This window comes from Rhamphochromis sp. 'chilingali', assembly GCF_963969265.1.
Source record: "Rhamphochromis sp. 'chilingali' genome assembly, chromosome: 20".
Classification (NCBI taxonomy): Eukaryota; Metazoa; Chordata; class Actinopteri; order Cichliformes; family Cichlidae; genus Rhamphochromis; species Rhamphochromis sp. 'chilingali'.
Window position 1 is genome coordinate 15,237,011 of NC_137947.1, and position 60,948 is coordinate 15,297,958.

At 42.4% G+C, this 60,948-nt stretch overlaps 5 protein-coding genes across 8 annotated transcripts; 2 read left to right on the plus strand and 3 right to left on the minus strand.

Annotated features, from left to right (window-relative positions):
• Nucleotides 1-5,169: 5,169 nt before the first annotated feature.
• Nucleotides 5,170-8,758, plus strand: gdf10a (growth differentiation factor 10a). Its single transcript, XM_080868863.1, has 3 exons — nucleotides 5,170-5,736; nucleotides 7,269-8,422; nucleotides 8,564-8,758. Exons 1-3 carry the CDS (start codon nucleotides 5,493-5,495, stop codon nucleotides 8,753-8,755), a joined length of 1,590 nt encoding a protein of 529 aa, XP_080724989.1. The 5' UTR covers nucleotides 5,170-5,492; the 3' UTR covers nucleotides 8,756-8,758.
• A 3,431-nt stretch (nucleotides 8,759-12,189) lies between these two features.
• On the minus strand, nucleotides 12,190-18,210 carry znf488 (zinc finger protein 488). Of its 2 annotated transcripts, none has more exons than XM_080868864.1 (4): nucleotides 17,259-18,210; nucleotides 16,290-16,509; nucleotides 15,689-15,917; nucleotides 12,190-15,576 (listed from the first exon to the last, which is right to left on the minus strand). In XM_080868864.1, the coding sequence occupies exons 1-4, from the start codon at nucleotides 17,267-17,269 to the stop codon at nucleotides 14,480-14,482; spliced, it is 1,557 nt and encodes a 518-aa protein (XP_080724990.1). In that variant the 5' UTR covers nucleotides 17,270-18,210; the 3' UTR covers nucleotides 12,190-14,479. The 2 variants fall into 2 exon arrangements, with proteins under 2 accessions (XP_080724990.1, XP_080724991.1); XM_080868865.1 differs by lacking the exon at nucleotides 17,259-18,210 and adding an exon at nucleotides 16,600-17,212.
• A 592-nt stretch (nucleotides 18,211-18,802) lies between these two features.
• On the plus strand, nucleotides 18,803-40,357 carry antxr1d (ANTXR cell adhesion molecule 1d). Its single transcript, XM_080868862.1, has 18 exons — nucleotides 18,803-19,198; nucleotides 23,059-23,130; nucleotides 23,220-23,291; nucleotides 23,632-23,713; nucleotides 24,155-24,185; nucleotides 24,260-24,333; nucleotides 24,819-24,887; nucleotides 24,977-25,057; nucleotides 25,201-25,261; nucleotides 28,734-28,832; nucleotides 30,637-30,706; nucleotides 33,839-33,917; nucleotides 34,204-34,299; nucleotides 34,397-34,435; nucleotides 34,618-34,716; nucleotides 34,802-34,966; nucleotides 35,670-35,750; nucleotides 39,810-40,357. Exons 1-18 carry the CDS (start codon nucleotides 19,044-19,046, stop codon nucleotides 40,119-40,121), a joined length of 1,737 nt encoding a protein of 578 aa, XP_080724988.1. The 5' UTR covers nucleotides 18,803-19,043; the 3' UTR covers nucleotides 40,122-40,357.
• A 2,273-nt stretch (nucleotides 40,358-42,630) lies between these two features.
• Nucleotides 42,631-52,480, minus strand: rrp12 (ribosomal RNA processing 12 homolog). The gene is made up of 34 exons (XM_080868861.1): nucleotides 52,267-52,480; nucleotides 50,966-51,189; nucleotides 50,764-50,847; nucleotides 50,573-50,649; nucleotides 50,138-50,243; nucleotides 49,936-50,052; nucleotides 49,647-49,785; nucleotides 49,408-49,535; nucleotides 49,216-49,314; nucleotides 49,027-49,118; nucleotides 48,830-48,941; nucleotides 48,631-48,731; nucleotides 48,407-48,521; nucleotides 48,181-48,323; nucleotides 47,982-48,103; nucleotides 47,817-47,881; nucleotides 47,556-47,718; nucleotides 46,839-46,993; nucleotides 46,283-46,350; nucleotides 45,830-45,923; nucleotides 45,560-45,718; nucleotides 45,364-45,444; nucleotides 45,173-45,278; nucleotides 44,955-45,062; nucleotides 44,706-44,863; nucleotides 44,541-44,632; nucleotides 44,281-44,436; nucleotides 44,016-44,188; nucleotides 43,813-43,923; nucleotides 43,687-43,733; nucleotides 43,517-43,595; nucleotides 43,340-43,407; nucleotides 43,167-43,249; nucleotides 42,631-43,067 (listed from the first exon to the last, which is right to left on the minus strand). Exons 1-34 carry the CDS (start codon nucleotides 52,403-52,405, stop codon nucleotides 42,965-42,967), a joined length of 3,867 nt encoding a protein of 1,288 aa, XP_080724987.1. The 5' UTR covers nucleotides 52,406-52,480; the 3' UTR covers nucleotides 42,631-42,964.
• A 1,129-nt stretch (nucleotides 52,481-53,609) lies between these two features.
• ubtd1a (ubiquitin domain containing 1a) lies at nucleotides 53,610-60,564 on the minus strand. Of its 3 annotated transcripts, XM_080868786.1 has the most exons (5): nucleotides 60,268-60,564; nucleotides 59,835-59,921; nucleotides 55,215-55,442; nucleotides 54,546-54,731; nucleotides 53,610-54,427 (listed from the first exon to the last, which is right to left on the minus strand). In XM_080868786.1, exons 1-5 carry the CDS (start codon nucleotides 60,317-60,319, stop codon nucleotides 54,213-54,215), a joined length of 768 nt encoding a protein of 255 aa, XP_080724912.1. In that variant the 5' UTR covers nucleotides 60,320-60,564; the 3' UTR covers nucleotides 53,610-54,212. The 3 variants fall into 3 exon arrangements, with proteins under 3 accessions (XP_080724912.1, XP_080724914.1, XP_080724913.1); XM_080868788.1 differs by lacking the exon at nucleotides 59,835-59,921; XM_080868787.1 differs by lacking the exons at nucleotides 59,835-59,921; nucleotides 60,268-60,564 and adding an exon at nucleotides 58,385-58,792.
• Between the last annotated feature and the right edge of the window lie 384 nt (nucleotides 60,565-60,948).

Genomic DNA, 60,948 nt, shown 5'->3' on the forward strand with positions numbered 1-60,948 from the left:
TGTCAAGCCTAAAAACATGCAACACACAAATATTAGCCATAAACTAACCATTCTTTATTAATTTTAGTGTAAGACATGACATTTAACCCGTCCATCAAAAATATATAAACATCACTTTGTGGGTTTTTTTGAGAAACCAAAACATCAGTACTAGAGGATGACTAGCATATAGTTGATCCCTAACAAATTCCCCATGCTGATGCACAAACATCCATTAGACCCCCAGTGTTATTCTCTGGAACCAGAAACTCTCACCCAACATGCAAAGGTGCTAAACTAGGAGCACTTCCAGATACACCATCAGTCCATGCACCACACACAGACTCAGACACACACAAGCATGTTAATTCCTCACACTCTTCCATTCCCCCACAGAGAGTAGAGCACAAGTTCTGTTTGGTTTGGACGGCCCTACGAGTGGACCTCCATGTTGAACAAACTATAACACACCGTGGCCCTGTAACACAGCCTGAGTGGGGCTTCACAGTTCAGTGCTGCTGCAGAGATCAGTAGACAGTAACAACTTTCGCTCCAGACCTGGATTATAAAACTAGTCTAGTCTAGTAGCTTTGAATCAGTGCATCTACGAATTTTTTTACAAAAGTTTTGACAAAAATCCAGATTATACATAAAGTATTTGGCAATTACTAATAATGTTTGCATGTTTTGGAGTTTGGAATCCATCCATCCATCCATTTTCATCCGCTTTGTCCGGGGCCGGGTCGCGGGGGCAGCAGCCTAAGCAAAGAGGCCCAGACCTCCCTCTCCCCAGCCACCTCCTCCAGCTTATCCGGGGGAATACCAAGGCGTTCCCAGGCCAGCCGAGAGATATAATCTCTCCAGCGTGTCCTGGGTCTGCCCCGGGGCCTCCTCCCGGTGGGACATGCCTGGAACACCTCACCCAGGAGGCGCCCAGGGGGCATCCTTGTCAGATGCCCGAACCACCTCAGCTGGCTCCTTTCGATGTGGAGCAGCAGCTGCTCTACTCTGAGCCCCTCCCGGATGGCCGAACTTCTCACCCTATCTCTAAGGGAGAGGCCAGCCACCCTTCGGAGGAAGCTCATTTCTGCCGCTTGTATCCGCGATCTCGTTCTTTCGGTCACTACCCACAGCTCGTGGCCATAGGTGAGGGTAGGGACATAGATCGACCGGTAAATTGAGAGCTTCGCTTTTACACTCAGCTCCCTCTTCACCACGACGGACCGGTGCAGCGTCCGCATTACTGCAGCTGCAGCCCCAATCCGTCTGTCAATCTCCGGCTCCCTTCTCCCATCACTCGCGAACAAGACCCCGAGATACTTGAACTCCTCCACTTGGGGCAGGAACTCATCCCCGACCCGGAGTGGGCACTCCACCCTTTTTCGGCTGAGAACCAGATTTGGAGGTGCTGATCCTCATTCCCGCTGCTTCACACTCGGCTGCGAACCGCTCCAGTGCGAGCTGGAGGGCCTCACCCGATGAAGCCAACAGAACCACATCATCTGCAAAAATCAGAGATGAGATTCTGAGGCCACCAAAGCGAAAGCCCTCCGGTACTTGGCTGCGCCTAGAAATCCTGTCCATAAAAATTATGAACAGAACCGGAGACAAAGGGCAGCCCTGGCGGAGCCCATCACCCACCGGGAACGAGTCCGACTTATTGCCGGCAATGCGAACCAAGCTCTTGCAACGGTTGTATAGGGATCGAATGGCCCGTAGCAATGGGCCAGACACCCCATATTCCCGCAACACCTCCCACAGGACACCCCGAGGGACACGGTCGAATGCCTTCTCCAAGTCCACAAAACACATGTAGACTGGTTGGGCAAACTCCCATGCACCCTCAAGTATCCTGGAGAGGATAAAGAGCTGGTCCAGTGTTCCGCGACCAGGACGAAAACCGCATTGTTCCTCCTGTATCCGAGGTTCGACTAACGGACGAACTCTCCTTTCCAGCACCCTGGCATAGACTTTCCCAGGGAGGCTGAGGAGTGTGATCCCCCTGTAGTTGGAACACACCCTCCGGTCCCCTTTCTTGAAGATGGGGACCACCACCCCGGTCTGCCAGTCCACAGGTACTGCCCCTGATCTCCACGCAACATTGCAGACTTCAATGCTCACGTGGGTAACGACAGCGAGACCTGGAGGGGCGTGATTGGGAGGAACGGCCTCCCTGATCTGAACCCGAGCGGTGCTCTGTTATTGGACTTCTGTGCTAATCACAGTTTGGCCATAACGAACACCCTGTTCGAACATAAGAGTGTCCATAAGTGCACGTGGCACCAGGATGCTCTAGGCCGTAGGTCGATGATTGATTTTGTAATCGTATCAGCAGACCTGCGACCATATGTTCTGGACACTCGGGTAAAGAGAGGGGCTGAGCTGTCAACTGATCACCACCTGGTGGTGAGTTGGATCAGGTGGCGGGGGAAGACGCTGGACAGACCTGGTGCACCTAAACGCGTAGTGAGGGTGTGCTGGGAACGTCTAGCAGAGGCCCCAGTCCGCGAGATCTTCAACGCACACCTCCGGCAGAGCTTCAACAGCATTCCGAGGGAGACTGGGGACATTGAGTCCGAATGGACCATGTTCAGCGTCTCCATTGCCAAAGCTGCTGCATTGAGCTACGGCCACAAGGTGGTTGGTGCCTGCCGTGGTGGTAATCCCCGAACCAAATGGTGGACACCAGAGGTGAAGGGAGCCACCAGGCTGAAGAAGGAGTCCTATCGGGCTTGGTTAGCCTGTGGGACTCCGGAGGCAGCCGACAGGTATCGACAGGCCAAGCGGAATGCGGCTCGGGCAGTGGCTGAAGCAAAAACTCGGGTGTGGGAGGAGTTCGGAGAGGCCATGGAAAAAGACTTTCGGGCTGCCTCGAAGAGATTCTGGCAAACCGTCAGACGTCTCAGGAGGGGAAAGCGGTGCTCTACCTGCACTGTGTATAGTGCTGGCGGAGCGCTGCTGACGTCGACTGAGAAAATTGTCAGGCGGTGGAAGGAATACTTCGAGGACCTCCTTAATCCCACTGACACGTCTTCCGAGGAGGAAGCAGAGTCTGGGGATGAGGGGAATGACCCGCCAATTTCCGGGGGCGAGGTCACTGAGGCAGTTAAACAACTCCTTGGTGGCAGAGCCCCTGGTGTTGATGAGGTCCGCCCCAAGTTCCTGAAGGCTCTGGAGTTTGGAATCCCTCTGATAAAATACAATTAAATGATCAATAATAGGAGATGCAGGGATGTCTTCACTCTGCCATGACAGTGCAGTGATGCATGCTGTGTGTTGGTTTCTGCAGTTTTACTTGTGTTTTTAACGCTACTTCTGGTTTTAAGGTCACTTCACTGCATATCACTGCAGCACACTTATCCTGATAAAGGCTGTTATGCATGTAAGTTGGTTATATTTATTAAAATCAAAATGTGTGAATTCTGATCTCAGTGTGAGTCTGACTACTCGCATATGTGGGGTTGAACAGTTAGTTTTAGATTATGGCGGTTTCTCTGTGGGGGTTTTCTCACATAGCAAGGCTGTTGTCCTCATAGTCATGATGGAGAGAGCAGCATTAATGTAATGCCCAACATTAATCTCACACTGCCCTACATATTCAGCGTTAGAGTTCACAGCCATTTCATGTTGTCTTCCTCACACGTAAACTTAGATTGGGCTGGGTTTTTTTCTCCACGGGATCATTTATTTTGAACCTAACGCCCTTTTTCCACATATCACTTTCCGTCTCTCTCTGTGTTATTTTCAAGATGTTAACGTGTTTCAGTAGGAATAACTGTATTTTGTCTCAAGCCACTCATTTTGTCTTAAATGCAAAAGATCTCTTTGTTTATAACCATGTGGTGGTTTAAATTATAGCAACAAGACACTCCCATTTTGTCATAATGAAAGAAGTGTTTAATGGCTTGTTAATAACAGGGAAAGACAGTTTGCAGTTAGGCAACTTTTTTCTAATGATATAACTTCCAAAGAAGCAATAGCATATTGTTCAGTTTGTTTGCGTAGCCATGAGTTTTGATTTATAGAGTGGTCATTCATAAAACGTCTCTTTTAAATCCTCACTGGATTTCTCACAGTTCTTATTTTTTAAAGATGACATTTTAAAATGAGTTTTCTTGCAATCAGATAAATGACCACAGCCATTTATCATGTTTTGTTTTTTAACTCAACATGGTATGAAGAGAGACAAAGCATTCATGTATCTGTGTGCTATGACAAAAGTCTAAAGCACGCCACATCCAACAGAATGCTCCTCTGCTATCACACTAATATGTATGAACACACACACACACATTTCAAGAAAATCATGAGAAGGGTCCAACTTTAGGACCTATTGCTTCTATGTAACATATTGAAAAAGAGTATCCTGTGGGGCCCTTGGGGGCCAGAAAGGTACTAAGTAGCTCTCTCTACGTGTTATCGTGCACGCTTTTGTGTGTGTGTGTGTTTGTGTGTGTTTTTGTGTGTGTGGAGAATAACCCGAGAGGCCCAGCTAGTTACAGCCTCTCTGCTGGAGACCACCACTTCCACAAAACAAGCATTGTTGGTACAGAACTCCAGACAGTGGAGACACACACTGGAAATAGCTTGTATGCACACATGCACACACACAAAATAAAAAAAATACATACACAGCAGAGAGAGGACTTTGCTGAGTTTAGATCCACCAACCCCAGCAGAGGCCATGTTCTGTTTGCCATGAATAAAATCACAGTAAGTCCTTCAAAAGAGTTTCATCTCACAGTCTTTCACTACCAACTCTCTCTCTCTCTCTCTCTCGCACACGGAGAAAAACAGCACACAGCATAAAATGTGGATCACTGTCCTAACAATAGCCCTTGGGTGGTTGGTCAGACTATTATTGTAGGTATTTCTATGCTAATTATGTGTGACTGAGAGCGTGTCAAAAGCAGTTACTGGAAATAATGTGGTGAGCTGGAAATTGTGAGGTGGAATTACTTTGCCCACAAATAGAAAAAACACAGTTTGTTGAGTTTGCTAAACAACTGAGTTCAAGTTTACTCCTGAAACTTGATCTGTGTTTGTGTTTCACTAATGCAAAAGAGCATAAGGACATCATCAACAACAACACCATCAGAGTCTGTGTGTGCGTGCGCGCGTGTGGGGGAGGAGGAGGGGGGGGTGAACATCATGACCTCCACTTCTGGCTCCGCGCTCTGCCGAGTACTCGTTGGCTCACATGAGTATACGTCAGCGCCTCTCACCGCTCCGGTATAACCCCCTCAAGCCTCTGGCGCTCACAGAGACTCAAGTGTAAAAGTAGCAGCTCTAACTGTTGCCACGGACTAAAACATTCAGCATCCAGGTCCTGCACAGCTGACAGAGAAGAGAGAGACGCGCTGGTGAAAGTGAGAGGAGAGGTGCAGCATTTGCGCACTGCTTTTCTAGTCTGGATTGCTTTGGCGCGACTTTGGATAGTTTTGGACTGCGCCGTTTGCCTCTTGGACTTTTTGGGGTTTTTTTTTTAATTTTGCCTTCATTTCAACACTGAAATGGCAGCTCTCGGCACGAGTTCCTCGCACCTGTTCCTGGTGATGTTTAACTGTTTCCTGGGCGCAGCATCGTTTAGGACAGTAACCGAAGATGGCAATTTCCTCCAGCCCTCGTCGAATCAGTTCTCGGATGACCTGGGGGAGGAAGTGGTCTCTCAGCACATGTACAGGTTGTACGAGAAATACAACAAGGAAAACCGCCTGAAAGAGGGAAACACCGTTAGGAGTTTCAGAGCTAGCCAAGGTGTGTGAAAATAACAGCGTTCAATCTATAGCCTTAATCAGAAGAGCTCCAAAAGCTTTCATTTATATTTAATAATGGAATCAAAAATTAAAAAAAAATAAAATAAAGGTGTGGGTTATTCTTGGAACTCTAATCCAACACAAACATATAAATGTGTTGGGAGAAGTGTCTGATCCTCACCATTAGAAGTGCAAACACTCTGGGGTTGCGTGTCTCGTCCAGATGCTTTAAATAGGTGCGATTGTTTTGGAACAGTCTGAGAATGTATTTAAATGATTTTGGGACACTGCGGGCACGCTGTGTTTGTGGTAGCAGCTGTGCCCCTTGTGCGCACAGTCTGATCAATTACCCCAGACAGACGCGCAAGAATGCACGTGATTCCCTGCGTGCAGTGTCCGGTAAAATATATCACAGTGAAACCTAAGGGACAGTCGGCCTCTGCGGTTAATACAGGACAAGAGTAACGTCCTGGAGTCGAGAGAATTAAAGCACAGTCGTCCCTCTCTGTCTGCTGTTTTTATAAACACAATTCACAGGCACGTACATCCTACATAGCTCTCAGATAACATATCATAACACTAGTGTATTTTTACTGCAAAAGCTTGGTGTAACCCAAGCAGAGATGTAGGAGGTTGTTTTTTTTTTTTTTTTGCAACAATGTAATATCTGTTAAAACAGTTGATTATGTCTTGGTGTCTGGGTAGACACTGCAGGCTGTATTAAACTTAAGGGGAAGCTTTAAGAGAAACTGAGGTAAGCATTTCCATATGCAGGCGATTCCAGGGTAATGTATATCTTTTGAGTCAGTCTATACTTCCGCTGAACTCTTACACAATGAACAATAACTCTGCTGTTGAAGTAAATGTTCATCATGAATATGTAGCTCTCTGTTCCCCGCCACCCCCTCCACCCCTCCACCTCTGCCAGCCAGATCCGCGGAGTCTGGTTCCTCTTAAGGGCACCTTCTGAAATCCTACCAAGCAATGAAGTTGTGCACCAGACACTGAGCTCAGTCATGTAACACAACAGTTTAAAGAGAGGTGTTTAATTGTCCCACATTTCTTTTAGATTTTACCACAGATACGGGCTTTCGCTGTAATATGTTAACCATTTTCCAAATGCCTTTCCTTTTCATGTGGGAATTCATTAATGTTCGTTTCCATCGGAGTCAATCAAACTTTATCTAGATTATCACTTAAAGCTCAAATGCCTGAGTTCAAATAAGGTTCAGTTCCTGTTGCCATTGCCTGTGCTGGCAGATGTTTCTATTTTCTAATCACAGTATATGTACTGTCCCAAAAGTCAAACATCCAGAAAGTCAGACTAATTTAGGCTAAATTATCCACTCCAAAAAACAGCACTCAAAAGCTTAAGAGTGATTTAAAAAAAAACAAACTGCAAAACTGTTTCTGAGTAAATCTGCAAAAAGCATTTCTGGATTTTAAGACGGTGAAATGGAATAAAACAAAAGTTTGCAGAGTGCTTTTCACCTGCCTGCCTCACACTGACTGGCTGATTGATTATTTTTGCAGGTTCTGCTGACCACAGGATGATGTACCGACTAAACCTTACAACCCTCCAGGACTCAGAGGTCATCCTCTCTGCCACATTCCACTTCCTGCTGAACAGACACTCGTATCAAAAACCCTGGTTCTGTAAACGCTTCAAGAGCTCAACCTGCCGCTCCTCAGCCGTGCACCCTTCTCTGTCTATCAGCTTGCTCCTTTATTCCTTCTCCTCTGGGTCAGAGGTCAGATCTGGGTCAATGGGGTCATTTCTAGGCAATGTAACCTTCCACCCCCACAGGAGAGGGGTGTGGCAGATGAAAGATGTGACCCAGGTCATTAAGGAGGCGCGGGACAGGGGTCATCTGTTGGTGTCAATTGAACTGGAGTTAAGGCAACAGTTCAGGACGAAACCAGAGGAGATCCTCTGTGCTGGCAGTATGCCCTACCTGTTACTGTATGCAAATGACCAAGCCTTAGACGAGCCCAATAGTGTGGCTGCAAGCCTACAGAGATATGACCCGTTTAACGAGGGAGGAGAGCCCTCATATTCCTCTCAGCTCCTGCACAGACCTAACTCCTCACCAGAGGTGAAAGGACGCGTGAGAAGGGAAGCAAATCTGCTCTCTGACCCCATCCAGAACAATGAGCTGCCCGAGGTTGACTACAGACCTGATTCATACAGGAAAGATGACCTTTGGAAGAGCACATGGTACCTGACACTCAAACACAAGACTAAACCAGGAAGGAAGGAAAAGAAGAGGAAGAGCGAGGAGGAAAAAGATGTGGAGCAAGTTAGAAAAGCGCATGAATCTCAGGTTTTGAAAGATGGAGAAAGAACATCACAGGGCATCAAAACCAATGATTCAACTGTGGAAAATCTCAAAGATAGCCACAAACTGACTGTCAGTGATGGGCAAATGCATGAGAGGAGAAATGAGGGAAAAGATGGAAAGAAGCACAAGGGAAGCACAAATACACTGTCACCTGTTCTGAGGTTTGATGAACAAACAATGCGCAAAGCCAGGAGGCGGCAGTGGAGTAACACCCAGCACAAAGGCTGTTCGAGGAGGAACCTCAGAGTGGATTTCACAGATATTGGCTGGAATGAGTGGGTCATAGCACCCAAAGCCTTTGATGCTTACTATTGTGCTGGCACATGTGGCTTTCCCATGCCCAAGGTAGGAGCACAATCATCCAAGCCGTGTTATGTAGGTTCTTTTGGTTCACGTGAGCTACACTGATAACCTTAATGTGCACTTTCTAATCTCTCGTATTTATTTTCTCATTTGCATGTTTCTCCTTCACTCAAACTTTTCCAGGTGGTGAAGCCAACTAACCATGCCACCATTCAGAGCATAGTCCGGGCAGTTGGAATTATCCCTGGGATTCCTGAGCCCTGCTGCGTACCAGAAAATATGAGTCCCCTGGCTGTGCTCTACCAGGATGAATCCAGAAACCCAGTGCTCAAGGTTTATCCTAACATGACTGTCCAGTCCTGCTCCTGCAGATAAAAAAGAGCTGGAAACAGATTGAAGAGAAACAGAAAAACTGGACTAACATGGACACAACCATACAGTGGGGCAAAAAAGTATTTAGTCAGCCACCAATTGTGCAAGTTCCCCCACCTAAAATGATGACAGAGGTCAGTAATTTGCACCAGAGGTACACTTCAACTGTGAGAGACAGAATGTGAAAAGAAAATCCATGAATTCACATGGTAGGATTTGTAAAGAATTTATTCGTAAATCAGGGTGGAAAATAAGTATTTGGTCACCTCAAACATGGAAAATCTCTGGCTCTCACAGACCTGTAACGTCTTCTGTAAGAAGCTTTTGTGTCCCCCACTCGTTACCTGTATGAATGGCACCTGTTTGAGCTCATCATCTGTATAAAAGACACCTGTCCACAGCCTCAAACAGTCAGACTCCAAACTCCGCCATGGCCAAGACCAAAGAGCTTTCGAAGGACACCAGGAAAAGTATTGTAGACCTGCACCAGACTGGGAAGAGTGAATCTACAATAGGCAAGCAGCTTGGTGTGAAAAAATCAACTGTGGGAGCAATCATCAGAAAATGGAAGACATACAAGACCACTGATAATCTCCCACGATCTGGGGCTCCACGCAAGATCTCATCCCGTGGGGTCAAAATGATCATGAGAACGGTGAGCAAAGATCCCAGAACCACACGGGGGGACCTGGTGAATGACCTGCAGAGAGCTGGGACCAAAGTAACAAAGGTCACCATCAGTAACACACTACAACGGCAGGGAATCAAATCCCGCAGTGCCAGACGTGTTCCGCTGCTGAAGCCAGTGCATGTCCAGGCCCGTCTGAAGTTTGCCAGAGAGCACATGGATGATACAGCAGAGGATTGGGAGAATGTCATGTGGTCAGATGAAACCAAAGTAGAACTTTTTGGTATAAACTCAACTCGTCGTGTTTGGAGGACGAAGAATACTGAGTTGCATCCCAAGAACACCATACCTACTGTGAAGCATGGGGGTGGAAACATCATGCTATGGGGCTGTTTTTCTGCCAAGGGGACAGGACGACTGATCCGTGTTAAGGACAGAATGAATGGGGCCATGTATCGTGAGATTTTGAGCCAAAACCTCCTTCCATCAGTGAGAACTTTGAAAATGAAACGAGGCTGGGTCTTCCAACATGACAATGATCCAAAACACACCGCCCGGGCAACAAAGGAGTGGCTCCGTAAGAAGCATTTGAAAGTCCTGGAGTGGCCTAGCCAGTCTCCAGACCTCAACCCCATAGAAAATCTGTGGCGGGAGTTGAAAGTCCGTGTTGCTCGGCGACAGCCCCAAAACATGACTGCTCTCCAGAAGATCTGCATGGAGGAATGGGCCAAAATACCAGCTACTGTGTGTGCAAACCTGGTAAAGACCTATAGTAAACGTTTGACCTCTGTTATTGCCAACAAAGGTTATGTTACAAAGTATTGAGTTGTATTTTTGTTATTGACCAAATACTTATTTTCCACCCTGATTTACGAATAAATTCTTTACAAATCCTACCATGTGGATTCATGGATTTTTTTTTCACATTCTGTCTCTCACAGTTGAAGTGTACCTCTGGTGCAAATTACTGACCTCTGTCATCATTTTAGGTGGGGGAACTTGCACAATCGGTGGCTGACTAAATACTTTTTTGCCCCACTGTACCTCTGTTAAGCGGTTTCCTGATATTGAAAAACAGAGTCACTTTGGCTGTCATTATTCCTAGAGGAACATAGGCTATAGTGAAATTACTTCCATCTCTTCTGTCCCGGGGCAGCAGAGTTGAAGAGACACATTGTCTGGCATCTGCGCTCGCAAGAGGAACAGAGTCACACATGTAAAGTTGATGCTCCACATGTGTAACAGAAAAGAAATACATAAAAAGCCCAGTAGTTTTCATTCTGTTTGAAATAATATTGATGTTTCATGGACAGAAATATTTAAGGGATTTTTTTTGTTGTTTTTAATGGCAGAATGTACTTATTTTTCAAACAGCTCACAGTGAGTTTGTGTTCACGTTTTCTTTGGATGCAAAGACTTTAAGTAAGAGACTGTTACTGTGTCATCAGGCAGCTTATGCGAAAACATACAAACAGTGGAGATGATGAAAAATGTATGCATTTTTACATACTCTGTATAGCTGTTCCTACTTTTAAACTAATCACGCCACATTGTACATATATGTGACGTTGCAAGATATTGTACTTTATTGCTCTTTATATCTTAAAAAGGAAGTATCCAATGAACTGTGGAGAGCATCTGGAATTCATTTGCACCCACCCGCCCCCTCATAACACTTCAAGAATGTTATAATGAAACCAGAAATATTTTTCTATTTTAAATGTGAAACTTGGTTTAAAAAAAAAGATAATTTCTCATGGTTAGATTATATGTATGATTAGATGAGATTGTACATGTGTATTGTTTAAATTATGAAAAGGTAGCATTCTATAAATTAGAATAAAGACATAATTTAATCCAAATGCTCTTGCTGGAACATTATTGTTTCACACAGTTTGTTATTCTTGGACATTATCGTGCGTAATGCTTGATTCGTCAGGGTGAACTTTTCTGTCAAAACAATCCTAAAAGGGCACCGCTGTTTCAAAATAGCCGAGCACAAAAGCAGGAAGGTTCCACTCAAAGATAGCCGACATTCCCCGAGAGCCCCCTTGAACCCATTATTACACCTCACCAAAGGCTCATGCGTCTGTTGTTCTTCAAATAATGTGACTGATGCCGCCGCCGCGGGTTAATGGTTGATGGAGGAAGCAGGCAAGCGCATATTAGGACGTCAGACACTTGAAATTCAAAACCCGCTGCACTTCCTCTCTTCTATCCATGTTCAGAAGCAGAGTGCTTCCAAGTAAATGGTTTTCTTTTCTTCAGATTTATTTTTGTTCTTTTTAAACAGATGGCCACAGATAGATGATCTCAACCACTTCAGTTCAACTGCTTGTCGCTTTTATTCGCCGGAGGAGGAAGCTGACCCATGTGGTGCCAAAACAGTGTGTCAAACTGACACTGAAATGACAGAGGGAACCATTTAATTATTAACTCATTACTCTGTGGCTACATTGCCTTGAGTCTCAAAAGTTGGCAGTTTCCACATCTGCTCTCAACCACAAGTGGCTTTGAAGTTTTCTGCGACTGGACAGCAATTTTGTCTCAGAGGCAGAGAAATTTTGGGGAAAGGGGACGCGAGTCCGAACCCTTGTGCTGCATGTAACTGGAGCTATAATAAGTGTGCCATCCCTCCTTCCAGCATGGCTTTTTCCATTGTAAGCTTTTCCCTTTTCCATCCAAGAGTATTCACCCATTTTGGGAAGGTTCTATTGTCTTAAAGCAATGAATCAGAACAAGTTCATGTGGCTTTTTTGACAGTGATCAGCAGGAGAAGATCCTTTAATGTTAAAGTAAAACAAGATATTCCCAAATAAGACAGGCTCATTAAAATCTGTACCAACAGATACAATAGACAGCGATGCGTCTTTTATAAAAGATTGTGAATATTTTTACTCACATGCATTTTATGTTTGTGTCTGCTCTTTTTAGAGCACCCTGTAGAAGCAGCTGAACATTTCCTTTTAGCCAATAAAAAAGGTGGAGGTCTGTGGTACGATGAAACTTGAAAATACAAAGTGTAGCTCTGTTTTACTGAAATTTGAAAAGACGAGATGACAAGAAACACAAAAAGATGATCTTTAAATCCACGTTTGAAGACGTCGGCGTGTGACACAGGAGGGGAGGGAGAGATGCCTGACGTACAAAAGCTTGATTCAGTTTTCTCCACACAAGTGGAAATGTTCAGTAACTGCAAAACCATGTTACGATTTACAGCGCCTAACCACCTTTTAAATTAGGATGATGACTGTAATTAGGGCTTATATAAATCATGCTTACATTAATAGAAGTTGTAGCTTTAAAATAGGCTGGCTTTAATGTAATGAACAAATTCAATTTTTTTTTTTTTTGTTCCTCCCCACCAAATTTCATAACTGATCCCATTTACAGTCTGGACCTACAGTCTGCTATTAGAAAGTGAACCCCATGTCAACCGCAATCATGGTCACAGGAGAGTACTTACAATGGTCAATTCCAACCAAGAAAACCACAGTAGTCTAGGCTCACGTTCAGAGCGCAAAATGCCTAAAAGCCTAAATGAAACGAGGCGAGCAGGGGACCAAGAACAATATTTGTTTTTCCATATGATGACTGTTCAATTAAAGGAGACCAATACAGCCATTATTAGACAACAGAGGATTTTCTGTGTCTGGGCTGAAATAGCTCTTTCCTCACGTGGTTACTGAGTTCAGAGAAGCAATAGTGCTGTTTATTAGAACATGGCTTCAATAGAGTGACTCTTAATTGCCCATTTAATCATATAGACTAAGTTTCTTTTTATTGTGAAATCTTATTTTCCTTTAGAAACTCTAAAACCTCCATTTTTTACCAGATTGAAATACGTTTTGGGACCTTTTATCAAGCATTATTTTAGTAGGGAAACAAGTATTTGGGCTCCTTAAATGTAAGTGCTGGTTTAAAACTCAATACATATTCAAAGGAATAAAATTGTCAGAGGATACTGAGCAGTTTTCATGTCATCTACATGTTTAAGTCTCTGTTATAAAAGGTGGATGATGTTCTTCTGATTGTAAAAAAAAAAAAATGAAGGAAATCTTTTTCCCGGGAAGTTAAACTGACTTAATCAAATAAGACAGAAAACAATGTATGGGGAACTACATCCCTGCTTTTGTTATAGACTGACAGGACAAGGTCTACACTTGACTTTTCCATGAACTTCATGCCTTCTTCTTGGCTCATTTACCTGCAACAGAGAACTATTTATGTCCATCTGTCCACAGCCTGTCCCTAGTGGAAAGTAAGCGGCACAGGATTGGTGGATAAACATAAAATCACAAGTTCAAAGTGGTGCAGTCTACCTGGATTACATCCAAGTCTGCAGATGAATGATAACTCAGAAGTTTATAAAACTAATAATTGATTTTTTTTTTTTTTTTTTTTTTGGAGCAGGCATCCTATTTAAATGAGCTGCTTAATATGGTATTTTTCAGCTCATTTGTTCAAATAGCAGACTAAAATGCTGGATACAGATCTCAAATGCCACAGGAATGTTATACGGGTGCATACACTAAACAATAAACGTGTCTAATATATATTTAAACACACTGAATGATCAATACAGGGCAAATGGTGGTCTCAGTCACCTCCTGTTGGAACTGGAAAAACTGACCCTCTGATTTTAACCCATATGATGATGGAACAAAATACACCACAAGCTTTTATTTCCACTTTATATAATTTTAGATTTTAAAACTAATGTGCATACACACTCAACCCATACCTCCTGTACAATTTAGATCGAGGAAAAAGCAAATGGTCTAAAGAGGATTGCTTTGAGATATTTGTGACAATCATGAGCTGTCCTTGAAACCTCTCTGTCCCTCCTGAGTTCCATAAGGCACAAAATAACTTAACATACTGAACTAGTGGACAAACTGCACTGAGATCAGTTTACACGCACCTCTATCGTCATCTAGTGGACAAGCTGTGATGGGCATGTGTATCCGTTTTGTTATTATACAGCTACCTACATTCAAAGATATACACTAAAGTCTTGCCTTGGGTTGCAGTCGAAGCTTGTTAAATATGAGAAGCATTTAGGTAATAAATAAAGAGTTTCTTTCCCTTCTCTTGTCTCAGTTATGGGATGTCATGTGTCTTGACAGGTGGTGCCGCTCTCGGAAGTATTCGTGGCAGATTGGACAGGTAAGTTTCTCCTCCCTTCTTCTCCTCACCTGAGACTCTGCGGCGAACTCCTTTTTGTGGTGAGAGCGCATGTGAAAAACGAGGTCAGAGGTCATGCGGAAGGACAGGTTGCACTTGGCGCACCAGTTCTGCACCGACACGCCGAATGTGGTAAAAGTCGGAGGAAGGATCGTGAGGGCCGATGTGGTTTGCAGCTGAGCGCCTATGTTTCTAGACCAGTGCTCCGGCGCGTAATGGAAAGCAGTGTTTAATGCTACCGGGGAGGGTACAGTCTGTAAGTCACTGCTCAGGATGTTGGGTGGTATCAGATTATTGTATCCCACAGACGTCCTAGAGGTAAATGCATTCGTCATCTCCTCCAGGCGGCTAGAGGGGGCTGTTGAACCTCTGCTGGGGTGAGCCTGGGGGTCAACAGGAGAACTTCTTTTACTCGGTTTACAAAATGCGCTTTTCTGTTCGCCCTGGCTGTTCGATATCACCAGAGAAAATGCACTGTTGCTGCTTAAATGCATGCTAGAGCCCTCCCCTCCTGTCTCCATCCGCGCGTCCAGATCTCTGTCGTGCGTAAAAGTCCACTTGGATTCATCACCTTGAACAAGCTCCTCACTTTTACGTTCCAAAAGATCCAGTTTCAACGTCTCAGCTTTCCGTTTCCCCTCACCTGAAGGGCTGTCTCCTGCTGGCTGGTCGTAACTCTTAGTCGGTGGTGTAATATTATCATCATTTGAAATATTAGTCTTCTCTAATAGAACCGTTTTTCTCCATTTTGGATAAAGAGTTTCCTCATACTTTCTCTTCTTTGGGGAAGTCTCCGCGTCGTCGTTGTTTCCAGTTCTTTTGTGTTCCAAATCTCTGGCAATGTTGTGGAAATCTGTCACTCGGCGTTGCCTCTTAATTTCCACGTGCTTGTGCTCATAAAGCTCGCGGCTCCAGGTGTCAGTCTTTACGTGAGCACAAAAGAATCTGCAGTGAGCCAGGAAGGGATGCTCGTTTTTGAAGACCTGGTTACATCGCCCACATTTTAATTCTGAAAGAAAAACGAAAGACAATATGACGTGACTGTTTTTAATAATTTCAATGATTTTGGAGTGACATAAAATTTGATTTAATCGTGCACATGCATTAAAGGGCAGTCTCACCTTCGTTTGACTCTTTTGCTATTTCGGTGAAGCCCAGCAGATGAGACAGCTCGTGGTCGTACCAGATCAGCAGCTCTTCTTCCTGCCGGATGTCCCGGGTAGTCCGCACGTACAGCTGACCCCCTTTCAAAAAGGCCTCTGTGTTCTGCTCCTCGCCGTTGCGCGCAGCTTGCACGAGCCGCAACCAAGACAGCATCAGGGCAGAATTACGCATGGCCTCAGGATCGACCTGTTGATAGCAACCCCTGATGTTTTACACAGTGTCCCGACTTAGAGGATTTTTATTCTGTCTTTCTAAGAGCCTGCTTGTAAATAATTTAAATAGTTAATTGGTGGCAGATTGCATCTTTTAATGCTGAGGTGATTTTATACACTTTTTTTTCTTTTACTGGTCAGTACAATAACACTCAAAATACAGCTGGTCAAAAACAATCCCATAATAACACAAAAACCTGGATGTAACGTATGACAATTAAAACTATATACATCTGAAAAACCCTTTACTTTTGGAATCATGTCACCGTTGAGTTATATAGTAACTCAGTAAAGATGTTACAAAGTATATCTGCAAGACAGTTTATCACAAATTTGTCATACGCACCCTGAACACACAGGATTTCGCTCTCTTGTCACAGGATTTCTGCGCTATGAAAGCGATAGAGTCGTAGAAAGTGTTCTGGAGCACGCACGGACCGAAGCATGTGCCTGCAGGGATGCTGCGCGCAACTACCACACTGGTGTAGAGATCTGAAGAATGCTGGAGGAATTTACTGTCGCCGGTCCAGATGGACCGAGGCAGGAAAGTATGATCCATCGTTAAACTGTAATGGAATAGTTATTGTTAGTAAAGGTGAAGAATTACTCCAAAATAGTTTTAAAATTCATGTTGTTTAACAGAATGGCAAGATAACCTGGGGAGTAGAGCAATCTCATTATATTTCCTGTTAAAATCAGCCTGGAATAGTAATTATAATTTATATCTTGTCTCAAAAAAGTGCAAGTGTTTTATATGAAACTCAAAAAAGGTTGGATTTGTGCGATGTGCAGTTAGCCGGTTTGGATCTGATCCAAGCACACACAGAATTCCAAAATCGTAATGAAAATAAATTTGCCCAAGTGTATTTTATTTTTCATTTGCTAGTAAAACCGAGGGTACCACTGCGTAGTGAGAGCAGCCGGTGTCGAGGCAAAATGATTACCAACGTCCTTTGTCTCAGTTTTTCACTCGGTTAGTCCTTTTGTCTCCACATCTGCCGTGGAGTCCAGCTGCCTGCTCAACGCGCAGGATAAGTTCAGTATGTTTTCCATAATGTATAAACAGCATAAACGCTCTTAGATTGCGTGACTAATGTTTTCCCTCTCTCCGATCAATTAAAAGTATGCAATCTTTTAGGTTTGTAGGCTATGGTTTAAAATATTGACAGCTGAACCGCACAGCATCATGACAGAATGTGGTACCGATCTAAAAATCCCCGATTTGTTTTTTTGGTTTTTTTCTTCTTCTTCTTCTTCTTTAATGTTGACATTTAAGAGTAAAAACGCACATGCCTGTGTTGCCATGCGAACTCACCCGCCGGACATGGAAGAGGATGTTTAAGCCGTTTGGGAGCCAAGGAAGTTGCAGCAGGTGCAGCGGACCTCGGTGACGAAGCCTTCCCTTTTCTTGCTGACGAGTTACTTATCCGGCTGAATCTTCCTCCGCACTGTCGTCTCTCCCCTCTCCCATTCCCACTTATCCCCTTCAGAGAGCGCACTGAAGCGTGGCGCATTGATGCAAACGCGTGCGCGCTCGCGCACACGCTCACTCACGCGCCTACAAATTAGTATTTTATTAGTAATTTTTCCTTTGTCTGGTTTACAGTTCCCTTCCGTGGAAAAGGGAAGACGTGGGTGTTTGTTTGGACAGAACAGTGATTGCTGGTTAATAACGCACATTTATGCCTTGTACAGCTGACCTGAACACCGCTGATGGACAAAAGTCATATTTTCTTATGTTTCATATCAGGTCTCAACAGATTATTTGTTAATTTTATAGTGTTACTAAAACCACAAACTGGGCGAAGCAGCACGCTGGAACAGCCCGCTCTTTTGCCAGCATGCAATTAATCATATATAAATCATAATGTTGTGGTAATCTGTCATGTCATGGTTTTAAACGAAAGACGCGAGTAATACTTCGAGACTGCACTTCAGCACATGCACGCTATGTGGGATTGAGCGGAGAGGTCTTGGTCACGTTTCTGGAGACATTGTGTCTAGCTACGAGAAACTAGTGGAAACTGTCTAATGTGGGCAGTGGGAAATTGTAAAATTGGCCGCTGTTACATGACATGATGCAGGGTGGTCTGGGTTTGCCACCAGGCAAATACATTATTCATAAACTAAATGTTTCTGTCTAATGAGCATTTAATGATTATTCTGCATCAAAGCTTTGGTTTTTGAGTAAATGTCCTGGTAGTTCGTGAGCCAACTTTGTGTAACGAGAAAGTGGGGACGCAGAAGCCTCGAAGGGGGGACTCTTTGGTCGCGCTCCAACTGTCTGGTTAAAGCACTTTTACACTATAGACTAAAAATAGTGTTTTACTTTGGATTAGAATTCAAATTTCTTCCGTTTGTGGCAACGTATCACAATCACAGGAACACTTGGACATCCTTTCAGCAGCACCATGTCCTGTGGATATGACGGTATTGAGCAGCTCTTTGGATTCGTTTTCTTTCATGCACAAATTAAAACAAGCTATGAACTCTTTGATTAACACTATACAATTCACTGACTGCACTGACGAATAGGAGACCATATTCGACTTTAGGCCTTTGGTAACTGGTATATTAGAAAAGACATGGACATAAATTTAATTATTTATGTATAATACATCTGATTTGTGGTCGTCTGATGTTTCCAACTATGAAAAACAAAAAATCAAACCACACTAGTAGGACATGACACTTTTTCCCCATCCCAGAATCTTTATTTTTGACAAACTGATAAGGCCAAAGAGAACATCCCAAAAACGAGGATGTACACAGCCACTCTCCCCCCGTAACAGTTTTTGAGGAAAATAAAGTGGAGTTTTGTGTGTCTCCTCGGGTGTCGCTCCTCTCCTTCATCCTGCCCAGCTTTAGTGCTTCTCTTTTTTTCCCCTTCCTCTCTCAATCGAAGGAGAAGACTTGGAGAGGCCGGCTCGGTCTTAACAAGATTCTTCCAGACTGAATGCACTCAAAATAACGTGAAAGAAAACGTAACCAGGAAACGGGGCTGTGTGTGTGCACAGAGTCCATCTGGAAACGGACGATAGGGAGATGTGAAGCTCTTTAGTTGTTGCAGTGCCGGAGTAGTCAACAGTAACCGGGAAAGATGGCGAGGACACGGGCTCGCATGTTCCTCGTCTTGGCTGTAGTTGGAATTTTCTGTCTCGATGTCTCGGTCAGAGGAGAGCTGCAGGGAGAGCAACAGGAGGAGGAGGAGAGGTCCTGCCAGGGCGCCTTCGACCTCTATTTTGTTCTGGACAAGTGAGTCTCGGATATTATTTATTGCTTTGTTAATTTCTGGTCGCTGCGCATTGCCATGCAACCGTGTAGTTGTTTGGAAACGCGGAGCGCGTCAGTCGGACCTCCTGATGTAACGGAGTCTGAGAAAAGCGAGTGAGCGTGTAAAGTCGAAAAAATACCCAGAGTCTTCATTTTAATCAAACTGGCTTTTGCACCAAATCACAAGATTGAATCTTAAATCTGTGCAACGCAATGACTTCACTTAAAGAAACATACCTAAAATCATTTTAACTTGCTGTTTTGTGTCTTCGGGACATGCAAGTAATCAGATTGAAATTTAAGTTGGAAGTATATTCTTGACATCGGGGCATGCTTTTCTTTTTAGTTCGGTTTAAAGTGGTGAGACAAAAAGACCAAGCTTTACCGAGGGGATGTGGGCAGGGCGAGCAGGATGGATAGAGTTTCAGGCTGATGACGCCTGCGGACACAGCTGCTGCAGCTGCCCCATAGCGGTGCTATATGGGCCGGTTATCACTTTAAGCATCGGCTCCATCAAAATAAAGAGAAGAAGCATCAACTAATGGCTTCCTGTCACGACTAGAGTGGGGTTTTGCACTGAAAGCAAACACAACAAAAACATTGTTTCTAATACACCTTTTACACTGGATGTTGGCTCAGCTGATCGTTATATTACTGCTTGATAAACGGTTTCTTAATGCATTTTAGTTAAATGCACAGCTTTGGTGTAAGTTATGAAACATCTTGCATAAGGCGCATCCTCTAGCTGATCTTCTTTGTCATTGCCTGGCTCTTATCATCCACCAGGATGATCATTCAGTCATTTTTTTCTCTGTTTTGTTAGAATTCCACTTTGAACGTTTGCTGCAAAAACTTTGCTGTTTAAAGTAAAGTGGTACTCCTGCATCTTTAGAGAGGTCTTAGAGAAATCCTAAAATGTCCCTGTTTCTCTTTCCAAGTATTTCCTCCTCCTTCTTTTTTCAACTCATAGTTGTCTGGTGGGTGGACAGGAAATGAAGTTTGAGACAGTGGGAATGTCAAACAAAGGTCCCCAGTCTGAATTTAATCCATTACCCTATTACTGACATCAGTACTGTTAGAATAACACCAGGACGCTCTTTAAATATCTTTATCATTATGAAATTCTACAGACTCTTAGTGACTCAAAGCATTTTTTCAGGCCGCATGGTCACTGTGGATGCTTCTGCCACTGTTCTGGCATGTGTAAGCCTGATGATTTTACCCTGCGCTCCAGCTCATGTCGTTTCAGACATTGTAATTGGCATGTTTCTGTTATTTTGGCATGAGCGGCAAGGTGAGATTTATGCACATGGTCACAGACAAGCAAGTCTAAACATGCAACGTAGACAGATACAAGGAGAGAGAATGACAACAAAGCCATAAGGTATGGTTGGATTTGTGACCTCCCTGTGTAAAAGAATAGCAGGTTAGAATTTCAGTGGAATAATTATGTTCTCGACAGACGGAGTGATGTGATTTTGCGGTGAAGCAGCTAAACAATGTGGTATATAACATTTGAAAATATGCTGAGGTAATGGTTAAAAAAAAAAATTCTTCATGTCCTCGGCTGACCCGTGTGCACCACCGCCACCTATGAGCTGCGAGGTGGACGAGCTGAGTGACATTTTACTTTGGTCTCGACATATTTGATGATCTTTTTAATGTTCACGGCAACATCTGTCAGCCCCTCTCTTCTCTCTTTACCCTTTGCTTCAAAAAGTTTAGGAGGAGCCTGGGGAGCACGGCATGTCACGCATGGCTAAACCTCTGATACGCCCCTTTTCTTTTTTTGACTGTCTAGCAAGCTCCAGCAGGCCTTCAGGAAGCTGTTGATCTTTCTCCTGAGATAGCACTGATTTCTTGGCTGATATCAAATGCGACACAATGACTAATATTTAAGAAAGAATAGGGCAAAATCATCTCTAAATTGGACTTCACCTTATCAATACTCATCTTGTTTGCAGGTTTTGCTTTTGCTACACTCTCCAGTAGGTTATGAGACATGCTAAGGGGAGACTGTGTGCACGCTCCACTGTAGCATCTCAGTATACACAGAATAAACATTAGAAAAACGACCATCAGCTTCCTACATTCCTGCTCTCCGTGTCTGAGCCGCACCGAATACCATGCTGCATTTTTTTCGGACTATCTGGTTGCCCACAAATGGAATAATAGGTGTTGTGTTTTATGGCTGGGCTCTGAACAGAGTTTTGTGCTGATCCAAGTGCTTTGGATTGGTTTTGGAAAAGGGGACTGTGCATCTCACAGTTTAGGAATGCAGGTAGAAGACTCAAGGGTAATTACTAAAATTGTAGAAAGATTGCTTTAATTTTCAGCAGAGGAGACGACTTTGAATGCGTTGTGCTTTTTCTGTGGATGGAGAATTGTCTGTCTCAACAATATGTTTTCAAACAAAATGTCAGAAACTGCTTTTTAAAAAATCTACTATATATAAATGTCCTAAAAGGATTTGGGGAAACCTGGCAGATATTTTCATTATCACGAAGAAAAAATGACAACTGACAAACCAGAAGTTCTGTATATGGAAAAGGACTGGTAACAAAAATGAGGCCCAATCATCCTCTCATTGGTTGTAGTTTGCAATGTTAATGTTACCTAACAAGAGAACCCTTTGATTTAGTCTCAGTTTAATGAGCAGTACATGAAACACAGTTTTTACTTTTGGCAGTGTGTCACATAACTTCCTATCCTGCGCACTGGACTAAAACCTCTTTTGTGTATTTGTAACAAAGAGCACCCTGCTTCCTCATGAAGCATATCTTCATATCTTTAGCCTGTAAAATAAACCCACTGGCCCCATATGAGGACACACTTTTTCTTAATATAATGAAATAATGACTTCCTGTTCAAAGATTAAGTTTAGGTTTCATACTTAATCAGGTAAGGTCAAGTAAACCCAGACAGCTCCCAAATAGGAGCTCTGCACCAAGAAAGGATTAAGATGGGGTTTTTTTTACTAGTAAACTTTTGTATCAGGGACTTTTTTATGCCTTTACTTCTTGGGAAAGGGAAAAGTGGAGGAGGCAGTTCTGGGGAAAATAAAAGATTCAAAAGAGCTGTCGTAAATTTGACCAGCTCAGACTTTCACTTTGCTCATGACCCTGTTATGTGTACACACGGATGCCTGACCTTTGCAGAGTTTTGGTTTACAAGCTGTTTGATGTTGCATCCTTCACACACACACACTCACACTTTTACCCCCTGCTGAGTGTCACTTCTGGGTCCCTCTGTTGTTCATGTCGCAGCCTTTTTACTCCGTGCATCCCCAACCTGTTGTTTGGCTGGCTGCACTCAGTGGGACCATCTGTTCCCCCTCACAGTCAAACACACACACTTGCACTCTTCCACATACACATGCATGTCCACTATACACACACAGGCCAGCTGCCTGCTTCGTGGTCCCTGCTAGAGGCAGACTGCTACATCTGTCCCTGTCTAACCTCAACCCTCTGGCCCAGCAGCAATTAGCCCCCATTAGCAGCCCCATGGGACTCGATTTCATTAAGGACACTGTCATGTATGCAGCAGCATGTAGCGGGCTAATCAGCAGCACACAGCCGACAGGTTACAGTCCAAAGCAAGGGAATGTGATTAAGTGACCAGAAGACGGTCTTCTCTGTGTAAGAAATAAACTGCTGTTCCTTAAAAAATCATTAAACCCTTAGTATTTGTAGGCACACTACCTCTAAATCACTGCATGAAAATAAACCTCAGTTTATTAACCTCAAATTCAGCTTTTCTCTTTTCCTTCTTTTTGATCTAGGTGGAATAATATGCTACAGCATCACATCACACAAGTCCGTGTTTGTGGTATTTTTCAGGTCTGGGAGCGTAAAGCATCATTGGATAGAGATCTACTCCTTTGTGGAGCAGCTGGCAGAAAAGTTTATTAGGTACCAGCAGGATTTAGTCACTGATGTGTTTTTAGTATTTTGTTTTCTCCTTTCGTCCATGTTAACGCAAAAGCACTTTGTGTTCCCAGCCCTATGTTGAGAATGTCCTTCATAGTCTTCTCAACACAAGGAAAAATCATCATGAAACTGACCGAGAACAGGTAAACTCTACACATCAGTAACTGACTAATCCCTTATGTTATGTCTGTATCTGCGTACAAGTACTGTACAAAAATGCTATCTTTACTCATCTTTGTCTGTTAAACTGGTCTTGTGACCCTTCAAGATCAACAGAACAGATATTGCATAATTGCTAACAGATTTTATGCAGCTTCATGCAACCTTACGAATACAAAAAGTGAGACTATCTTTGGTTAAAACTTAAGCTAAAACGTTACTTTCCAACTCAGTTGAATCTTTCCTATTCCGTTTACTCCATGTCTTTTCTTAAAAGCGACATCCTTTCAGGATGTTTTATAAGGCTGTTTGTTTATTCTTCAGGGAGGACATCACTGGAGGCTTAATGGCTCTGAGGAAGGTTATCCCTGGTGGAGACACGTATATGAACTTAGGCCTGGAGATGGTAAGGCTGGGTTTAAATCACACTATCTGAGTCTTCATAAACCTTCCAGAAAATACCCACTGAGCATTAATTGTGCCTGGCAGCTGGAACCAAGAGCAATTAGATAAGTATGAGGTGTGTCTCAAACCATGAATTACTTGCTCCTTCCTGAAAGTGCCGAGCTAAGTATTTAAGAGAGGCATTCTTAAAGAAATTACTCTTTTATTAATTTTTTTTCTTTTGTGAAAACAGGAATGTGGGTTTTTTTTAAGCAAAACATTTAAAGACATTCACCCATCTTTGCCAGAGCACAGTGTGCAAAGTGCGATCTGTGGCTTGACTCTACCTCAGTATCAAGGTGTTAGACTGTATGATCACCGGCTGTAACTCTTCTATGATCTGTAACTGAGAGTTTCGGTTGTTGTTGAACTTACGGTTGAATTCCTTTCTTTTTAAATGTAGGCTAATGCACAGATCTATAAAGAGAAACAAGGTAAGCTTCAACCCAAAAGCTTCATACATTGCAGTGCAAAGTTTCAGAGAACGTGAAAGTTGTGCGTTCTGCAGGGACTGCCAGCGTCATCATCGCCTTAACTGACGGAGAGCTGAATGAGTGGCAGTTTGACACAGCACAGAGAGAGGTGAGACGTGCTGTAAAGTAGAAACGTTTTGGAGCCAGTCGAGAAAATATTGCGGCCGGGCTGAGGACCGTTACTGTAGGCTGCGTGCCTGTTAGCTGTTTGTTAACTTTATGTTATTAGTGCTGTTCTTCTTTGGTGGCCCTTATTATGGTTTTCATATTTTAAACCACTTTAATATTTTGCCAGCTTTGATTGGTGCATCTGCCATTTGGATGCAAAAGACCTGCCCTCTTGGCTGCGCCATGGTCATTTTTACTTTTATTACAAATACAGATGATAAATACTGCTAAAGTTATTTAGAAATGATTAATAATCAGGATGCGTAAAAGTTAATGCCCCTTTTTTGGAGAATGCAGCATGTTGTGAAACACCAGTTTTTTCATTTTTGCTGTGTGAACTGAGAAAATGGTGGTTTTGGGGAGATTTTAGTGGCTCCACGAGACCACAAGAATCTCTTTGCAATTGTTCTTTCTTTTTGTTTGCAGGCACAGAGGGCCAGATCTATGGGAGCTATTGTTTATTGTGTAGGAGTCAAAGAATTCAACCAGACCCAGGTACGATCTACTGACAGATATCAGAAATATTCCAAATACATAAAAATCCAAATATCTTATTTTGTCTGTGTGTCTGTATGCTTTTCTAGCTTGCAACTATTGCAGACACAGTGGAACATGTGTTTCCTGTATGGGGAGGCTTCCAAGCCCTCAGGGGAATCATTGACTCAGTATGGCACACACATACCACATGTATACCATATAAACACTCACACACATACAAAAGAGAGCCATAAAAATCATATTACATCATATTAAATTACTGAGGTATCACATAACTATTTTTTTTTTGTTTCCATCCCCTCTCTCTCAGATCATTAAGAAGTCCTGCATTGAGATTCTGGCAGCAGAGCCGTCCAGTGTGTGTGCAGGAGGTAAGAGGTGTGAGGAGCGGGGGTTTTCCCTTTCTAGTTCACAGAGTGGGCAGTCACGGTGTGCGATTGTTTCAGATGACAGTCATCCAAAGCCTCTGGAGTGAAACATGAGGTTGAGTAATCGCATGGATGCTTATGACCGCAGAGTGACAGAGAGCGTATTGTCATTCACGGCCGGGGGAAATTAGCATGGCCGCTTCAGCACAGCATGGGTGCAAAAAAAAAAAAAAAGAGGAGGAGGGGTCTGCGGGTGTTGGTCAGAGGAATTAGCCATGAATCTTCAAGCATGGCTGCATCTCTGGCCTAGTTTGCCACATCGTATATGCTAAATAGCCATTTGGGTTGGTTTAAACCCTGTCCTCTCCCTCACTTCCTCTGCCCAGCACTTCTGCTCCTAGACAGCAGTTTAAGGAAGTAGGAGGCAAGAGATGAAGCATTAAGAGAGAGCCTTTATGGGTAGCCAGCAGGATGGATGAGCTTTGACATGACCTTATTAGGACTCACTTAAGGGAGTGCATTTGCAGCCCTGCTACCAGGACAACCAATGGAGATTAACATCCATTATGAGATATGAAGGACGGGAGAGGATGTGGAGAGAGGAGATGAGAGAAGATTCATGTTGCCGTAAAAGGACAAAAGGAGAAGCTGTTCTCACATGATAATTACAGTTTCTGTTAGTGCGCAAGAGACTTTGTGTCACTCGACGTGTGCCCAAATATCCTTCAGCAGCCTCATTTATTATTCGATTGATGAGCAGCCTAATGGTCAGTGAACTAAGAAAGCAGGGACCCGCTTTAACCAAGGCCTTACTCTGGCCTAATTAATTAAGTTGTAATATGCTCAAATGCTTATAGTGCGCTTTGTCTGCCTTTGTTGTGATTTGTGCACATATACAATGGAAATCAGACATCCGGTGCTTTCACATTATACCAGAAAAGGCTTTAGATTGTGGAGAAATCACCAGCCCTCCTGCCCCAAACTCTTATAAAGTAAAGCAGTTTTTATCATTTAGCTATGTGATTTAATTTGAACAGCAAGGCCATGCATTGAAGCGTGAATACATACTGACACCCCACATTTATATTGTGACAGTCTCTTTCACTGTTATTTTTCTTGGCCCGCGTGTAGTCACATAGCATATCGTACACGCTTTACCCCAACACACACATTTAAATGGTCTTTAGTCTGCTAGCGCACACGCATCTCCCGGCACGTGTGTAAACACGTCCCTCACATTGATGTGAAGTGACCAGATCGAGCTGCCTGCAAACAGGCCATCAGACCAGACAGTGAACATTGGGCCACACTATAAGACATGACAGCACTGATTCCCAGCGCGCACACACAAGCACACGTTGAGGACAGTGAGAGTACGGCCTTCGATCCAACATGACAGGAGAGATAGCTGCTTTCATTAACGTCTGACCCTTTTCTACCCGCCGTGCCTTCCTCCTTTGCCCCTCCCTGTCCTTCACTGTCCTTTTGCACTAACGTGATTGAAGAGGCACTGTTGGGACAAGCTGTACCCCCTTTTCTCCGCACACTCAGTGCCCATGCGTATTCGTATGTATAATCACATATTCGTACAAAACAAAATCCCTGCCAGCCATTCAGGTGTGGATGTAAATGGACACGTTGCCATGCAGGAAAAGCAGAGAGCAGACAGGAGAGGGCAGCAGCATATGTGTCGGACATGGTGGTGGGGCACCACCAGTCCTCATCCACCATGTGTCTGACAGGAGTGACCTTTTAACACATCAAGCCTGGTGTGTGTGTATAATAGATTTTGTGACTGAGACATTTCTAGCTAAGAAAACACTGCTGTTTTCAATCAGTCAGATAATGACAATTGAAAATATCTATTTTTAAATAAGGTTAGGAAATATTATAGACTTCTCACATTTTTTGGATAAATGAGGTCCTGATTTGTTCCTATGTTGTTTTGGGGGGGGGTTTCTTTACTTTTCTATACTTCTACATGCCCATGAACAAAGCAAAATCTATCCCTTTCATTGGAGTATATTTAGCATCAGATTGTGGGTTTTTGTGTGTGAGCTATGCCATGGTGTAGCTTGCTTGGTCTGACTGCAAACCACATAGACCACAACTTATATTATATTATATTATATTATATTATATTATATTATATTATATTATATTATATTATATTATATTATATTATATTATATTATATTATATTATATTATATTGTGTCACCACTACTTTCTTATATATGAGGTGATTGGTTCAGGTTTTGGTCAGTGAACTGGGTTTTGCCTACTGTAATGTCACAGGGTCTTTGATTTGCTGTATAAAGTTTCTTAAATAAAACCAAAGTGAAGATAAACTGAATCTGTCAATAAGCACATACACAGCTGTATGAGGTCAGCAAGGAGTTTGGTGCAGTTTTTGTAGTGTCTTTAAACAAATGCATTATAATATGCTTGTGCGAGTATAATTCTAATTTCCATTGTTGATGTAAATCGTGGATTGTCTGCAGACTTCAATCTGCACTCAGCATTTTTGCAGAATCTGTAAACACATAAACATCTGGTGTTTCTTTGCTTTTCAATTGTCTTCTCAGCTCTTTCTCTTTCTTTGTATCTGTATTCATGGATTTCATGGCAGCTTGTCTGACCTTTAAAGAAATACTGTCACATATACACCCCGCAACCTGTGATGTTTTTATCCAGTGATCTTCACGCTGGTGCTTTAAATGTTAAAGATGTGGCTGGCAAATGTTCCCTTCGATTAGCCAGGATACTGCTAGGGGAAACCTCAGTTCACTTGTGTGCACACTTTCATTCATGCATACACTGAACACATGCCAATGCCTGCACATTCCACGGAGAAGCAGAATTACAGCACACGCACAGATCTGCACACAGGCACACACAAGAGCTAACGCCGTGTGGTAGTGCCATAGGTAAGGTCAGACCTACTTTGACAGTACTGTGCTGTTGTCAGCCCAGCAGGCATGTTTTTAAGCAAGTGTTTTTTTTCCCCGCTCTTTAACATATGCTGGGAAGCAGCCACATAGACACTCCAGCATATGCTGGCAAGCCTCTGTCAGTGCACTTTAACAGTGCCTAGGGGAAATTAAAGGTCAAAAGACACACACACACATTCGCACACACCTCCTGGCTATTGCACAGTCTGAGATATTTCTGAATAGCAACACTTTTAGCATTAGCACCACTGGAGCATATTATGGCCTTTCCACACATACACGCACAAGCACACAGATATAAACAAGCAGTAATGAGGCATGCACAAGTTCTCACTGCTCAAGTTGAGCCCGACAGAGCAAGGGACTGGCTGTCTGGCCCACAATGACTGCATACTTTTTCTGCAGTAATTTGATCTTTTGCAACTCTTGTGCAGCTAAAAAAAATATATGCATTACCATTGTTTCTCATAAGTGGTTGTATAACTAATCATTCCTGATGTCTGGACCCATTTTTTCTCTCAGAGAGTTTCCAGGTGGTTGTGAGAGGTAATGGCTTTCTCCATGCAAGAAACATCAACCAGGTCCTCTGCAGCTTCAAATTAAATGACACACATACTGTGGGTAAGTTCTGCAGGTGTACACAAGAACACTATAATAAATAGTATGCATCCTTTTCTCCTGCTTGCCATTAAGCAGGACCCTGTTCCCAGATTGAATCTTTTATTAGAATAGTTCAGATGTGGCAGATGTCCCATCTTCTGTCTTCCTTCTTGGATCACTCTGAGCTGCTCCCAGTGCTGTTGCTATTTTTTATCACTAAAAAACCCTATTTACATCTCTTGCAATTGTGCACTGGTGATGCTTGCACAATGGTTATTTCTTCATAATTTTATTTCTGGGGAAAAGTCATAAGAAGACATATCTGGAAAGAAGGGTAGGTATTTTGCATTTCAAGGTTGCACTTGTCAAAAAATTCCTGCATTTTCAGTTTGTCACACACTGCCACACAATGGCAGGTCAGGTTTGTTTCCACTGAATGTTCTCCCTTAGAGTCCTCGGGACATTGTAACAGAAAGTTGGACTCTGTGGGGTTAAATTCAAAACCCTATAGATGTTGCATGAGTACACTAACCTGGTGCGCCCCATTTGGGCTTTTTCCACTGAAAATGAGGGTCATAACCAGAGATGGGCAGTTACTGTAATCCGATTACTTTTTTCAAGTAACGAGTAAAGTAAGGGATTACTATTGCAAAAACGGTAATTAGATTACTGTTACTTTCCTGTAAGCACGCTGCGTTACTAAAACCGTGATTTTCTTGCGAAAGTGTCTCATGACAATGATGTAAGCGAGTGCGACGTTCGTGGCAACAGCTGTGTGCAGATCAACAATGGATAATATATCGAGTGCAGGAGAGTATGAGCGTGCAGCGTTTAAAGCGTGGAAGTACTGACCTTAATTTGAGTTTGATTCCATAAAAAGTGACAAAAACATTAGTGTTCGTTGTGCGTGGGAAGAAAACTTCTTTTTACAGCAAAAAAAAAGTGCGCAACGACGTAATGGGAAATTCACAGAAACTCGCGGATTCTTCCACTGACCGCTGCGGCACACCTGCACCAGGGCAAACCTCCGCCTACCCTACTCCTGCTTTACAGGTGAAAATAGAGCAACAGGACCGCTGGGTCTTTGATTTAATTTATTTTCTGCTGTGTTTCACTTGCATCTATTTGAAAGAGTGAGTGTAAACACAAAAAATATTTTATTTTATGTGCTGGAATGTGCAGAAAATAGGTTTAAATGTTAAACAAATTTCTTCCAGTCAAAGAATGTTGCATATAATTTAACTTCTGCTTGATGCATAAAGTTAAAAGATTAAAACTAATAGCAATTTCACTAGAAACACTCAATAATTACACAAGGAAACAACACTGAAGCAAGAAAAAAAATCTGATTTATGGTAAATATGGTGTGGTTTATTTGCTTATTTATTTAAATTTTTTACATGGCAGATAATTATCTGATAACCAGAAACCCTTTAAGAGGACTTTATCTCAAACCAAACACAAAGGGCATGAACCCCTGCAGTAGGATGAACCCATCCATAATATAATGGTTCCACCCAGAATCCTCTCTGAGGATTAATGCCAGATGCTTTTCATTTTCTAAGATAAAATTCAAGTTCTACTGAGAACTAATTTTCCACCCTAATAGTTTCAGCTGTAACCCATCCAGTGAGCTCTGAAATTGCCATTTTATAACATTCTTGTGGTTCTATTTTAAGGATGGGCCAAAACATGCTTAAATGCCAAGTATTGTGTATTGGGCATGATTTTTGGCATGATTGAAAGAAAAACTTATAAGTATCAGAAGCAAAAAAAAAAAAAAAATTGTTTTTAAGAAGTGTGATTTTTGCTTTTCCCCATGTAGATGAGAGACCAGCTGGAATAGAGGACACCTTTCTGCTGTGCCCTGCTCCTGTGGTAAAGGAAGTGGGGAAGTAAGTAGCACATCTCAGATCTTGTTTTTCCACCCTTATTTACCTCAGATTGTTTCTCAGCTGTGGCTCCAGTCTCTGAACTATCCCCGTACAGCTGTAATGCGGACATTTGCCAGCTGCTCTCAAGTTTGTTGTGGACACAGAAGACTGCTGTCCTTGAACAAATTAGGGCCAAAGTCATTGTGTGTCTGTGATCAATCAATGTTTGTCACAGCTAACGAAGCCAGACACCAATCACAAGGGGACAACAGGAGTAGAGCCCAGGAACATGACTTAATGAGAGCCTGCTCGAGAGAACCTCACAACTCCGGTGTGTTTGTGTGTGATGCTCCTAATCTCTGTCTGGCACTTTGGCAGAGACAAAGTGTGAGTGGAGTCAGCGGGGCAGTGTAAAGTTTCCTCTGAGGGATTCCAGCTTTGCCCTTGGTAATTCAGAGCACAATTTCCTTGCGGGGCAGACAGAGAGATACTGTGGGTTGAGTTTGGAGAGGATAAAGGCCCAGCAGCCCTTCCATCCTCTCTGCCTGCAGTCTTGTGCATAATTATACACTCAGGCCTGTGGCCTCAGACACCTCCCAGTCATCATCTGTCTTGTTTCTGTCACTCAGATTTTTAGCATGATTTGAGCTTTTCTTATCCGCCAGTGAAAAGTACTGCTTTGATGGGGAACCACTGCTCAGAGATAAGGAGGAAATATTTTTTCTCCAAAGAACTCACGAAACTGACAGACCAAACTATTTTTTTAATACTGAACATTAAAAGTAGTATATTACTGGCATATAACTGTTTAGGGTTTGACATAATGACAGAATGTAAAAGACATATGGAGCAAACTGTAAAGTCCAGCAAACACCCTGTACGTGTCTCTGCTTTAGTGTCTGATCTTTGTTGCTGGTGTGCTGTTGTAGCAGGTGGAGCTACTCCTCCTGAGAGCAGATCGAAACAGGCAGCATCATTACACTCTGCAGTGATGCCTGAAGGAGGCGTCCTTCCATGTAACAGAGGAGAGAAGAGTCGATACTGCCTAAAACCCTGAGTGCTACTAAAGAGCAAGTCAGCTGTGGTGGCTGAAGGGTCCAGAGAGAAGGCCAACAGCTGGCTGATGAGTTCATTGCAACAGAAGTGGAAATGTAGAGTGAGGCGAGCGTGACACTGTTCAGGTTGGACAGGTGTTATACACTTTTATATACTTTTTTCTTCTCTCCTATTGGACTGTTTTAGCATTCTTAACATGATCATAATGCTTATCACAAAGGTTTTCAGTTTCACAGAACATTTTTTCAAACATCTCATTAAAAAAAAAGTAAAAGGGAAAAAAACATTGAACTGAAATCAGGCAGCATGGTGATGCACTGTAGACACTTTTGCCTCAGCAAGAAGGTCCTGAGTTGAGAGTCCTGGGCGGGGCCTTTCTGTGAGGAGTTTGCATGTTCTCCCCGAGTTCTCTCCGGGTACTCCAGCTTCCTCCCACCGTCCAAAGGTTACGTTAGGTTAATGGGTGATTCTAAATGGCCCATAGGTGTGAATGAGTGTGACTGGCTGTCTGTCTCTCTGTGTTAGCCCTGTGTCAGATTGGCAACCTGTCCAGGGTGTACTCTGCCTCTTGCCCTATGGTAGCTGGGATAGGCTACCATCCAGGCTATCATCCAGGCTATCCCACAACCCTGATCAGGATAAATGGAAGGGAATAGATGGATTTCTTTTAAATCACTTATTAAGGAAAAAAAATTCAGCTTCTTAAACATCAGTAGATATATGTGATTATTATGTTATATGCATGTTATTATCAAATAATAACACACCACAAGCTTAAAAAAAGATTAATGGATTATACTAAAACTATAAAAAAAACATTTTATGCAATTTTATAAACCAGTGATGAAATAAATTTTTCGTTCACATATCTAAAGTTATTACACTTTAGATATGTGAACTGCTTCCTGTTGAGGAATTTTTAGGTCTTCAGCTTTACTTGAGATCTTAGGGACTCCGGCTTCCAGCATCAGCGAGGGTCTCCACCAAAAGCCCCTCACTCTCCTCCTGTCTCACCCAAGTCGCACTGTCGGTTAGAATGAAGGCACTGGCGGTCCTGTCACACAAATCTGTGTTGACTGGGAACCTTCCGGATGCAGCTCCCCCTCCTGAGCGCACACACAAAGACACACACATATGTGGGGCAAAGACATATATAGTGGGCAGATTGATGATTGATAGGGGCTGAGATCTCTCTGTCAGCGTGGAGCTGATAGCACCCTGTCCCTTGCCTGAAAGGAGGGCTGACCACAGGATGGGGAAGGAAAGACAGAAAAAGGAGAGAAGACGCAGAAGAAAAGATTAGTGGCACCTGCACTGCCAATTTTCTATTCCCAAGTCAGTGTCAGCATGAGTTATGAGACGAGCTACAGTGGCGTGGAGCGCTGAGGGGATGTGGATGAGGAAAGGCTTTCCTTCTCCCATCCCCCGCCTCTGTTTCATCTTCCCAGCCATCCCACCACCCTGCAATGACCTCCGCCTTCCCGCCCCCTCCTCAAACTTAACCCAAAGCTCAATACCCCCCTTGTCTGTGTCGCCCTAAACCATTAGACCAAGCACAAGAAGTCTTTCTCCATTCTTCTTCTACACTCCAGCAGTCTGCTCTTTAACCCCCTGCCAGCGTATGTGGCTCAAATGTCTTGGCCTTTGTTTTATTTTATTTACAGTTTCATTTCCATCCATTCTATCCTGTTATCTTCCCATCTAAAATGATTTGCTTTTTCCCACCCTTCCTGTACTTGAGTAGTTACAGCTACGCATATCGGTGCTGAATGCTGTACAATTAGAAGTCATTTTAGCTGTCTGTGGTTTCCACATCAGAGGTCTGCGTCCAGTCCAAGCAGAAGAGATTCCTCCCGTGGGTGGAGACCTCGCTGACCTCTTCGAACGCTTTTAGCTCTGCGTTTTTGTCAGCATATTTTCGTGTGCTTATAATGGAGCAAGTATGGACAAAGCAAGAAAGTATTTGGCACCTGGTTAAACTTTTACAGTAGCTTGAAGCTACGCTGTGAATGTGTTCATACAAGGAGATGTGATATGTCAGCACTTCTGTGTTAGATGACCAGCAGCCGGCTTGTGTTGTTTCTTGTATTTCTTTAGAGTGATCTACCTGCAGGTGAGCATGAACGAAGGCCTCTCCTATATCACCAGCTCTGTTCACATCACTACTACTGAATGTGTAAGTAGATCCAGTGTAGCTTACACTACAGCTTCACAACATTAGATGGTAATATTTCTCTCTGGCATGCTGCCTTTTTTTTCTTTTGAAAAAACTTTCTTTCATCTGTCTTATTTCTCTTTTGGCTCTTTTATCTTCATCTCTCCTTTCCCTCTGAATTCTCCTCTGTTGCGTCTGTCATCAGAGGAGGCTGTGAGTACTTTTGCTTTTCACTTTCCCTTTGTTTTCACTTCACTTGTGTTTTATTCCTGTTTAACCGTTATCCCGTCCATCTGCATTTGCGCAGTTTGACGGCACCATCGTGTTGATATCCTTGCTCGTGGTATTCCTGCTGTTGGCTCTGCTGCTGATGTGGTGGTTCTGGCCTCTCTGCTGCACTGTGGTAAGTTTGACAGACCAAATGACCTCGTTTTTCAGGAAAACAACTACACTGTTTTTTTGTTTACACTATATTATTAATTTATTTTTCTCTGCTTCAGGTGATCAAAGAGCCTCCACCACCTCCTCCTCCAGAGCCTGTAAGTCACCTGTCACATGAACCTGTCGCAATCTTTCCCCTTTCTTTCATTCTATTCAAAGATTTGCATAAGAATTCAGGACTACTGCAATGTTTCTTATTTTTGCAGTTAATATAGTAAAGTAATAGTAATAACAGTGTTTAAGCATATGAGCTGTATCCTCATTGAGGCTTCGCTAACAGGAGTCAGATGATGATGATGGTTTACCCAAGAAAAAGTGGCCCACAGTGGATGCTTCATATTATGGAGGAAGAGGAGTAGGTGGCATCAAGCGCATGGAGGTACACTCACTCACTCTCAACTTTCAGAATTTGCAAAAGGCAAACGGACGAATTTTTTTTTTAAAAAATTTCTTACTTACTTAAGGTGCGATGGGGGGAGAAAGGATCCACAGAGGAAGGTGCGAAGCTGGACAAACCTAAAAATGCTGTTGTGAAGATGCCGGAGCAGGAATTTGAACCCTATGAGCCCAAGCCCCGAAAGCCTCCCCGTCGACCCCCACAACAGAGGAGGTGGTACACCCCCATTCAGGTAAGTTTATCATATGAATGCTCTTTAAATGTTCCGTTTATGTTTGTAGCTTACTTTATCCAACCGCAGGAGAGGAAGTCAGCTATATTTATCTTTATATAAAGCTGCAAAATTTACAGCACCTAACCTAAATAAAAATCATATGACAAACAATCAAAACATAATAATAATAATTGATCATATATTTCAGGATCTAGTAAAGCAAATGATATGCAGATAAACAGGTACATTAACCCTTTCAAGAGCTGGACAAGCAAATAATTGCCAGAAAATTAAAATTGTTTTTTTTTAAATAGAGCATTTATTGAACCATCTGACACATTTTAAAGCTTAATTAAATATTAATTTGCATTTTTAATTTATTTATCACATTTACTACATTATCTATTTCTTTTGCAATTTATTGCAATTTATGTAAGTTTTCAGGAGGAAAAAAAATCACACTGATGATGTTCTCAAAAACTCACAAAAACTCATATATTAAATATGGCACACGAGACATTAAGGTATTATGGTCCTTTTCAAAAAATCATATATTATTTGGCATTATAATCAGTCTCATTCTCTGTCTGTGGACCTTGGCAGAACACACTAAAAATTTTTTATTTAGATTAACTTTTTTGTTTTAAATCACTCTCATTTATATATGACATTTGTTTCATTATAAATCCTCCATTTTTAATTCACTTTCCTGACTCCCCAGGGGAAACTAGACGCTATCTGGGCTCTGTTCAGGAGAGGCTATGACCAGGTATCTCTGATGAGACCGCAGCCTGGAGACGAGGTGAGCCTGCTTCTACCTACAGTCAAGTTACATTTTCATCCGTTTCTGCAATTTAAGAAACCACAAAGATGCACAACGGCTGACACAAACTATAATTTGCTGATTACGAGTAATTTAGGGGGCTTGCCTTCTAAACAGCGGGTTTTCTGTCTTTCCGTAGAGCATCTGCATCCTTCTTTTGTCTGCCACGCTGCATAACGACACCATAAAGACATAGGAAAATCTTTAACGCAGCACCCCAGTTCTCAGCACGCACACCCACACAAACACATGTGGAAAAACATTCACAGGGGAAATAGTGAGGTACAGACAGGACTCTCTTTGTCAAAGCTGCAATTGTTCACACACAAGGCGTACTGTGCTATTATGTACTTTTCCCTCTGACTCCCAGAAAATGACATGGTTTCTGTTGAGGTTTCAAATAGCATGTTTCACCATCACTGTTTACTGTTAAGTCATGATTATAGTAAACAAATATATACAAATTGTGTCATTCTTTGTTTTAAGTGCTATGTTTTATGAGAAAAACCAAAAAAAAAATAATTGAATGTGCTATTACTGGACATTACTGCCACTGCTGAAAAGTCCTGAATCATGACATCACTACGTTTCCTGCAACTGAGTGTGACAGATCGAGACAGAGAGCAGAGCGGTCCCTCTTATCTAACCTTGACCCCCGCGTCTGGCATCTCGTAACCCCCAAAGACATGTTTTCCTCATCACACTGGTTGTCATGGTGAAACATCTGCTCCGTTGTAAATGGTGTCATTGTCGCTTCTCATAGCTGTGGTCTCATCACTGTAAAATTTATCGATTTGTGCTCTTCAATGACATGATTCATCTTTACTGTGCAACAGTGCGAGTGTGTGTCTGCTCGCGTCTGTAAAAGTGGTCGCCACCGCTGGTTTTATCTTTTCTTTCCATCCTACACATCTTTTTTTTTCACTGCGCAGAACAGTTCATCTCTGTCATGGCAGAAGTTTCTCGAGTCTTTGTTAGACACTTTCTGTGGGGCTGCGGTTCACAGACACTCAACAATAACCCCCACCCACCTCCTTTCACGCGCCATTAACTGAGAAAAATAAAAAAACGCTACTTCTCACATGGAAAAAAACGAGGGGATTCACTTTTGCTGCAGAGGAGGAGAGAATGTTTAGAATAGGTGCTGATAGCCATATCAGACATGAAAGACGACAGTGATTGCTCATCGCTGATAAAGCCAGGCTTGGATATTCCACACAGGAAAAACAACAAGCATCTCTTCAAAACCCAGAAACCTCAGCACAGCTGGTTATTAAGAAGCCCCAGTGTGGTGGCAAAAAGTACAGCAGTAGATAGCATTAACTATCACACCTCTCAGTCCAGCTTGTTAACCAGCAGCTCAGGAGGTGCTTGTCCTGCTTTCTCCCCACATTACTCCTACTTCACTGCCTCTGCAAACAGCCATCAGCGGCCTGCCAGTTTCTGCCACGCTCCAAGTTTGCATTTTATCTCTTTTTCTGCCATGTGTGCGTGCATTTCCGTGTATTTGTGTGTGTGTGTGTGCGCGCTACTGTAATGTGCATGTCACTTCTCCTAAGCAAGCATCACGCAAACAGATGGGCAGTTGAAAGGCCACGAGCCATATTGTGACAGATGAGATTCCCTTCTTTTGTCCCCGGAGCTGATGGCGCTGATGGCTCTTGTCACACAGTACAGGCCAGACCAGAGGGCGGTCACCAACTCTCTGTTCTCATGAACAGACTGCACAAATGAGCACTTCCTCTTCTAACCCCCTCCCCTTTCTTTTTTTCTTCTCACCACTTTATAGAAAGTATTAGTTTACACAAATTTATAAATGTTACATGAAAAATCAATATAAAGTCTCTTCACATCACAGCAAATCTCCCACAGGCTACTAGGCTGATGCATGGGTCGCATCATTTTCATCCAAATCAAACAATCCAGTAGGAGATCATTCCCACTCAGGATACACTTTACAGTCACTCTTTCCTCTAAAGGGAAAGTGCACAGAAGCAATCTCAGCAAAAATCCTTCTCAAATCATAATAGGGCTCCTCGAACTCCTCAGTGTCAATTCTAGGGTTTGGAGTTCTTCAATAATTTCTCACACATCTGTGTATGTCCACAACAGTGTTTCAGTATCACAGAGTTCATTTGCTCACTGGAAGTCTAAATGCAAATAAACAGTTTTTTATCAGCAGCATCTATTTCAGTGGTATTATGAATAATCAACAGAAAAGGTTGTCAGCTGTTTTCATGGGAACTACTTCTTAGTCCCAGTTTAAGTTGTTTCTGGGAAGGGTAGTTGAGATTAAATGATAGGGCTGTCGGGAAACACTGATCCACAGTAACCAAAAATGTTAGGTAGGTATCATTTAAATGCACTGCTTATCGCCCTTTTATGTTCATTTATGTGGGGGAGGGATCTCAAAATGTGACATTACAGATCTGCTCTGTATCGACCCTAAACTGCCGATGAAGTGTGTTAACTCTCGTGAGTTCGCACACAGCATTTTCCTTATGTGAGTGAATTGCTGTAATGTCATGCGAGGTGACAGGCAGAGCTGTCAGGTCAGATGTGCCTCCGCTCTTCTTTTTCCTGTTTGCTTTACTATAATGGCGGTGTGTGTGTGTGTGTGTGTGTGTGTGTGTGTGTGTGTGTGTGTGTGTGTGTGTGTGTGTGTGTGTGTGTGTGTGTGTGTGTGTGTGTGTGTGTGAGTGTGTAAGAGAAAGAGAGTTCCCCTTGAGCGTACAAAACAATCTGCTTTGTGTGTGTGTCTGTCAGAAGAGTGGTGCAAGCAGGGATGCTGGAGGTGTTTCAGGGCTTTGTTTTTCTCCTGAAAAGGAGTTGAGGCTCAGAAGTAAACAAATGCCAAGAGGGGTGATAAAGTAGGGACAGATATTACACAGTCACAGGGGCAAACGGGGAGAGTGACCATCACAAGTGACTCATTCTTGACCTCTCACATAGCTCTTATGTGTCCATATCACCTTAATTAAGGTTTCTCCACCTCTCTTTCTGTTATTCATGAGCCAGAGGTTTCATTTGAGGCCATATGTTCTGGTGGATGCATGTTTACAGTCTCTCTCTCTCTCTCGCACACAGACACACACATAAACATACTCATATTCATGAGCTTGTGCTCTCATTGTGTCCATATGCTCTCTCTGGTGTTTTGCTGCTGCTCTGCTGCTCACAAACTGGCCTTTTCACAGCAGCCCGGCAACAACACCAAAGCAGTCAGCACCCCCCTCCCACCTGGCCCGCCCCCAATCAATTACATACCCTTCATACACACACACATACAACACAATGACCCTGCAGTTACAAAGCTACTGCTGCTGAGGCCCTCTTAATGGCCCCTGTGTGACTTTAGGGCCTCTCTGTTTAATAAGGTGTTATAATCAGACCACCAAGGGTCTGTGACACAGAGACCTACTCTCCATCCTTCACACACTGACTGAGCAGGACAAGTGAGCATGCATGTGTGTGTCTGCAGAGGGATGCTATGCAGGGGAACAGAGAGGACAATAAGAGAAGCGTTCCATTCTCCCTGACTTGTAAATTATGTTAAAATGCTAAATGGCTTCTGTTAACTATTGTGGTGATATTGAAATCCCTCCTTTACATTCCTTCAAGTCAAGCACATAAGAGACATAAACCACTTTCTGTTCTACGCCAAGAAAGGACTAGTCACTGCTGAGGTTGCAAGAGAAGAGGAGGGGAAACAGAAAAAGCTGCCCTCTGTGTATGTATGTGTGTACTTGCCTGTGCGATAACTCGGCGTCTTTGCTAAAATCACAGCTATTGTAGTGCAGGTGTGGACAGCAGACAGAAGCAGCTTTGTGTGCCCTCCAGGCCCTAAAACACACATCCTTGTGTTAGTAAAGCTGGGAGAAGTCTCACGCAACCCATCTTGGCTGGTGGCTCTTAAAAACTTAGTGCCAGTGCACAGAGATGCACTGTATTTTAATCTGCATTCTGCTTTTAAATGATAATGTGTAGCAGTTGTTGTTGTTTTTTTTAAACCACCATCTCTCTCCGTTTGTCATGCAGGGCCGCTGTATTCGCTTTCAGCGCGTCAAAGATGGAGAGTCCACCCCAAACAACCGGGCCCCTCCTCGTGCACATTGCTCTCCCTCGGCTCCGCCCGCTCCTCCGGTTGTTGAACAGCAACCTCTGGTGTCTTACTCCGTTCCCCGCACGAAGCCTCCGTCAAGGGGGCCCCGTACCACACCACCCTCATGCACCACACCACCTGCAAGGGCACCCCCATCCATGGTACGACCACCTCCGTGTCCACCCCCAACTCGCACACCCCCGGGTCCACCAGGACCCCCGCCTTCTCGACCCCCACCCAGGCTCTAATGATAAATAGAGAGCCCACGATAAAGAGCTGATAGGTCAGCCGATTCCATTAAAAAAAAAAAAAAAAAAAAAAAACATGTCCTCTCTTCACTCTGATGACTCATAGGCAGCAGAAAGGCTTCAAATCTTACAAGCCAGGAGCTCAAACTTGAAGCTCTGTGCTTTGTTGCTGGACAGCAAAATGTATTTATCTGATTTTAAAATCAGCTACTGACTTTCAAGTTTCTTTTTTTTTTTATACAAAAAATGGGGTAAACATTTTAGAAAAAAAAAACCAAAAAACAAAACAAGCATGTAGTTAAAGATTAAGTCTGTATGTCCAGTCTTAGATGCAATGGTGAACTAAATGGTTTAGAGTAAGTGCAATCCAGTAAAAAAAGGGGTTTCTTGTGTGTGGCTGAAAGTTGGCTCATGACAGTTTGTGCTGGTAAATACAAAGGGAAAGAATGCTGAGCGAGGGAGTGGTCTGAAATTTAGCATTTTTTATTTTCTGGGTGTCTACAAAAATCACCCCGATTCATCGTTTAACTTTTCAAACAAAAGCTCTTTCTTAAAGTTTAAACGTTCAGTGATCCTATTGAAACTGCAGGGCAGTTACACCGCATTTTATTTATTAGAATACAGGCCCTGTCTGCATATGCTCTCTTTAGTATCAGATACTTTCCTGGGTTTTTTCTTTAAAGGGCAAGGGGCATCTGGGTGGCTTTTAGGAAGTACTGTGGCATGGCATCTGATGTATTTGTCTTCTTATCAACACCACTGAACAATTGTATCTTCAGGGTTCTCTTGTATATCATTTGCATTATTTCATTATTAACAACTTTGAATGTCTGTCTTTAATAAAAATGTTTTTTTTTAATCTCCTTCCTGCCAGACAATTCTTTCATAGTAATTAAAAGCATGTTATATTTGAAGAATGTTTCTGCACTCGTATTGTAAATCAGCTTCTAGCCTCGCCGGGATCAGTGCAACACGGACCTTATGACACACTTATTAGTTAATTGGCTATTGCCCGGTGCAACATTTGGTGATGTAATGCATTTCTCTTTAAGCAGCTCTTAAACTAATTGCACTTGTGCTGCTCTCCAGACATTAATAAGCTGTCTGTGACATTCACCCACAGGCCTTTTTTTTTTTTTTAGATGCGCTTTACTAGTACTGGTTTGGATCCCATTTTGCCTTCTGAACTGCCTTAATTCTTCTTGACATTTATTCAACAAGGTGCTGGAAACAATCCTGAGATTTTGACACATCACACAGAAGCTGCAGATTTGATTTGTCAGCTGCACACCTGATCCACCGCATCCCAAAGGTGACCAATTAGATTTAGATCTAGGCCATTCAGGTACAGTGAACTCACTGCCATGCTTAATAAACCAGTTTGAGATCATTTGGTCTTTGTGACATAATTGTTTATGCTACTGAAAGCAGTGTGGTCAAAGGAATGAACATAGTTAGCAACCATACTCAGGTACACAGTGACATTAAACCATGCTCTGTTGGTACTGAGGGGCCTAAAGTGTGCTAAGAAAAAACTCCTAACACCATTGCACCACCAGCCTGAATTTGAAAGAGGCAGAATGGGATCCATGCTTTCATGTTAGTTAAACCATATTCTCACCCTACCATCCAAATATTACAGCAGAAATCGAAACTCATCATTTTTCAATTTTGGTGTGCCTGTGCAAATTATATTCTTAGCTGAAATAAGTGGCACCTGTTTTGGTCTTCTGCTGTTATTACCCATCTGTTTCAAGGCAACATGATGCAACTTCGACTGTAACAAGTGGCTATTTGAGTTACTGTTCCCTACCTATGAGCTTGAAGCAGATAACAGCTCTGAAAGTATTTTCACTTAGAGAGGGTTGTGCTGGAAAATCCCAGCTGATCAGCAGTTTCTGAAATACTCAGACCAGCCCATCTGGCACCACCAACCACAACACAGTCTGAGTCACTTAAAACCATTTTCTTCCTCATCCTGATGTTTGGTTTGAACTTCAGCAGGTCATCTTGACTAAGTCTACATAACTAAGTGTACTGATTTACTGCCATGCAAAATAACTCCTAAATTCTGACAACTGCTTTACGTGCTATTCAAATTCACAATTCTAAAAATAGGTGATACATTTGTCATATATTTACACATAAATGCTGCTAGAAAACATGTAAAACCACGTTTCACTGGGAATTAGGGGTTATTGTAAAAGAAAAAGTTAAAATACAATTAATTGGCATAAATTTCTTATGTGTCTTAAGTAGCTGACATGACTTATTTCACAGCAACCCAAGGAAAATGAATCACATAACAGTAATTTATGTTAACCCCCATAGCACAAGCAACCTACATTGTTTGATTCAGTCTCTTAAGTAGCAATAACAGGTTCAAATATTCCACAAAGTTAATGGTGCATTTAGATTGAGCTGTAAAAGCTCCGGGAATGCAGCTTTTCGACTATTCAGAAGCCTACAGCACCCTCAAGGGACCAAAGAACACATAACAGGACACGCATCACACTTCCAATATTGTTTGTATATTTCAGCACATAAATATACTCGTGTTCATCATAGCAGAAACATTTCTCTGATGTACAGCCAAAGGATAACAAAAACCATTAAGGCAGGGGAAGCCTGTAAAACATCTGCTGCTGTGAAAGCTGTCAGGGACCATTTAAAGATGTCAAAGTCTAATAACACACTGCTTTCACCTTTGTAGACACACACACACACACACACACACACACACCTAGGATTTGTGTGTGTGTGTAAGTCAAACGTTTGGCATATACATGAACATGCCATTGCACACAGTGCATTTAGAGTGCAGTGAGGAAAATACTCTGTTTTCAGGCTTTCCTCTTTTTCTTCTGCATTTTCTTTCCAGACAGCGCCCCCTTCTGGGCTCCTCTCACCATGCCCTTGAACTGGCCCTGCAGTTTGGCACGTTTCCTTTGAGAGAATAAATAAAAATATGTTACCAACCAAATTTTTAAACTCCAGAGCTTTCAGAGTTTTACAGATCTACACAGTAACAGCAGCTGCTCATACCTGCGATTGAGCTGGGCCTTCTTCAGAGGGATGTAAGCGTAAGGATCAAGCTTCCCTTTTTTCTTTACATCTCCTTTTCCTTTCTGAGGAATGCAAGACCAAAGAATAACCATTCAGAACTACAGCTCACAACTAGGACCACATCACAGTCCAGTTACTGCTCTCAGACTCACCTTTGATTTGTAATCGGCTCCAAATTCCTGGCCATGTCCGAGGGGTCTGTGGATACCTGAACCTCCAGCTGCGTAAAAAAGAAGACGTATAATTAGTATGACGTGTTTTAAATTGCTTAAACTTTTTTTTAGCAACTTGTTTAAGTTGCTAAAAAAAGTTAATTCAATTTAAGTTACCTTTATATTTCAACTGGGGTTCGATGTCCATTTCATCATCAAAGTTGTCATCATTAAACTTCCTCTTCTGTGACTTTTTCTGAGGGTATTTTGAAAGGACAGAGTAAATAAAATTGTGCTGAAATGTCCCAGAGAAGACAAACTCTGTAGGTTGAAGGTTAAATACTCACACTTTTGACTCCAGCCTCTTCCAGGATGTCCTCCATCTCACCTCCATCTGTGAGGTTTTTTTAAATTGTTATCACTGTCTGATCACACATTAAGCAATGTACGGATCAGCACTGGATCTCACTTACCTTTGTCCTTTACATCCTCATCTTCATCTTCTTTAATGATCAACCGTCCATCTGAGGTCACTTTAAAGCCGTGGTCAGCCTTGGCACTCTTCTTCAGCTCTGGGTTTGTGGCTATGAAACGACAACAAAACTGAGTATACTTTTGTTCAGAAATTAAACTGCAGGCAAAAAGCACCCATTGAAAACAAAACAGATGGTCTTACCTAACACTCTCTGCGAAACCTTAGGATCAAGGAAGTTAAGTGGGTCATCTTCCTCTCCCTCTTTGAGCCAAGCCCGTCCTTTCTGCTGTTTGCCTGCTTTCTTCTGAGCACCGCGAGTCTTTCCTTCATCCTCTGACAAATCACTGTCCGACTCAGCGAGAATCTCCTCGATACTTAAGGGCAGAAAGTTTTTGGTTTTTTAAAGGAAGGAGATGGGCAAATGCATGATGACAGGCAGGGTTTTATGTTGGGAACAGCGGCCTACCTTTCACCCTTTGCTTTAGGTGCTTCCTGCTCGCTTTCAGAGTCGTCCTGCTCCTCTGTGGCCTGTTTCCGCCTCTTGTTCCGAGCCTCAGCCTTGCGGATGTTTGCTAGCACCTTGTGGTGCTCTGCAGGGAGCATACTCTTCACCAGCTCAAAACTGAGCACACAGCAAGGAAAAAAAACAAAAACAAAACACACAATTAGAGCCACGAACTAGCTGACAGAGCCCTGATGGCATCTATAAGAATGTGGTGCCTTTACCCAAATTTTCTGATGAATTTAGTGAAGATGTTCTTCAGCTTTGTTCTGAAGTGCCTTCTCATATCATCCCTAATGTTTCCAATGCCTTCCATCTGAACAAAAACAACAAAATATTTAATAAAATAAAATAATGCAACTCCATTAACTACAATGTACAGTACATACCATGACAGTGACATGCGAGGCCAGGGTCTTGGGGTCCATGATGAAGAGGATGACCTTGATGAAGCCTAAGGCAGCCTTCACTACCTCTCTGGTATGAGACGACAGCAGCAGACAAATGTTTTGCAGCAGCTGCTCCATGGTGGTCAGCTCTATGGAGTCTGAGAAAGAAAAGGAAGCACACTGAATCCAGTCCGAGACTCTAAACCTTGAAATCAACACCACTGAATTGCTGAAAGTCAGCAGGCCTACCTTTGTACTCAAACACAAGGCGTGTGAGAGCCAGCACTGCGCAAGTGATCATGGTGACGGAGCCCGTGAGTCCTGCATACACCATCACTAAATACTGCTCCATGGCATCTGGATCAGAGATGGAAGCGCAACTAATTACAAACCTTTACAATCAAGTTTTTTTGTGGAAAGATTTGGGTCCGTGCAAATTTAGCAGAAACAATATGTATGTATGTTACCTTTAGTATTTCCACAGAAGCGGACAAAAGCATTTCCTATTTCCACCAGCAGATTATAGGCACTCTTACGAGCACCAACAGACACCTCCTTCGTACATATGATCACCTGAAAGACACAACATCCTTATAAAAACTGACAAAAACCAGTAGTCCATCTCTCTGTGTTTGCCAGCACTTGTTTGTGACAATACCTCTGGCAGCAGCGTGGTGATAAAGTCTTTGTGATCTTCATTTAACCTTCTTACGATGTGGCTCAGACACTTAAGTCTCGGCTGTGGAAAAGCAATACAAACAGGAAGATAAAAATCAGACAGCAGTATAAACCAAAATATAAAGTCCCTTTGAGTGTCTCGTTTATTTTACTTCTCTTTCAAACAGCACACTCACCCTTTTTGCAGGTGAAGAGGCGTTTTTCAGAGTCTCAAGCAGCACGACTTTGAGTGTTTCCAGATTGGACATGACAAACAATCTACATGCATCTCTCTCTCCTCCACACATCTCCTCTAGCACACGGTACGCCTTCTTCTGCATGCTTGGCTCTTTTGTCTGAAAAAGAAATAAATCAATTTTTTTTAAAAATGCACCAACAGAGACACAGTTAACAAGAATACTACTCAAGTTTGATGGGTTTAAATCAGAAACTACAAGTGCTCTTACCTCCAGATATGGCCTTATCAGCTCAAAGGTTTTAGTCATGGTGACTTCATCAACACAGGGAGCCATAGCAACGACAAGATCCATCACTGACAGCCTAAAATGCAAATAAAGCCAAAACAAAAAGAATCAATTAGACAATGGGGGATGTTTAGAGGCTTCGTTCCTCAAGCTGTTCCTGATCAGGTTTTGTGTAATTTTCTGCTGAAGGAGACTGCTGGCATCAGAGTGAAATCAGAGGTGCACTGGGGTTTTTTCCACCCATACCTAAGTGGATATTGCATAATATCCAAATGAATGACAAGACCCAAGGTTCCCTGAGCAGACTATTACATTTTAAAAAGATGACCAATGTCACTCACTTCTTAATCCTCTGGCTCATGTAGCTCAGTGTATATAAATCACCGATTCAGAAGGAGAGAAGGTGATGGCAAGAGATTCTCATTTATGACTTACCGTATGAACTCATTTGATTCTGCGCTGGTCAACCTCTCTGTGGCTTTTTGCAGGAATGTGCAGATCATCTGAGGGTTGATATTTTTTTTTTATTATTATCATTAGTGATAAACCAGCATAAGAAATATGGCCTATGATGGCCTTGATTGCCTATAAATATATTCATTTCTGTACAAATTCAGATTAGATACGCTGAAATATGTCGTATGAAAAGTACTGGGCCACACATCATATTAAAGAGCTCATTGCAACAAGTCAGGTTATTACATGTCTACAAGTGGCATTGTTGGAAATGGAAACATTTAGGTTACAGAGCAGGCACACTGAGTGCTGAGGCTCATAGTCTGTAAAAGAATCCAAACCACCTCTGCCATTAACATCAGCACAAAAACTGTGTGCCAGGAGCTTCATGGCAAAGTGTAGGTGGCCCAGTACTTCTGACCATATAGTGCATGATCAGCTCTCAATGACTGGAGCACTTCAAAAAGTGTTCAATATGGCAGTAACTGCATGCAATTTAGTGCGAAAGAATGCAAGAAAAATAAGCCGTACTAACCGGCATTTCAGTGATACCCAAATACACTTTGATGGTGTCCAGCACAGCCATCCTGTAGGTTCCAGACTCTCCATTAGCGGGCTGCTGGCTGTACACATTGAAAAGGATGGGCAGGAAATTCTTAGAGAAGCGGCCCACTTCGGCCTTTTCTTCTTCTGCAGTGGAAAAAAAAGGACACAAAACACTGTAAATGAACAAATTTAGAAGATTCAAGTGTTGGGTGACTTGATTTAACCCCCAGATACCTTTTTATCTTTCAATTATTACAACAAGATAAAGGGCATAAAGAAATGATGATCTTGTATTAAGGGACTGTTTCTCTTCCAATTATACAAATCAACTTCTGTCTTTTCTTTTCATGTGAACCTCCAGGCCTCCCATTTTGAAAGCTCTGACCACCAGCGCTGTGGCACTGGCCTCCAAATGTGCTCTTTGTGACAGGCTTCATGGTCTTTTTCTGAATCTTACCTCTATGACTCTGCATCTCACTTCAATTTCATTTTTGTTGTAATCGACTTATATTCAAAGTTTAAGGTGATCCACTGTTGAGACATTTAAGTTCAATAAGTGGATGTTGCTTCTAAAGTTAATGAATAATCATGTTGGATAAACACGATGTTAATATTGACCAAAATACTCAGGGTTATGAATGTTTCCATAATTGAGTAGACATAGGATTATATTGTTCTCTTACTGTTTGACCATGTGTTTTCCTACCTGTTGAGCAGCTCTTGTTGATAATGGTGCGTAGGGCCTGACATACTGTGAGCCTCAGGTCTGGCCGTTCATTGACAGCCATACCAAGAGTGCGGGCAATGCCTTTAAAAGCTGTCAGCACGTCCACAGGGCACGTACAGAAGCCAGGAAGCATGGTCCAAATCTAAAGAAAGAAAAAGAAGAAAGCAACACGCGCTAAAAAATTGTAATAATTCATCAAGTGGTTCTGTTTACTTATTTACATGAAGTTTGTAAAAGTACCTGAAGCTGTAAGGTGTCATAGACTTTGGCCTCCAGTTTTTGCCCTGTTTGCTCCAACTCTACAGCTACAACACAATCACAGAGCAATCTATCAGTACACACAAGCCAGAAAATGCACCTTTGTTCTACCTAACCCTCCAAAGGACCATACCCCTTTTTGTTTACCTCTCTGTTTAAGTGTAGAAGCCAGAGGGAGGAAATAGGAAGTGAAGAAACTAAGATGAGTGTTCTTCACATGATCTCTTATGACTGGGACCAGCCAGCTGCGTGGGAACTCCAAGTCATCGCTGAAGAAAGAAAAAAAAGTTTGTTAATTTGTTAAGCAATAAAAACATCAAGAATACTACTATGTTTGTGTCCTTACTCATAGCCAGTGATGTTGAGAGGCACGGCACCTAGCACCACTTCGGGCCCCATGCTCTCCACAGCTCCTCCTACAGCCAGGTCCAACTCTCCACTGAAGGCAAAATGAGGAGTGGAGCGCAGGTCTGCCAGAGATTGCAGAGACTGTCCAGGACAAAAAAGCATTGAGTTAAGCAAACTTATCTTACTTTGACAGCCTAGTGATCAGCAAAATTTTGTGGCAATACCTTAGTCATGATGGGATGAGCTTGTTTCCCTGCAACTCGATAGAAGCAACCCAGAATCTGCAGCACAAACGGCCAAGAGGCATGGAAGCGATAGGACAATCCTTCTTCTACAATACTGAAACACACATGCACAGCCACAATCGTAATGATGAACATTTATATGTAGTTCCTAAGAACAAAAAGGAAAAAAGACAGACTAGCATGCTTAACACTAGGAAACATACCGAAACATTTTGCAGACATAGGAGGAGTTCCCTGAAGATGCTGTGCCAGTGACGGTGCCCATTTCATCCATAGGAGAGGCAACACATTCAGTCAACAACGTCTGGAAGAGATAACCAGGAATAAATCTTCATCTGGGAGCATGCACACAAGCATTTACATCATCATCTGCTAAAGATACCCATCTTCATTGTCCCTTACCTTTAATGTGTTGGTGGCTGCAGAAACCACCTGAGTGTGAGGTGACAACAAGCAGGACATCGCAGCAGAAAAGAGGCGAGGGAGGTGACCCAAACTCAGAGAACTCTGCAAACTAGACGACAAGGATGTTGTGGACCAACAGTCGGACTGGAAAATGCACAGTTATGGGAATCTGTTGTACTGTTTTCATTTATTACCTCGCCAGGTGAATGTGCGCTTTCTCCATGACAGCAAGCCAAGCGAGCAGCGGCTGTAAATCACTCTCACTGGGCAGGTAATCGTACAGAGCCTGGAGATAAGAGATGACAATTGAGTTTTCACACCAAGCTTTGTATTATAACTAAAAATTGAACTTTAAAAATCTTGTTTGGTTTATGTTCACTCACAGTGATGATCTGTGCGTTGAGTTCTGGTGAGAGCGTCGAAGCATTGGGCTTCCCGCTGAACAGCTGATGAAAGGCCTGCATGGCACTAGCGGTCACCAACTACAGTCAGAGACATCGACAACTATATTTGAGTATCCACGATGATGAACAAGGGGGATTTGGCAGCACCTATGAATATTTTTGTGTTCTCACCACATGACTGAGTGTCATCACTCGCAGCAGAGTCTCACAACAGGACTTGACAGCTCCCAGAGGAAACGTCCCCATCAGCTCCTTCAAAAGGCCAAGCACATGGAGTGCGGTTGTGTCCTCTTTACTGCCTATGGGGAAAAACACAAACATTACCCACAACCTGCTGGACAGCCATAGAGTCGCACAAATCTTCATCATATAGAGAACAACCCGCGGTCCTAATAAACCTGTTGTCTCACCTCCTGCTTGCTCCATTTCTTTTGTGCAGAATTTGGCTGTGGTAACTGCAGCAGGATGATGGGCTGGAGCATTTTCTGTAAACAGGAAGTCACTGCCTCTAAGAATGGAGCAAACACCTTGCTGTGCTGCTTTACGGACCTGAAAGGAAAAAAATTCAATGGCACAAATGTCCTCACTTTTAGTATTTCACTGAATGTTTAATACAGCTGATGAGCAGTAAATCCAAGACAGACTGAACGCATCTGTTTAGTGTGGCTGAGCAGTTACGAGCAGGTTGGTGGGACTCGCCTTAGGCTTGTTGTGCACTGTGAAGCTGAGAAGGCCATGGTAAGCCTGGAGAGTAGATGGGTAAGTCCACACAGATGCGTCCTGCTTCCTCAATAGAGTGGCCAGACATGACAGTATCTGCAGAGGAGAAAAATAACAAAGCTAAGCATTGCTGCAGTTGTCAAAAGAAGAGCCAAACAGACACAGAAACAAGCCCACTTACCCATCTGAGTGCCGAGGTAGTGTCAGATGTGGCCTGTTTGGACATGACATCCATCAGAGCCTTGGTGGTGTCGGAAAACTTCGACTTGAGGACCGGAGCAGGAACACTAAGGAATGCAACACGTCAAGCAGATGGAAAAATGCAACACACCAGTTGAATTTATTGTGGACATTATAAGCCACGCTTATATATCTTAACACTTTAAGGACTTTCTCTACTTTCTGTCGATGGCGGGTGGAGAATATCATCAGTTAACCTAACACGCATGTCTCTGAACTGTGAGAAGAAGCCTAAGTAAACCCACGGTTGAGAGACCGTGCAAACTCAAGAGAGAGAGAAAAAAAAAGTCCCAAGCCAGGGTTCAAACCAGGAAACTTCTTATTGTGAGGAAACAGTGCTGCTTAGTGGAGTAACATTTAAGTATTTGGGTCCTACCGTTTCATGACAAGGTTGAGGAGGTATGCCACTGCAGCCTGGGATTCTGCTGTATCCACAACCTCCAGGGTGGTCATCTTAGGGGAAAATAAGATTTAGTGGATTTTGAAAAACAAAACCTTGATTTACGTTGCCTTTCGAGCAAACCACACCATAAAATCTAAAAGAATCTTTTTAAAAAAAGCACTCACCAAAGCAGCAAAGTACTCTGTTTCAGTCTCCTTCCCACCTTGACTGCGGATCACTTCAGTAACGGCTGCCAACACGGCACAGATCTGTAGAAGACAACGTTAGAGCTGCAGGGAAGCTCACTGTCCAGCTTTGCTCACAATATAAACAGCACACAAACTAAAATGTTATCAATAAATGGCCCATCATAAAAGTGATGCCCACCTCTTTGTGTGCAGCTGAATTAGACTCCCAGAAGCGCTGCACCTTTCTAAAGGTAAGGTTGGAGCAGTCTGATAGGCCACTGAGGAAGGTACCCGAACTTCTTTGTGATACAGCCTCTTCTGGCTCTTCTTCCATGGCGGCATCTTTACGAGTGCCGATCTCCAGCGGACCGGCCTGCAGCTCATTGTGAAGCTTGAGAGCATCGATTGTGAGATCACTCTTTCCTGTGGGGTTAAAACAAAAAACAAAAACTGAATTCTAAAACCTTATTACACCAAATTCTGACCCCAAATTAGACATGGAGACAGATGTGCAAGAAAGCGCGACCTTTAGTTTTTCCCTTTGACTGACGGATTACCTAACCTCACCTGCACAAGCATGTGGTTGACTTGGGAAAAAAAAAACAAAAAAATCAATTAACCTTCCCAAAGAGGAGGAGACCAAGCTGCTTTTTATTTAGGCATGCTAACTGTGAACCACTACCAAATCAACCAGTCAATCATAGTTGCATGCCACCAAACCTATCATCTAATTTTCCATGCATGCATGCTTTTTCAGACATTTCCAAAACAGTAAAGACAATCCCAAAGTATTGGAGCCTTTGCACACCTTAGTCCGATGCAACCAGTTTTCCTATTTTGTTTCTACAATATGTTCAGACTCAATAATAAAACAGCTGATGCTGAAAATATGTACAGGCCAACCTTTTAGTCTTAGGAAAAAAACTGAGCAGGAATCAATAAAGTGAATTGACAGTCTGAACTTAGATCACCACTGACGACAACAATATCTTACCAATAACCATCCTAACTATTGCTACACTATTCTTTAGTTACTTTGGACTCTCATAATTAAGCAGACCAGATAAGTAAAGGGGACGCTTCACCCAGTGTGCTGATGTAAATACTCAAATCACAGCTGGATGTTCAAACCTAAACATGCTGTTGCTCATACAATCAGCTGGCTACAGAGCCAAAACAACCACATTTGCGTCTAATAACTGACAAACTTTGCACATTTATTGTAAAGCACATCTTTTCTAGGCTTAATAGGTGCAGGGCAGATACTTTTACACAACTAAAGATGATAGCTTGGTCTTTGAGCTCCAAACACACAAGTAGCTGTTGCTCTAAAACTAAACTGACATACAAGTTATTTAACCTGACAAAAAGATATAGATGTGGCGATATGACGTTAAAGTTTCTGCCAGCAGCTTGAATGTGGCTGCTGATTGTGTCAAAACCTAGAAAGATTAAATGGCTAACGCTAGCCGGAGACCCACGTGTAGAGGGAACGCTTACCGGTGGGTCGGCTGAAGAAGCGGCTTTTAGCAGCCTGACGGAAGCGACTCGTCTGCGGGTTAGAGTCGCTGCTGTGTCCTTTTTTCCACCGTTTGAGCTTCGACGCCGTCCCAGAGCGAAGTTTCCCCGATTTCACCATTTTCGGGACTGAAAATAATCACGTTACACCAACTGTGCCCGATTCTGTCGCCTACCAAACTACGTCACAGCTTTGCTCACGTGTCACAAGTTATGTTTCCTGAAGATGGCGCTGTCCACCACAGACAGCGTGAATAACACGAGCCTACGGTCCATGACTGCAACTACCCTGACTGCCATCGTCTAAAGAGAGATATGACCTCTTCTGCAGATAAAGGAAACCCGTGACCTTAATTTAAGTATAGCTTTGTCAGGTGTGGCATATAAAACCATATAAAAAGAACGATGATACAAAAATACAGCCAGTCATTACACCCGTCTGCCATTTTAGGTACACATTTTCAACTGCTTTATCACAAACATCTTATCAGCCAATCACATGGCAGCAATTCAGTGTATTTAGGCATGTAGACATGGTCATGATGACCTGCTGAAGTTTAAACCAAGCATCAGAAAGGGGATGAAAGGAGATTTAATTGACTTTGAAGGTGGTGTGGTTCTTGGTGTCAGATAGGCTGGAATGAGTATTTCAGAAACTGCTGATCTGCTGGGATTTTCCTCACACAAACATCTCTCTTACAGATGATGGCCTGAAAAAAAGAAAATCTAGTGAGCAAAAATGTCTTGTTGATGCCAGAGATCAAGGGAGAATGGAGGACATGAAGGTAACATAACTCAGATAATGTATGCAGAAGAGCATCTCTGAAGGCACAACATAGAGATGGGCTACAACAGCAGAAGACCAGCTGGTGACAATCCTGCGATGCAAGAACAGTCACACGGGCTTACCAAAGTTGCACGATCAAAGATTATAGAAATGCTGCATGGTTTGATGAGTCTCGGTTGCTACTGTGTTATTCAAGTGGTAGGGCCAGAATTTAGCGTAAACAACACAAAAGCATGGCTCCATCCTGCCTTGTATCAATGATTCAGGCTGCTGCTGGTCGTGTAATGATGTGGGGGTTATTTTCTTGGCACACTTTGGGCCCCTTAGCAGCAACTGAGTATCATTTAAATGTCAGCGCCTACCTCAGTATTGTTAACCATATTATGACCACAGTGACAGTGAGTTAACTGAGAGATTTTCATCAACTAAAGGGGGTCCAACCCTTATTGGGAACATCCAGTTCCAATTGCAGATCTTGGTGCCAATAAATAAATGAAAAGAACAACTTTAAATTTATAATATTTATTAAGTTATTCAAGTACAGTGAGCATCATATTTGTACATCAAACTACACCTTCTTGTTCATAGTGATAAAATTAAAAAAGCAAGTCTGGTCATCTCTTATTCCCTTTAAAAAAAGGTGCCTTCATTACATTCCCTGTCTTTACCATGAATGTACAGTAGTGAAATGAAAACAGTGTGCACACGAGCAAACAACATACAGTGAACGTTTCTACTACCTAAACAGATGAAAGTAAAAGAGTTAGAAAGAAAGATTTTTGTCTAGATTCTGAGGTGAACCATATTTAATTTATTCATAAGCACCAGAACAAACAAACATGACAAGAAGGGAAACCCATGTAAACAACAAAGCTGTGAGTTCATGGCTTCACAAATAGACGGACACTGGGATGTGCATCTTAGGGCTCTACTTTTCACCTAAAGTGTTTCAGTGCTTTTTTCCCCATTTGGAAAAAGGAAAAATAGAAAAAGGAGCAATACAAAAAGCAATATATTTTTATATAAAAATGTACACAAAATTCCACCGCAGAATTAACTGGACAGTAATGTCACCAACTCCTGTTCCAGCAGCCCACCTCTGTCACATTCATGATCTTTTCTTCACCTTGCTTTATTTGCCTCAGTTAGTTATGACTGAGGGATTTATATTGACAATCACTTGGACGACAAATTCCTTTTGGATTTTAGTATCTTGCAGGCGAGTCTTGTCGGTCAGAAGCTTCCCAGAAAAGAACCACCTCTGGCGGGACACATCAATTTCTTCCTGTTCTTCTAGTAACTTCTTTAGCTCAGCGATGGTGTCTGCCATGCTGGCTGTGAGACGCACATCCTTTCCTAAGGGAGAAGTAGAGTTGACACAGATCTTTTTATCCAGGTAAAAAAATCTCATTTCCAACAATCCATGCATAACGTGATTTTTAGAGATATACAGATGCATAATTCCAAGTCTTACCAGTTGATAATCGCACCCGTAGCTGGAACTCTTCTCTGCTCGGAGAGGGCTGAGATTGTTTTTGCGTCGATTCGGAAACCTTGCTGTCGCTGGATGTTTCAGTGATGAGGTTGACAGGCGGGGCTAAAGTGTACGCTGGGAGCTGATAGCGGTTGCCCAGCTCATCGTAACACTCTGTGAGAGAGCCTGCAGAAGAGAAATAACCCAGATAAACAACCAGTTAAAAAAACCAAAAAAAAAAAAAAAAACCCTTATCCCTCTCCACAACATACACAACTTTAACCTTGAGCTACACATGTCCCCTCATTTCAACTGTTAAGAAATCCTGTCTGAGCATCACTTTTCTTCCATTAGTAGCAGTTAAAAGCAGATGAGCATGTGAGAAGACTATGTGAGGACTGCTTTTTTTTTCCAGCTAACACCACCAGGGCTTTCAGTGCATCAGACCACTCACAGTGGTCATGCAGTACTGCGACTATTATGTAACTACTACAACAGTAATCTCTGCACAGTTGATGGGATTCAGCAAACTGTTCTTTGACTTTTACAAATGATTACAGTGAGCTCTGCATTTACAATGGGAGGTCTAGTCCACTTACAGCGTATAATTTATAGCCAAATTATGCTTTCATATCTCAAAGGGGATTTTGTGTATGTGTGTTTGCATACCATGTGGTAATGTAATGCAGGCACCATCCACGATAGCCTGCGCTAGCTCCAGGTCATTGCACTCTGCAGCCAGGGCTGCTGCTCTGAGTGCGTCCCAGATTTCCTTGCGTCCATCAAAGGCCGGAGCTGTATCCCAAAATTCATCCCTCTTGCTCCTGAGCTGGCCCTCAGTCATCGGGTACTCACTCTTCCATTTTGGACGCTCTTTCTTTAGAGGCTCATTGCGTCCTTAACAAAAAGAGAGGGAGGGGTAAAAAAAAAAAAAAGAAAGAGAGGTGTTTAATCTAATTTTACAGACTGCTCTAAGAAATGACCAAGAGACTGTGACGCAGAAATAATCCGGGCTACGCTTTTGAAAACAACTTCTAGTTTATAAAAAGTAAAACAACAAACAAACAAAGAAAAAAAACTTTGTTGCTAATTTATTCTAATTACATAATAAAGAGATTACATGGTGCGAATCCAGGTATCTGGTAGTAAACTACTTATTACGTCGATGTCTACTAAAGTGGATAAGGACATCACTGCTCCAAAAAAACGCCTGAGCTCTGTACTATTACATCAGACAGCCAAGGTCAGGAAATATTTTTGTTTTACTCTGATGTGAAGTGTCCTTAAAAGAATGTAGGTATAAATGCACTGAATGCATTAAATGTTCTTGGTTTGAGTCATGTAAACACAAAAAGGGACAAAAAGCTCATCTTAATACCTTGTACACACACACACACCACAGTCACTATCTGTGATATTTAGCAGTTTCTGCATAGGCTGACTATAGCCAGTAACCAAAATGCGCTTTTTTTTGGTCTTGTTCTTTCGTTTTCTTTAAATCAGAGCTCCAGCAGCAGTATTTTGTACACCTACTGCAGGTGTTTCTTTGCTAGCTATTGGTGTATAGCTGCAGTACTGGTGTACCAAAAAGTCAATTTGCTTCACAGAGAGAGGAAAATCAAAGTGATTATTTATAGTGCTGTGGATTACTGCAGTGGCCAGTAATACACACATGCGCACGGACAGGCGCTCACTCACAAGCAAACACCAGTGGATTATAGGCAGTAAGCAGGTCCCACATAACAGGATTTATCTGTGCCTATCCCTTAAGGCATTGGATAGAAAGATGACAACCCTTTAGCCAATGAAAGGCAGCCAACAGACACAGATCTGCCACTGCACGCACGCATAAATACAAACACAAAGCCACTACAACTCAATTACACTGTCACTTTATCGAATTACGGAGTGTTTACAAACTGCTGCAAAGCGTGGTTTTGTCCCTTTCAAACCTGATTTTCCAACAAGATCAAAGGAAGCCTTTATAAAATCTTAAATAACATTTAGCAATGATACACATCCCAATAGACATAGATATTAAAGACATCTTCTGTAGCACTGATCTAGAAACCAGCTGAAATATTATAACACTGACCACACAGTACAAGAGGCCTCAAAACATTGTTACTAAATTCCAATGTAAAATTATGTTTTGAGTTATATGACAAATTTGCTAATTTCAGTTGGTGAATTCCCCCAAAATTTGTCTGGTTGAATTAAATTTGTACATAGACACCTTAATCCTAAAGACCGATAACAAAATGAGCACATATGGTTATATTAAATGTATTCTTTTGAACTGCTTATTAAGTTATTCTGCCATTTATTACTGTTTTTTACTCATTAAAATTTTTTACATTTAAGTTGTTTACTTTATTCTGTCTCATGTGATTTATATTCCTCCCACATTACCCTTAGGATTGAATTAAACAGACATGTCCAGCCTGAGCACATCAGAATGTTAAAGCTTTGCAAGTTCATTTATATCAAACTTTCAGCCTGAGCTTTCACGCAGAAGTACGACATTTATATTATTTATAATTTACACTTTATGCATTAAAAATGACGTGCAAACTGGAACTGTCCCACACTTCTAAACCCATGAGCAGAATACCCCTAAAATCTAGAGACAGCTATATAAAATGATGCCACCCTGTTCCAGTGTTTGCAGCTTTATTATATTCTTTGCTTTTACTTCTCTTACAAAAACATTTATTTTTAGCCCGTGTAATGTTGATTATGCAGCCAGGCACACATGCAAAACTAAATTAACATGCCAGCCAAACAAATGCAAATTAGATTGTTTGTCTGGAATCCTAACAAGTGACCCTGCCAGTAGACATGGGAAAATACACAGTGACAGTTTTGGGATTGTGCAAGTCTAAGACTTTCAGAATGAGAGTGCAGAACAAAACATGCCAGATTTTATTTCCTGGTTGTACATTTTGTTACATAACAGTATGTACAAGCATTTTTGCTTTGGTTGTGTTTACTAGATTGAAGCAGATGCAATCAGTGCTTAGTGATGACGACCTACAAAATATAAAAATGTTTCATCCACCTCGCTGCTGTACTCAGTTTGTCAGTGTTAGTGTTTGCGTAGAGGGAGATCAGATTTGACAGCATGTCCTTTAGCTGTAAGACTAGCTCCCTGGAAAGATTAGCACTTTAAACTGAAGCGAGTGAGCAAGTTTGACTTTCCTGAGCTAAAATGTGCAGGTGGAAGTAAAAAAAGAAAAGAAAAAAAGAATGGTACAAGTAAATCTCTGCAATAACAGGAATGAGATTAAAAGGTCTAATGTAGACCTGCTGCTTATGCAGTATGATTTTATATATCATTTTAAACAACCACTATAAGCAGGATCTGTGAGCAGTGTTGTATCTACCTACTGTAAAATGTGCATGTAATACTAAGTTCATAATAACTGTATAATAGATAATAGAAAAATACACAAAGTCAGATATGTCAACATCTGTGCAAGTAAAAAAATGATCAACAAAGTCTTCATACATTTAAGATACACTTAAGGTGCAAAAGCTTTGCAGCTTTTACACCTTAAATGTTTTAACTAATAAAATGATGATCCATTAAAGCAGGCTTTAATGGATCATCATGAAAGTATTAAAGTCAAAGGCAGCACTGAAGATACAATTTGATTTTCATTTGTTATTGTAAATCAGTTTTTCAGCTGCGCTTCAAATGCTAATTTACCAATTACCACTACATAATGGGATTATAACAGCAAAAACATTAGTAAAGACTATAACACATACCCCTCTGGGGCATTTTATTGCACCCAGAGTAACTTTTTCCACCCCTGACAAAAATCTATACTTACTTTTAAGCAAAATCTTCAAAGGGGAATTTGGAACCTGATAGTAATTGTATTCCCTTGAGTTTGGTACTCCCATTGCTCTTCTGTCGCTGAGGTTTGATATGCGCCAAACTGCTGTACATCAAAAATCCTTAACGATGAGCTACAGTGAACGATCCCGAGGAAGAGGACAGTCTCCGCTCGGTCGGACCAGCTTGAAGAAACAAATGCCTGATCTAGTTCACCAAGCTGCGCAGACTAAGAATCACAGCTCTGCTAATCATTGTTACATTTCCCCAGTTGCTGAAAAATGACTGATCCCCCACCACTTTTATCCCCTTCTACTAACAAACACACCACAACCCCAAAATAACTTTGAATCAATTCATGGAAACAGGTAGAATATAGGAGGAGAGCAAGTTGAGTGTCCTTGGCAGAAGGTGGCGTCTTTACACAAGAGCCCTAATCCTATCAGCTCTATTTAGAGCTGGGATAAAAATACTCAGAGGCAAAGTGCTAAACCTATTAGCACACAATAAGCCGTTGTCAGACAATTACAGTCTGATTCAAAGGAAAGCCAATGTCTACTTCGAGGAAATGTCCTGAACAGGCGATTCTTTTTCTTTTCTAAGGCTGTGATAATTATAGAAATACGATGCTACTTTCTCACAACTGACAATGAGGCAGTTCATTGAATTTCACCAAACTGTGAGGTCTGAGCTTATGATGGTGATCGAAATGTCTAAGAGGTCATGCCTGTCTTGCAGGTAATGTATTTCCTTCTGCATATGAATGTGTTTTGCACATAAAGCACATCATGTACCAAGTAGGTCAATCTCTGATTGAAAAACTCTCTGTTGAGGCTCCTGCTGCTGCTCAATGCATAATGAATGGCAGTCTAGCGCAGCACACAGCACACAGGCTCTGTGAATGGATTGAACAGTGTTTATATAATCTGTCCTATCAGGCCAGGTCCTTAAACCCAGATTAGACACATGACTAAGCCACGACACATTTAACACCTGAAACTATAAGTATTCAGAATAACAAAGGTGTAGCTAGGATGCAACACCTGAAACCCTGAGGCTTTATCTTACAGCCCATCTGGCAGGTGCTACATGAATGTATATGTAGTGTAAATAAAAATGCAGAAAGTGTCTCGTTGTATTGGTTGAATTCAATGACAGTAAGTCCCATTATTATGTAGTGTTTAACTGATGTGCTTAAATACATCACTATACAGTAATCTCCCTACCGCGATGGTAATATTGGAAAATAATAATTTAATACAAAAGTGCTGGTCAAGGAGGAATATTAGAAGGGTCACTCAAGCTCAAGAGTTACATCACCACAAACTGCAAGTCAGCAAAGATGTAGAGAAAGCCATTGCTGGTTTGTGCTTTGCGGACATGATGTCCTAAGTATGAAGCTGCACTTATTTCAACATCTGCGAAGCCAATGTCCAGCTTCTTACCTCCGCGTTTTTTGCTCCTTGTCGAGTTTCGGGCACTCCCTTGTCCATCCATCCTACTCCTCCCCACACAGCCTCCCATCACTGTCCCTACATTTCAGATCAAGGAGAAATCTGTCATATTTTACATATTTTCGAATATAAACGCTTTGAAATGAACGTGCAATAATGTCACATAAATAAACTGTTGGTAATGATGTGAAATTAAGTGCCTTATATGAAAAGCACCATCAGGGAATGACAGCTCAGCACGCCTTGTTCTTATGAGGTCAGACGAGCTGATGTGTTTACGTCACGTGTACCGCCAGCTGACGGGGACACGCGCCTGAAGCTAATGCCAGCTGATTATTGCCCACGCACGCGTCCAGAGTTGTGTTTTTGCACTCTTACATTTTTTTAATGAATCCAAATCAATGCATATATTTATTTTACATACCGGAAATCCAGTCTGCTAGATTATGCATTCGTCTGCAGTTTGCCTGCCACATCCGAACTTCAGGTGAAGTTAGAGTCTCACGCGACGATTAGCAGAAGAGGTAATCAGCCAAGTAGGAGGACAGGCACAGACCCAGTGTGTCTGTGCAGAGGCGATGTGTCCAGGTGGCCTCTGCAGAGCCTTTAGTAAATCTCAGCCGTTTCTCCAAAAATATGCGATCAGTATCCACATTTCCTCCAAATCATAGTGTACACAGCCTACCAACACAATCCGTCCACACTGATCCAGAATTAAAGACTTGCAGTCTGTACGCATGCGTAACTTAGAGCGGTCGCGTCAGAACAAGACAGGAAACTGCTAAACCGCTCCTTCGGGATAATAGGATGGCTGAAACGTAATTTAGCCGTCTTTTAACCACCATTTAGAGTTTGAAACGACAGGAAAATGTCTCTAAAATAAGTCCTGTCAAAGACAAAACCTTTAAAATGAATTTATTGGGTTATTGCACAATATATTGTTACATTTTTCAACTGGGGTTTTATTCTGAAATGAATGGCGGAAGTTTTATTTATCATTCTTAGGTTAATTGATGCTATACTGTGGTCTCCATAAAACGTGACATTTCTACTACAAACAACTGCAGTTTTAGTTAATTCAAGAAAAACACCACCGGCACAACTG

Excerpts from the sequence above, each read along its gene's own strand:
- antxr1d (XM_080868862.1), top strand. The coding sequence starts at position 19,044 with ATGGCGAGGACACGGGCTCGCATGTTCCTCGTCTTGGCTGTAGTTGGA. Across the intron at positions 25,058-25,200 it reads TCAGGGGAATCATTGACTCA|ATCATTAAGAAGTCCTGCAT; the intron begins GTATGGCACACA and ends CCTCTCTCTCAG. Across the intron at positions 34,967-35,669 it reads GGTGGTACACCCCCATTCAG|GGGAAACTAGACGCTATCTG; the intron begins GTAAGTTTATCA and ends CTGACTCCCCAG.
- znf488 (XM_080868864.1), bottom strand. Across the intron at positions 15,918-16,289 it reads CGAAATCCTGTGTGTTCAGG|GTCGATCCTGAGGCCATGCG; the intron begins GTGCGTATGACA and ends TGCTATCAACAG. Across the intron at positions 15,577-15,688 it reads AGCAAAAGAGTCAAACGAAG|AATTAAAATGTGGGCGATGT; the intron begins GTGAGACTGCCC and ends TTTTTCTTTCAG.
- rrp12 (XM_080868861.1), bottom strand. The coding sequence starts at position 52,405 with ATGGTGAAATCGGGGAAACTTCGCTCTGGGACGGCGTCGAAGCTCAAA. Across the intron at positions 49,315-49,407 it reads TGATGACACTCAGTCATGTG|TTGGTGACCGCTAGTGCCAT; the intron begins GTGAGAACACAA and ends CTCTGACTGTAG. Across the intron at positions 45,924-46,282 it reads GAATCAAATGAGTTCATACG|GCTGTCAGTGATGGATCTTG; the intron begins GTAAGTCATAAA and ends TTTGCATTTTAG.
- gdf10a (XM_080868863.1), top strand. The coding sequence starts at position 5,493 with ATGGCAGCTCTCGGCACGAGTTCCTCGCACCTGTTCCTGGTGATGTTT. Across the intron at positions 5,737-7,268 it reads GAGTTTCAGAGCTAGCCAAG|GTTCTGCTGACCACAGGATG; the intron begins GTGTGTGAAAAT and ends TTATTTTTGCAG. Across the intron at positions 8,423-8,563 it reads GTGGCTTTCCCATGCCCAAG|GTGGTGAAGCCAACTAACCA; the intron begins GTAGGAGCACAA and ends AAACTTTTCCAG.
- ubtd1a (XM_080868786.1), bottom strand. The coding sequence starts at position 60,319 with ATGTGGCAGGCAAACTGCAGACGAATGCATAATCTAGCAGACTGGATT. Across the intron at positions 59,922-60,267 it reads TCTAGCAGACTGGATTTCCG|GGACAGTGATGGGAGGCTGT; the intron begins GTATGTAAAATA and ends TCTGAAATGTAG. Across the intron at positions 54,428-54,545 it reads ACGGGTGCGATTATCAACTG|GAAAGGATGTGCGTCTCACA; the intron begins GTAAGACTTGGA and ends CTTCTCCCTTAG.